Source organism: Nicotiana tomentosiformis, chromosome 6, assembly GCF_000390325.3.
Source record: "Nicotiana tomentosiformis chromosome 6, ASM39032v3, whole genome shotgun sequence".
NCBI classification, from domain to species: Eukaryota; Viridiplantae; Streptophyta; class Magnoliopsida; order Solanales; family Solanaceae; genus Nicotiana; species Nicotiana tomentosiformis.
Genome location: NC_090817.1, coordinates 145,936,701 through 146,008,789, shown reverse-complemented (window position 1 = coordinate 146,008,789; position 72,089 = coordinate 145,936,701). Strand labels below are relative to the sequence as shown.

At 38.2% G+C, this 72,089-nt stretch overlaps 3 protein-coding genes, 1 long non-coding RNA gene and 1 pseudogene across 5 annotated transcripts; 4 read left to right on the top strand and 1 right to left on the bottom strand.

The window, feature by feature from the left end:
* Positions 1 to 20,738: 20,738 nt before the first annotated feature.
* On the top strand, positions 20,739 to 28,172 carry LOC104107470 (pre-mRNA-splicing factor SLU7). The gene is made up of 10 exons (XM_009616291.4): positions 20,739 to 20,913; positions 21,951 to 22,114; positions 22,210 to 22,322; positions 22,716 to 23,129; positions 23,328 to 23,463; positions 23,552 to 23,851; positions 25,461 to 25,677; positions 27,089 to 27,192; positions 27,536 to 27,604; positions 27,687 to 28,172. Exons 1-10 carry the CDS (start codon positions 20,898 to 20,900, stop codon positions 27,762 to 27,764), a joined length of 1,611 nt encoding a protein of 536 aa, XP_009614586.1. The 5' UTR covers positions 20,739 to 20,897; the 3' UTR covers positions 27,765 to 28,172.
* A 1,513-nt stretch (positions 28,173 to 29,685) lies between these two features.
* Positions 29,686 to 35,316, top strand: LOC104107478 (uncharacterized). 2 transcript variants are annotated; one of them, XM_033659037.2, is made up of 3 exons: positions 29,686 to 29,820; positions 29,909 to 30,014; positions 34,866 to 35,316. In XM_033659037.2, coding segments are annotated over exons 1-3 (432 nt in total). In that variant the 5' UTR covers positions 29,686 to 29,819; the 3' UTR covers positions 35,191 to 35,316. The 2 variants fall into 2 exon arrangements, with proteins under 2 accessions (XP_033514928.1, XP_009614596.1); XM_009616301.4 differs by having other exon boundaries at positions 29,691 to 29,820; positions 29,889 to 30,014.
* Positions 31,399 to 32,738, bottom strand: LOC138893455 (uncharacterized; annotated as a pseudogene).
* A 4,380-nt stretch (positions 35,317 to 39,696) lies between the features above and the next one.
* Positions 39,697 to 41,953, top strand: LOC104108668 (uncharacterized). Its single transcript, XR_689077.4, has 2 exons — positions 39,697 to 40,500; positions 41,645 to 41,953. It is a non-coding gene; the product is annotated as an uncharacterized lncRNA (long non-coding RNA).
* Positions 41,954 to 65,954: 24,001 nt separating this feature from the next.
* LOC104093953 (protein LIGHT-DEPENDENT SHORT HYPOCOTYLS 4-like) lies at positions 65,955 to 67,436 on the top strand. The gene is made up of 2 exons (XM_009599793.4): positions 65,955 to 66,405; positions 66,764 to 67,436. The coding sequence occupies exons 1-2, from the start codon at positions 66,106 to 66,108 to the stop codon at positions 67,058 to 67,060; spliced, it is 597 nt and encodes a 198-aa protein (XP_009598088.1). The 5' UTR covers positions 65,955 to 66,105; the 3' UTR covers positions 67,061 to 67,436.
* Positions 67,437 to 72,089: the final 4,653 nt, after the last annotated feature.

Here is a 72,089-nt window from a genome sequence, read left to right as displayed (position 1 = left end):
TTGCTCCGAAATTTCATAACCGGCTCCAACGCCATTCTAACACTTCAAACCGATACCCAACGCTCCAAAACTAGCCAAACAAATGCGCAAACCAATGAAAATATGCTCTAATACTCATAACAATTCAATTAACTACAATTTCCAACTCCGCTCGAAAAATCGGTAAAATCACCCTCGGGCCCACTTGCCCGAATTTCGAAAATTTTTGAAGATAAATATTACCCATAGCATTACGAACTCAAATATAAAATTTGTTCTCAATTCCTTACCCAAATTCGTGGTCAAATTCCAAAAATACCAATTTCTAGACTTTTCTTCAAAATTCCAAATTTCTACAAATTTTCACGTCTAAATCCTTATATAAACCATGTATTTAACTTACAATAGGTGGGAATCACTTACCTTGACATAGATGATGAAGATGGAGATCCAAAATCTCTCCAGACCGGCTCCCATGGAGGAAATGAAGTGCAAATGAGCCAAAACCTCGATTTTAAAAGAACATTGCCTGGTCTTTCCCCTTCGTGATCGCGGAAATCCACTCACGATCACGAATGCCAATCAATAGCTGCCTAAAAGTTTCGCGAACGCGATGCTAGGAATGCGATGGCACTACTCAACCCCTTCCTCTTTCACGATCGCAAACCCCGCTATGCGATCGCATAGAACAACCTTTACCAAACGGGCCAGTCCCATTAACACAGCGCGTTCGCCATGGCCCCGATGCGAAGGCGAAGAACCTCCAGCTCGACCCTCCACGAATGCGAACTATTATACGTGATCGTGTTGAGTAAAAGTCCCACCAGTCTACTTAACCTTTAGCGATCGCGGCCCTTTCTTCGCGATCGCGGAAGAGGAAACCAGATGCCTAGAAACCAGCAATTCCTCAAAGTCCAATATCCGTCTGAACTCGATCCGAGACACACCCGAGGCCCTCGGGATGTCAACCAATTATACCAACACATCCCAAAACACATTACGAACTTAGTTGAGCCTTCAAATCACATCAAACAACATCAAAATCATGAATCGCACCCCAATTCAAACTTAATAAACTTTGAAACTTCAACTTCTACAATCGATGCCGAAACCTATCAAATCACGTCCGATTGTCCTCAAATTTTGCACACAAGTCATAATTGATATTATAGACCTACTCCAACTTCCGGAATCGGATTCCGACCCCGATATCAAAAAGTCCACTACCGGTCAAACTTCTCAAAAACCTTTAAATTTCTAGCTTTAGCCAAATGACTCCAAAATGACCTACGGACCTCAGAATCCACTTCCGGACGCGCTCCCAATACCAGAATTACCATACGGAGCTATTCCCAGACTCGGAATCCTAAACAGACATTGATAACATTGAAATGCACTTCAACCCAAATTTATGAAATTCTTCCAAAATGCCAACTTCCACAATAGGCGCCGAAATGCTCCCGGGTCATCCAAAACTCGATCCGGACATACGCCCAAGTCCGAATTCATCATACGAACCTGTTGAAATCTTTAAATCCCGATTCCGAGATCATTTACTCAAAATCCAACCTTAGTCAATTCTTCCAACTTAAAGCTTTCGAAATGAGGATTTTTCTTTTCAAATCAACTCTGAACTTCCGAAATTTCAATTCTGACCATGCGTACCAGTCATAATACCTTAAGTGAAGTTGCTTATGGCCTCAAACTGCTAAGGACGCATTAGAGCTCAAAACGACCGGTCGGGTCGTTACAGTTTTAGCTTCAATGTGAAAGTATGAAGTTTTAGCTTCAACGTGAAACAACTTCATGCTACATTAGCATGAAGTTTTAGCTTCAATGTAAAACAAATTCGTGCTACATTAGCATGAAGTTTTAGCTTTAATGTGAAACAACTTCATGCTACATTAGTATGAAGTTTTAGCTTGTATTTGATTAAAACTTCAGAATTCAACGTGAAACAACTTTATTCTATATCCTTCATGCATTAAATTTGAAGTTTTGAAAAGTTTTTGAAGATATATAAATGAAACCTTTATGCTATATCCGTCAAACAACTTCATGCAAGTGTGATTTGTAAATGAGCATAAGTGAAAATTGTCACGACCCAAACCGATGGGCCGCGACGGGCAGCCAGTACCTTACTCAACCGAGTACCAACATAACGTATCTTTCGTATCATTTTATCATAGGTAAATAAACCGGAGTAAAGCATGAGGGAATGCAAACTTATACATAAGATATACTGACCTATAAGGCCAAAATTACACTGAACACAGGCCGACAAGGCCGTACAATCTTTCACGTACACGATATATGTCTACAAGCCTCTAAGGATACATAAATGACATAGAGGTGGGACAGAGCCCCATCATACCAATCAACACATGTCCTAATCATACTGACCAATAGCAGCTCCGGAGCAAATGGAGCGCACCAACATCTTCCGCTGAGCTCATAGCCTACTTGGAGGGCTCTCGACATGTCTATCGGGATCTGCGGGCATGAAATGCAGCATCCCCAGGCAAAAGGGACGTCAGTACAAATAATGTACCGAGTATGTAAGGAATGAAAATCAGTAAATAATAGACATGAGAGAAACATGGAGTAAAAGACTCGACATGTAAGTCTAAATAGCTCTGTGAATCATTTAATAATATAATGTCATGCATATGCGTATAAATGTCATACCATGCATGGGTATATGCATTCATAACATCATCAAGCCTCTGAGGGCATCCCATCATATCATCTCGGTCACTGTGGGCAAATCATCAACGTATACCAGCTGATCATGTGGTGGTGCGTATATAACGCCGTAACCTTTTCCATATCCCATATACATATATATGTGCGTATATAACACCATCTGATCATGGGTCAATGTACATGTATAAATGAATGCAATGCGTGAGAAGTACGTTAATAAAATCTCTCGGAATGTCATAAGACCATTATGCCTTTGAATAATATCATGAAGTAAACTTTATCAACTTATGTATTTTCTGAGACCCATGAACATACGATAGAATAATAAGACATGGGAATTCAAGAACATAGGCATCTCTAATACTTCTATGAATAGAGTCATTTATGGAAGTTGTGCATTTGCTCGTTTCGTTCGTGTCGTATAGATCATGCCAAAAAGAAAGAATGGATAGCCTTAACATACCTGATTTGGTTCTCTTGATAATCCCTCTAAACCATGTCAATTGAGACAACATATAATCGGCAAGATCGGAGTAGGAAAAATCCGTGTGATATTTTTCAGAAAGATTGCACCATACTTCCCTTAAATTTGCAAAATCTCACGTTGTTGTTACGATCATTGCAAATCACACATGCAACCTCTCTACAACGTGATGCTTCATCTTCTAATCTTAAAGGAAGGTAAGAAAACATTATCTTGCATTGTTAAGGTGAATGTATTTTGGCAATTCACGTGTAGAAGGATAAAGAAAATGTTAATCCTTGTCATGCTCTAATAGTGTAACACCTTTCCACATCTTGTATGAGTCACTTAGTGGCTTTTCTTAACAAATTCATGGGCTGCCACGTTAAAGGTAAGATCCCTCAAACTTATCCAACTTTTGTCACATAATGTAATGATTTAAAGAGTCATTCATGGGATTGAAGGGGTGCTGCCACGTGAGTGCCCCCTCACTTATCCAATTATCCACCCCTTTTCTTAATCAATCCATTAATTCCCCCACCAATCCAATAATTAACCAATTATCCACATAATTAAGAATTATCTCAAATTACTTAAAATACTATTCACTTTTAACACACTTTGTTCACCTTTCTATTTTAGTCATGTGGTACCTTGTATGGCAATAGTCCATAAATACTGGGTATTATGACTCGGACCGTATTTTATCCCAAATCGACAACCTTCGACGAAACTCACTTTCTTTGATTCGTTTACCCTTTAACCTTCACGAATTTACTCATCGCTTGTTGAAATAGCATAGTGCTTATAATCTCAAAATAATCTCATTCCCGAGTTTACGTCGATTAACTTACGACGAAACTTTAATGTACGAAAATATGGGGTGTAACATCATTCCCCCCCTTTGGAACATTCGTCCTCGAATGTTGATAATGCACTTATCATTCTCATAACCCATAGCTCTTACGAATACTTTAATACTCTTCTTGCCATTTAGGCAACTGTTCTTTGAATAAATCCAAAGGTCAGGGCATTCCCCCCTTTAGGCCTCTTTCTCACACCACGGTCTATGGTCGGAATTCTTCCAATCTCGTAACTCTTGCTACCTTCTGCCCTACAGTCTGTATAACTCTGACCTTGTAAGTGCGCCTATGCGACTCTTCTCTCCTTTTTCCCTCCAGCTTTTAGCCAATATCTAGGCCTCAATTTGTTAACATATACAGAGCTTGACAAGATGTCCCTCTGGGCATCTATAGGTATACTTGAAGTTCTTTGCTCGGTACTTTGTTGAACTTACGAATATTGCTATATCTTATTTCATAGACCCGATTATCCATTCGTATGACTTTACTGCATCTAGGTGGGTCATACTATACCATGACTCTTACTTCGATTTATCGTTACTGAGGCCTGCTACCGAACTCCAGGTTACTTTTGTTACTCATCCCATATGTATAAATTTAAGTCCTTTAATGCTTCCTCATTACTTGTTCATCTTAATAATGACGGCCTATTCTCATCTCATACTTTGCGACTTTTGTCCATCCATTATTGATTCACCTTAATATTGATCTACAATATACCACTGATAACTTGAAACTTCTTACGTAATACCTTTCCACTAGGGATTACGTTGCATCGAGGAATATTTGAAGTGATTTTCCTGATCCACTTAGTGGCGATATTGTACTTCAATAATCGTATTTTATAGAATCTCAATGTGATTTACCCTACATTTTTAATTTCGCACAATCCATGAAATCCTCTTCAAATCATTACTCAGTCGAAGGCCCAAACGTCATCCTTTATCTATCACAATCACACTCTTATTCTATTATCAGGGTAGCATTTCATCTCTTTTAAATTCTACTAGTCTTAGACTCCTTTGAGTTTTGTTCAGGCTATGTCGAGCTTTCTATAACTTAGAGGGACCATCAGCTCTCTTGTTTTCATGGGCTTAATCCTGAGGACTTATCCATTCTTATCACTTTCTCACTCGCCCTTTCTTATCCTTACTCCTGTCAACCTAAAACCTTGTCGCTTTACCATACTTTAGCTTGCGACCTACACATATCTATTTATATTATTCACCACCTTCCTTCAACTTTCTTGTACCATAGATTTCCTTATGTCATTCTGGAACATCAAGCGAGACATCACATCGTCTCTAACTCTTCTTTACTCTCTTAACTAGACCTCTCGATACGTAGAAACCATAGGCTGGAAGATATGCCACTGACGATGCTGCTATCATTCCTGGATACTGAATCCCCGCGCTTTTAGCCTTCTATCCGAAGTATGAATTGTTCACAGCCTTCAGCATTTGAGTATCTCATACGTTGTTTACCTTTACCTTAAAATCTCACATCATATCTTTTATCTCTTTCATGACCTCCCTTCCACATATGAACAATTCACATCCACAACTTGAAGCTTTTATTATAACACTTGCACCTTTGGTGCATGCACAATCCGGTGGGAGCTTCATACTGGCTTCTTATAAGGCTGGTACTTTTCTAACTGGCTGTATGATTATCAACATATATGCTGCATGGATAATACTTCAAACTCTTAAGTGCGTTCATAACGTAATTAACTCTGGATCATTTATCGAATAATGTCTTTCGTTCCTTCTCAGCTCTCTTTAAACGTGAGCTATTACTTTTCCTGGTCTTTCTGCCCCTTGTTGCATGCATACTTAGCTTATCTTAGTTCCCATACCTGTCAGAATTTTGTGCAATTCATATGGTCTCGAATATTACTTTTGACTTTACTTCCTCTTCATTAGCCACGGTAGGTGCCACTTTCTTACGGAGTACATACAATGTTGTTATGAGATTGTTGTTACAAGACCATTTCTTCTTTTGGTCACTGTGCTTAGGTTCAAGCTTTCTTCCTTATTTCCTCAGCTAGTCTTTCGTTGTAGTACTTAGGGAAGACCTTCTGACTCTTGTAAAGTTGCGAGCTTATTCCATCGTATACTTGACGGAATTTTGATGTCCTTCCCCGCCTATAATTATCCCTAGTTACTTACCTTCGCGCCCTTGAGCTCGTAGGGTTGCTTCTGAACTGAAATTTTGATTGTCTTCCTAGTAGCACTCCCTTTTATTTCCGTAACACTCATACGGTACCTTTAACTACCCCAACTCATATCTGAATATTTCTCAAGGGGCACGATATCACATCTGCGACACTGAATTCCCCATGTTAGGGTTTACTATGTTTATCTTGCATAATCTACTGATCTGTCTGTAACCTCTCGTCTAGCCATAACTAGGCTATTACTGAATCAACTACTAACTACTCGTTGGCCAATTCTCATATCAATATTCCTCATAATTTATCTTAGGTTATTTCCTTTGTCTTAACTTACGTCTCGCACTGGCTCCTTATCTATCAATAACATCTCGGGCAGGGACCCTTACTTCCTTTCCTTGACGTCGTGTTTGCATAATGTTCTGGAATCATAGCATATCTTGTAGGATTTGAATGAGTGCAATCTCATCCCTTTCTCATTTTTATCGCATTCTTCCTTTACCATTCCATAGTTACTAGAACTACTTAATTCTGACTTAATGTCACATCACACCATATTCCCTCCTTTAAGGGAGCACTAAGATTTAGTGCTACAATGATCTACGTATAGATGTTTTACCCTCTCATCTTTGGCATCTTTTCACATCATCGATGATCCTTACTCGCCTCGCAGTAATCCTTCTGTACCAAGGATAACGAAATTCCTCACTCGCGAGAGTGACACTTAGTGTAACTGGCACATACAGTCCCTTAAGCTTAACTTTACTCACCTTGCTTGCTTTAGGGAAGCGTCTTCCTGAATGACCTTTAAAGGGTATTCTTCTGTTGTCCATTCTATTATCGCCGGAACGAAATCTGAAATTCTCATGATGTCGACCATTATCGAATCATTCAGTCCCTAATTCATGTTTAGTTTATCTTGTTCACCAGCCCATACTGATTTCCATTACTCTGGGGTCTAACTTTTCCTTCTGATGATCACGTTAGAGTCACGAACTTATTTCTCGAAATAAAGATATGATTTTATGGCCTATACTCTTTTGTTGTCTCAAGGCCTGTCACCTATCGTCTTTTCCTTCACTTGACTATAAATTCTGTAATGCTGTCATCTTTTTTTATCTACCATTGTCATACATGTATCACATCTTATTCATAATAATTCATTAACTTTCTTCTTATTTTTCGCTAACATCTATGTCTATTACTTTATTCTGAAAATTCGAACAAGATATTTTTTTTGCTTTTAGCTCTCCTTGCTCCATCCATTGGCTCTTCGAATTGCCTAACATTCTTTCTCTACTAGGGACGGGAGCCACACTAAGGTAATATTTATCCCTTCAAGGCTTCCAATGCCTATCTTTGTAGTATTCATATCTAGCTGTACTATTTTAAAGTACACCGTCTGGGTGTCTCACAAGGAGATCTATTACCACATTTACAATATCCTTCGAAAATGTCAACTAACGCAAACATTCCATCCACCCTTTTTGGGTCACTCTAACCCCAGTCGAACCTTGATATCTGTTCTTCTCTTATACTAATTCTGTTAGCTTCCATATGGCATAAATAAGATAGGTGTGGCCAATTGTACATACCTTTGCTACCGTTGAAGGTAACTCAAAATGCTTATATCTCCCGTCATGAATGGTAAATAATGATAGTCTTCATTAACTGGGCGCCCCGTAACCTTCTTCACCCTGCTTCATTTACTTGTTGAGACTTGTACTATCTTCTGAATCTCTCATTGCCTTTCACCATAGGGGTGGATAGATATTATTGCCTTAAGGCTCCTTATCAAGAGGCTTACACGTCTTAGTACACACATGATCTACTGAAGACCTTACATTTTCTTATCATAAGCATCATGAAAAATCGAGTTCCTCTGACTCAACTCTTCCATATCCGTATTCAATCTCTTACCAACTGGAGGTATCATCATATTACAGATAAAATAGAAGCTAGGAGTTTGAATTCTTATAAATGAGCTCTACCACACGATCTAGAGTAAGAAGAAAGAGTGATAGTCCTAAATACCCTGTAGCCTCCTGCTTATAAGTGTGGTGTACGACACACCCATAAACAAGACTCTACTAGACACGGCTTGTAGACTCCCTAGGACAGAACTGCTCTGATACCACTTTTATCACGGCCCATCGGTTTGGGTCGTGATAAAAATATCTGTAGGTGTTAATTGAATTCAGATGTTGTTTATTAAGTTCAAAACTTAAAAAGTATGACGAATTACGAAAATAATTGGAGAAACATATATCATGAAGCTCAATCAGTTTCACAAACTAATGCGAATTCTGAAGATGAATTGCAATACTTACAATGTATTTGTAATTTTGAATTCTGAAGATGAATCCGGTTCAAGTTTCTGATTTTTTGATAAAGCTGCTGAGATGATAGGAGATCTTAGACTAGGGTTGAAGGAGATCTTTTGAGGAGGGACGAAGTGATGGAGGAGATCTTTTTGCACGAATGAGATTGCAGATCACGCGATTAATGCGTGATGCAGGTTTTATATCTTTTGTCAGGGGTATAATTATCATATTATTACGGATTTTTTGTCAACTGGCTACCGAATCAATAATTTTTAAAAATAGGGCACATGTTAAAAGGTGACACAAATATAGGGTACGACTGCAAATCCCTCTAAAAACTTATGCACAAGGATCCACTTTGGGCTCTCATGTTTTTTTGGGCTGGACATCTATTTTCCTTTAGAGTAGGGGAAAAACGTAATTGGCAAGATTTAAAATCTTTTTACAAGATTCTAGTAGCATTAATCAATTGACAAACATAACATCAAATATTTTACATTCCATAATAGATTCCTAGCCGGGAGCAATCAAATCCCAACCGAGAGTCCCTCTTCCCATAAAAACTCTATTAAATATATCAATTCCAAAATTTTCTCCCATAAAACACTACTATTAAATATAGTATTCCCTATTTTTTGGTCTAATGTGATACGTTAGTTACGGATTTTCACCCCAAAATTATAGCCATTCCATTGTACAAGGTATTACACACAGTATGTAATTTTATATAAATATATATATACAAACAGTATAATAATTGTATCTATAATAGTGTATAAATAATAACCGATATTTAGTATATTAATATAATATTTTATTATACGTTCTTCCGTATAATAAAATATAATATTAATATACTGAATATCGGTTATTATTTATACACTATTACAGATACAATTATTATACTGTTTGTATATACATTTATATAAAATTACATATTGTCTGTAATAAATTTATACATGCAATATATATTATTTAATAGATTGTGTATTAATACTAATAATAGTGGATATAGTGGATATATATATTCCATGTATACTTCTATGTATATGTATATATACGAAGTATTGTAATAGTATATATTATGTATACAATTCATATATACATGGTATAAAGATGATATTTAATAATGTATAAATTAACAATGGTATTCTGATACAAAAAGCCCAACCTTTCTTCTGTTGTGTGTCATCTGTATTGAGTGTCTAAAGATGGCTCTTGTAACGACCCGACCGGTCGTTTTGAGTATTTACATTTTGTTTGGTTGTTTGAGGGCACGAGTAGCTCTGTATGATGTATTATGACTTATGAATCGTCGGTTTTGGTTTTCAGGTTATTCGAAATTGATTTGAAAGAATGATTCTCAGCAAGAAGCTTTAAATTTGAAAGGGTTGACCAAGTTTGACTTTTTAGCATTTGACTTCGGATTGGAATTTTAATGGTTCCATTAGCTTTGTTGGGTGATTTTGGACTTAGAAGCACGTCCGGATTGTGATTTGGAGGTCCGTGGTTAAATTTGGCTCGAAATGGCGAAAGTTAAAATTTTGGAAAGGTTGACCGGGAGTGGACTTTTTGATATCGGGGTCGGATTCTGATTTTGAAAGTTGGAATAGGTCCGTAATATCGAATGTGACTTATGTGCAAAATTTGAGGTCAATCGAACGTGATTTGATAGGCTTCGGCATCGGTTGTGGAAGTTTGAGGTTTCAAAGTTCATTGAATTCGAATTGAGGTGTGATTAATCGTTCTGATATTGTTATCTGTGTTTTGAGGCCTCGAGTAGGTCCGTGTTATGTTATGGGACTTGTTGCCATATTTGGACGGGGTCCTGAGGGGCTCGGGCGTGTTTCGGATTGATTTCAGATCCTTTTTCTTCATTTTGGTACTGCTGTGTTCTACTGTCTTTCTAGTGTCTCAGTTCTTCATCACGTTCGTGTGGCTAGTGTCGCGAACACGTAGTGTATTTTGATGGCAACAACAAATTGTTCTTCGCGATCGCGAAGTATGTCCCGTGTTCGTGTAGAGTAAGGGCAAGTCCTCTTCGCATTCGCGTATGGAGGATCACGTTCGCCAAGTGTTGAGGTTGGCAACTGGGAATTTGAGCGTTCTTCTATGCGATCGTGTAAGGTCAGTCGCGTTCGCGTAACTTTGGCAGCGGTGTTCATCGTGTTCGCGTGGGTTGTATCGTGAACGCGTAGAGTCTTTTGTGACAGTGTGAGTTTTATTCATCACGAACGCGATGGATTTCCCGCGTTCGTGAAAGATGAGGCCTAGGCAGATTATAAAGTACTCTATTTCGAGGGTTTTAGCCATTTTTACATTTTTGGAGCTATGGAGCTCGGATTGAGGTGATTCTTGAAGCAATTTTCACCATATGAATTGGGGTAAGTGTTCTCTACTCAGTTTTGGTTATATTCCATGAATCTATCTTCGATTTTAGCTTTTGGTTGATGCATTTTAAAGAGAAAATTAGGGGTTTGGGCCTAAAGTTTTATAATATGAATTTTGAGTTTTGAACATCGAATTCGGGTCGGATTTGAGTGAAACTAGTATAGTTGGATTCGTAATTGAATTGGTTGTTGGATTTTGTAAATTTTATTGGGTTCCGAGGTACGAGCCCGGGTTGGGCTTTTGGCTGGTTTTGGGCTTTTGATTCAAGATTTGATCTTTTCTATCGGGATTGGTTCCTTTAGCATTGTTTGATGTATTTGAGTTATTTTTGGTTAGTTTTGACCCGTTTGGAGGTCGGAACGCATGCGGGATGGCATTTTGGAGCATCGCTTGGCTTGCTCGGTGTTGGAATTTGGCTTGTTCGAGGTAAGTAACTCTTCTAATCTTGGAGCTGAGGGTATGAAACCCCAAAATATGTGTTATGTGATTTGTGTTGAGGTGATGCACATGCTAGGTGACGGGCGTGTGGGTGTGCAACATGTGAATTGGGACTCTGTTGATTCCATGGCATTGAATAGTGGCCCTATTTTGTTGATATCCGTGTTTTCACCATGTGATAAAGTAATTGAGTTGTCAATCATGCTAGATATCATGTTTAGGCTTTATGCCGATATTGTTTGGACCCATAGTGGTCGTTTCTTACTGTCATCTCACTGATTTCATCAATATTTCATACTTAGTCATATTCATGCATCCATACCATATCTTAGTCTCAGAAATTATTTATAGATACATCATATCATGTTGTCAGGCTAATTTCATGACATTGTGAGCCCGTGAGTGAGGATGGAGAGATTTATGACTGAGTGAGGCCGAGGGCCTGAATGAGAGTGACATTTTGGGATCGGGCTGTACGTCGCAGCATATGATATTGATTATATTTTTATGGGTCGAGATGCACGCCGCAACAAGCCTTCGGACTATATATATATATATATATATATATATATATATATATATATATATATATATATATATATATTATTGGATCGTGTTGTACGCCGCAACAATATTGGATCCGGCTGCACGCCGCAGCAATATAGCGCTTGGGCTGAAGGAGCCCCTCCGGAGTCTGTACACCCCAGTGAGCGCAGTCGACTATATATATGTGGATCGGGCTGCACACCGCAGCGAGTATTGTACAGCGCTGAGTGATTGAATGTGCTGAGTATTGAGCATAGTGAGAGAGGATGCGAGACAATGAGATTGAGTACTCTGAGAGTGTGAGTACATGAGTTCATCATTGAGATCCATTGCATTTGACATGCGTATTTGAGATTCATGTATAGAGATGCATTTCCTTCTGCTACCCGGTTTTGGGGACATTTATGATTTTACCTGTATCTTGACATGTAGGCATAGAGAAGTACTTTCCTCTTGCTATCTGAAAATAAAATATCTTACTATTTGTTGAAAGGAGTTTTGGGAAAAAAATCACAGTTTTTTTCAAACTTACTCGTATTTTGGCTTTTTCGGTAAAAGATTTGGATTTTCACTGAGATACTTGAAAAGAAATGCCTATTTTTCTGGAACTTTGAATGGACTGAGCCTTTTATTTCTGAGATACTCTTTTGTTACATGTTCTATGTTGTTATGAACTCTTGTGGAATATTAGTATTGGCCCCAACCTTCCTGTTAGCGCGTCACTACTTTCAACCTAAGGTTAGGTTTGTTACTTATTGAGTACATGAGGTCGGTTGTACTCATACTACACTTCTGCACCTTGCGTGCAGATATTGGTTGTTGATGTTGCTGTGTTCGATGGGAGCTGGTTTGAAGATGTACCTGCGTTCCAGTTGTAGCTGCCCCTTGTTTGTGGTAGCTTTAGGTCTATGAAACTCTGTTTATGTACTTTTCAAACAAGACTATGTATTTAATTCATTTCAGCTTTGTAAACTCTATTCTTAGAAGCTCATGATTTGTATTACCAGTTCTTGGGGAAATGTGTTAGATTCAGATATTTCTTTACTTAATTCCTTTATTAATTGTTATTGGAATTGGTTAGTGGTTAATTAGCTTACCTAACGGTTTGGGTTAGATGCCATCATGACTTGTCGGATTTTTGGTCGTGACAGGTGGTATCAGAGCTTTAGGTTCATAGGTTCTACAAGTCATGAGCAAGTGTCTAGCAGAGTCTTGCGGATCGCTATGATGACGTCCATACCTATCTTCGAGAGGCTACAGGACATTTAGGATATACTTCCCATCTTTATTTCCTTATCGTGCGACATTGATTCAGCTTGAAGCGTCACTCTTTGAATTCCTTCCACGCATTCGTATGCGCATGCGAGCACTCGGTATCAACTGTGCATTCACTGGCTTGTGATTCCATAGTTGAGGTGCACGATGTGATTTTGGCATGTTGATGATGGGCCAGTCTGGAGGACTTGAGGCCGGGTTTTGACGGTAGCTTGAGCACGGAGATTTCGATTTTGTGAGCACGTGCTTTTGGGGCTCATATGTCCGGTAATGATTTAATGTCCCTGTAAGTGGAATTTTTGGCTCGATGAGCGGTGAAATGGCTATGTGGTGAGTATGATGTGACTACGAGATGTGTTCGAATTGTTCGAATGTGACGAGAAGAGTTTACTTGAGAGGTAGCAAGGACTATTGGGTGTTTGATTTCTGTCTTAATATGGCATATGGACTCGAGTTATGGGTGTGTTGAGGGATATCTTATGTTGTTTAGTTATGGAGTGAAGTAGATTCTCATGTCTTGTTGATGAGTTCAGAATCAAGAAGATTAAGTGATTGCGTAGTAGTCGTGACTGTGGAAGGGTATGGGGAGATGTCAGTTTGAGGCAAAGCAGGTGGGTTGTCTCCTGTGAGGTGTCCTGAGGTAGTGTGATCCCTATGATGTTTTGTAGAGAGTTCTCTTTTACCAGTGAATGATATATGTTGCAATTTGAGTTTGGATCGCTTGTGGAAGTTGGCTTGGCTATTATAAGGGTGAATGCGAGATTTGCAGACGATTTGATGTATTATATGGTTTGTGTTACATGGGCTTGCGAAAGATTTAGTTGAATTTCAGTATGGGATTCTGGCAGTAATAGAGTATGGGTATCATGATGTTATTGAGTGTTTTGTTTTGTGGCTTTAAGCCAAGTGGGGAAGTCTGCTATCGACGAGTTGATTGTACGGTTATGTGTTGTATTAGATTCGGTTTGAGGTATACTGATGAATCAATTATGACTTGCAGAAGTTGATATTGAGGATGACTCGGGTAAGGGAATTTCTAGATACGGGTGGTATTACACTCTATGGGTATATGGGAATCATAAAATAATTAAGTGATTATTCTTGAAGAATGTAGTGTACATGGAATAAGGAATTGCTCGGTTGCTTAGGAGTGTGGGTTACTCCCTTGGATGTTGGTGTACTAATGGGGCACAGGTCGTTCGGCCCGTTTGGTCGGTTCAATTGAGATTTGGGTAGAGTGGATGACTCTTGAGAATGGTTCTAATGGATTCAAATATTATATATAGCAATTGAGAATTTCGGATTGGTATATGGCTAGGATCTGATATTTGCATTGGATCGTGTCGAGACTTGTGTCATTTTTATATCATTGTGGATTGTGCACTTCAGTATCAAGAAGGTGAAGAAAATAGTTTTAGATTCACATAAGGTCTTTTTAGAGTGGGTGTCTCGGTTGTGGTGCTTTGGGGTGCTTAAGAGGGAAGTCAACGGCTTATGGGCCTTAAGGCGTGGTGGTTTTATACTAGGGCCTCTTGTGTGGTGAATTTTGGTTAAGAATCGTGGTGCTCCAGCAAGGAGAAGTATCAACTTGAAGGCAATTTGGAAGGGACTTGGAGAAGTATGACAGTGTGGTAGTAGGTTGGGTTAGCACAGTAATGGGTATGACGGTTCTTTGGGTACTTATGACGTGGCAATGCTATTTGGTTTTGGCAACCTGCGTGGCTGGGTTGAGTTAAAGAGATTCGGTTCAGATAGCTTGGTTATGTGCAAATGGGTTTCGAAGAGTTCTCAATGGTCTTTACCAAGGTTCGAGGGGTATATTTCCTGCTGGCGTGAGGAGCATGTGGTGTATAGTGAATTTCTCCTGGATGAAATCAAATGGAAGATCCTTGGTTAATTGAGCATGTAGTTGCTTGTGACTCGGAGCGGACTATGAAGTCCTTGTATTTTCATATGATGGCATGGTATATGCGATATGTTGTGTGGGATTGAAATTTACATGAGCGGGATCACAGTTCTGTTTGGGAGCATGGACGGTTTCAGATGACTAGGTAAATGATATTACTAATCGGTATAGCCTGATGAGAGTATACATTTCAGAAGGGACAATGTGTTTTGATTTATGGATACTTCATTAGTATTGCAGCACTCTTCCGGTTGATCGACTGCTGATATTCAAGTTTTGCTATGTGGCACAGAAGAATTTTAGAAGTATTTCTCGTAGGATGATCGTGTAAGAGAGATGTGTTAGACATTCTGGCGGTGGAGATGGAATCAGATATGATGATTCATGTGTTTTATGGATTTGGAGGCTGGCAGTTCTCAGGAGCAGATTGTTTCATGGTTGTGGACTGTGAGGTTGTGGATGAAGCTAGCCAGATGATAGTATGTGTTATGATTCAGTCATTATGGATTTTTGGAGGGTTATTTATCTATTTGTGTGTAACTAGAGTCGATTTGGGGGTCCATTGGTAGGCCCAATTAGGATGTGTATTCTATACCGAGCTGGATTGATTGGCTCCGTACTGCTATTATGAGAGATGTGCCATTCGGTTGTTGTTGAGCTTATTCGTGTTCTAAGATGATATGTGAGTTACTCTTCTATGCTACAAGGAGTTGTGATTCGTTGGTTATATGCACATATGGTGCGGTTCTATTGGGGCCTTATAGCGGAATTTGAGCGAGAAGAGTATTGGGTATTGCTTGGTTGATGGGGTATTGGTTATATTCTTTCGGGTTTTGTGTGACATTGTGTCATTTGCTTCTCTGTGGTTATGGTAATACACTTTAAGTACTTGATGTCGAATTGCGCATGGTTATTGATTTTTATCAGGGTGGCTTGAGGTATTTCATATGGACCAGTATTTGGATAGGGTCGCGCATTGCATCGGAGTTATGTTAAGATATGATCCCTCGTGTTAGATTCGTGTGTTTTGATTATACAGTGTGTGATAGGTTCTTAGCATTGCGTTGTGGTACTTGTTGAGCTTGCGGGGCAGTTCTCCCATCTAAATCAATTTTTCATGATTTGAGTATATTTAGAAGATTGCTTATTGGTACACAGATTGCACGGGTTATGGCGTCAGATTGTATTGATGTGGCATGTCACTAGAGTGGTCGTGTTGGATGAGATGAGATCATTGGACCTAGGATAGATACTATCGGAATAGATTACAGCATAGTTGGAAGGATAATATCGGAAGTCGGCTTAGAAATTTGCTATAGTCTTGTCGAAGGAGATGGTGTATCATGACTTGTTGATCTGATGAATGGTTATGAGTTCTGCATGTTTCTTTTATCATTGGCAGTGTACGAAGGTTTTAGAATTGAGTCTTGTTTGATATAAGGTTATTATCAGCATTGGGTTATTTTGAGCAGCTACTGTGATTAGAAATCATTGCTTCGAGCATTTGAGCTATGTGGTATTTGAGTTTTGAGTATTTGAGTTATAGTTACGGCTTTTGGTACAGCTTGTCTAGACTTATATAGTGTGTAGATGCGAGATTCTGATCTTATAGAAATTTCGGGTGTTGGAAATTGGATTCTATGGTTTATGGGCTAGGTTGAATTAAGAAACTATAGTTATGCTGTGTTGTCGGGCCTATATGGGATAGGGTGACGTGATATCACCCCCGGGTATGTGCACGGGAAGGTTACACGGCGAGTTGATGGCTTTTGGAACAACTCTTGGCACGTTCGAGGACGAACATATGTTTAAGTGGGGGAGGATGTAACGACCCGACCTGTCATTTTGAGCATTTACACTTCGCTCGGTTGTTTTAGGGCACGAGTAGCTTCGTATGATGTATTATGACTTATGTGAATCGTCGGTTTTGGTTTTCAGGTTATTCGGAATTGATTTGAAAGAATGATTCTCAACTAGAAGCTTTAAATTTGAAAGGGTTGACCAAGTTTGACTTTTTAGCATTTGACCTTGGATTGGAATTTTGATGGTTCCATTAGCTCCGTTGGGTGATTTTGGACTTAGGAGCATGTCCGGATTGTGATTTGGAGGTCCGTGGTTGAATTTGGCTCGAAATGGCGAAAGTTGAAATTTTAGAAAGGTTGACTGGGAGTGGACTTTTTGATATAAGGGTCAGATTCCGATTCCGAAAGTTGGAGCAGGTCCGTAATGTCAAATGTGACTTGTGTGCAAAATTTGTGATCAATTGGACGTAATTTGATATGTTTCGGCATCGGTTGTGAAAGTTTGAAGTTTCAAAGTTCACTGAATTCGAATTGAGGTGTGATTCGTTGTTCTGATGTTGTTATGTGTGTTTTGAGGCCTCGAGTAGTCCGTGTTATGTTATGGGACTTGTTGGCATATTTGGACGGGGTCCCGAGGGGCTCGGGCATGTTTCAGATTGATTTCAGATCATTTTTCTTTATTTTGGTACTGCTGTGTTCTGCTGTCTTTCTGGTGTCTCGGTTCTTCATCGCGTTCGTGTGGCTAGTGTCGCGACCGCGTAGTGTATTTTGATGGCAACAACAAATTATTCTTCGCGATCGCGAAGTATGTCCCGCGTTCGCGTAGAGTAGGGGCCAGTCCTTTTCGCGTTCGCGTATGGAGGATCGCGTTCGCGAAGTGTTGAGGTTGGTAGCTGGGAATTTGAGTGTTCTTCTATGCGATCGTGTAAGGTCAGTTACGTTCGCGTAGCTTTGGTAGCAGTGTTCATTGTGTTCGCGTGGGTTGTATCACCAACGCGTAGAGTCTTTTGTGGCGGTGTGAGTTTTATTCATCACGAACGCGATGGTTTTCCCGCGTTCGCGAAATAGGAGGCCTGGGCAGATTATAAAGTACTATATTTCGAGGGTTTCAACCATTTTTACATTTTTGGAGCTATGAAGCTCGAATTGAGGCGATTCTTGAAGCAATTTTCACCATATGAATTGGGGTAAGTGTTCTTTACTCGGTTTTAATTATATTTCATGAATCTATCTTCGATTTTAGCTTTTGGTTGATGCATTTTAAAGAGGAAATTGGGGGCTTTGGCCTAAAGTTTCATAATATGAATTTTGAGTTTTGAACATCGAATTCGGGTCAGATTTGAGTGAAACTAGTATGGTTAGATTCGTAATTTTCGGGTTCTGAGGTGCGGGCCCGGGTTGGGCTTTTGGCCGGTTTTGGACTTTTGATTCAAGATTTGATCTTTTCGATCGGGATTGGTTCCTTTAGCATTGTTTGATGTATTTGAGTTGTTTTTGGTTAGTTTTGAGCCGTTCGGAGGTCGAAACGCGTGCGAGGTGGCATTTTAGAGCATCGCTTGACTTGCTCGGTGTTGAAATTTAGCTTGTTCGAGGTAAGTAACTCTTCTAATCTTGGAGCTGAGGGTATGAAACCCCGAAATACGTGTTATGTGATTTGTGTTGAGGTGAAGCATATGCTAGGTGACGGGCGTGTGGGCGTGCACCATGTGAATTGGGACTCTGTTGTTTCCATGGCACTGAATAGTGGCCCTATTTTGTTGATATCTGTGCTTTCACCATGTGATAAAGTAATTGAGTTGTCAATCATACTAGATATCATGTTTAGGCTTTATGCCGATATTGTTTGGACCCATAGTGGTCGTTTCTTACTGTCATCTCACTGATTTTATTGATATTTCGTACTCAGTCATATTCATGCATCCATACCATATCTCAGTCTCAGATATTATTTATTGATACATCATATCATTGTTGTCGGGCTAGTTTCATGACACTGTGAGCCCGTGAGTGAGACTGGAGAGATTGATGACTGAGTGAGGCCTAGGGTTTGAGTGAGAGTGATATTTTGGGATCGGGCTGCATGCCGCAGCATATGATATTGATTATATTTTTATGGATCGGGTTGCACGCCGCAACAAGCCTTCAGGCTATATATATATATATATATATATATATATATATATATATATATATATATATATATATATATATATATATATATATATATATATATATATATTATTGGATCGTGTTGCACGCCACATCAATATTGGATCGGGCTGCACGCCGCAACAATATAGCGCTTGGGCTAAAGGAGCCCCTCCGGAGTATGTACACCCACAGTGAGCGCAGTCGACTATATATATATGTGGATCGGGCTGCACAGCGCAGCGGGTATTGTACAGCGCTGAGCGATTGAGTGTGCTGAGCATTGAGCATAGTGAGAGAGGATGCGAGACAATGAGATTAAGTACTCTGAGAGTGTGAGTACATGAGTTCATCATTGAGATGCATTGCATTTGACATGCGTATTTGAGATTCATGTATAGAGATGCATTTCCTTCTGCTACCCGATTTTGTGGACATTTATGATTTTACCGGTATCTTGACATGTAGGCATAGAGAAGTACTTTCCTCATGCTATCTACAAATGAAATATCTTACTATTTGTTGAAAGGAGTTTTGGGAGAAAAATCATAATTTTTTTCAAACTTACTTGTATTTTGGCTTTTTCGGTAAAAGATTTGGATTTTTACCGAGATACTTGAAAAGAAATGCCTATTTTTCTGAAACTGTGAACGGACTGAGCCTTTTATTTCTGAGATACTCTTTTGTTACATGTTCTATGCTGTTATGAACTCTTGTGGAATACTGGTATTGGCCCCGACTTTTCTGTTAGCTCGTCACTACTTTCAACCTAAGGTTAGGTTTGTTACTTATTGAGTACATGAGGTCAGTTGTACTCATACTACACTTCTGCACCTTGCGTGCAGATGTTGGTTGTTGATGTTGTTGTGTTCGATGGGAGCTGGTTTGAAGATGTACCTGCGTTCCGGTTGTAGCTGCCCCTTGTTCGTGGTAGCTTTAGGTCTATGAAGCTCTGTTTATGTACTTTTCAAACAAGACTATGTATTTAATTCATTTCAGCTTTGTAAACTCTATTCTTAGAAGCTCATGATTTGTACTACCAGTTCTTGGGGAAATGTATTAGATTCAGATATTTCTTTACTTAATTGCTTTATTAATTATTATTGGAATTGGTTAGTGGTTAATTGGCTTACCTAGCGAGTTGTGTTAGGTGTCATCACGACTAGTCGGATTTTGGGTCTTGACTCCTCTCTTTCCTACCAAAATACTCGTTGAATAATGAAGCAGGAGTTGCTGAATAGATTTTGACATCATCAGTGTTGGCATAGATAAAAATTCTCTACTTTAGGAACAAATTTAAGACAAAGAAGGGGACCAACTTATTGGTTGATTGTACGCTACAGGCCGATGATTTTGCCGAGGTGAATGACTGGTGGCAGACATAGTGAGGGAGGAAGAGAAGAGAAGAAGCATGGCGGGAGGGAGGGGGCGCACTTTGGACGGTTGTTAGATTGAGGGGGAGAGAAAGGGGGATTTAATTCTATATTAATGGGATTTTAACTATTTGATTAATTGAAATCAAATATAGACATTTATTAGAATAGGCTATAAATGTAAAAAAAAACCTGCTAGTTTTAAAATAAATTGAAAATCGTGTTATTTATGCTAATAGTTACTTTAAAAAGACCTACAATGTAAAAAACCTCCCAAGCGGGGCTTGATAGTATCTTGATAGCCCAAACACAGGCCCAATAAAAGTTGTTGTGGTTTTCTCAATAATTTCTGGGTCCAATAAAACAAACCCGAGGCTTTCTACCCTTAAAGTGATAAAATCCGAAAACTGGAAAACTAATCAAACAATCAGGCATTGCTTGAATCTTTCTAGGGTTTGGTGTTCGATCCTCTCTGATTTCTCATAGGAATTTGCATCTACAGAACTAATCATGGCTACTGCTTCAGGTACGTCGTATTTTCTTTGTTGCGATGTGCTAATATTTGCTTGCAAGTACAAAATTTTAGGTCATAATTTCCTGAACTGTCTTAAAATTTAATTGTATTGGAATGATGCGGGTTCCAATAGAGCTGATGGATATAATGGATTTTTGAAGAAAGAACAAAACAAAGATATAGCGGACTTATATGTTTGGTATTTAGGGGTAGCTAACTTTTGCTGTTTTAAGTTTTTGTAGGTTTTAATTTCCTAATTTATCTTAAAATTTAATTAATATAGGAATAATGGGGGCCTAAAAAGAGTTGAATGGATATGGTGGATTTTTGGAGAAAGAAAAAAAAAGAATGAAGATATAGTGGATGTATATGTTTGGGATTGAGGCCAGAGGCATAGCCATGATTTGAAGCTTATAGGTTCGGGATTCAAGCCCTATTAAGTTATTGGGTCCGAAATTGATAATTTGTACTTATTAGATGGATTTCTTAAGACAAATACAAAGTTTGAATCATAGTTAGTGGTTCGGCCGAACGTGTATTTTCAAGGCTAGCTCCGCCCCTGTTTGAGGCATAGTTATTGTTGTAGTTGTTGCTGTATTTTGCTAACATCCGAATTAATTTGTATTTAGTTGGAATAATAGATTTATTAGGGCTTCAGTTGCAATTGATGTTAAGGAGCTGTTTTGAGAAGTTTTGGGAAAAGTTTTTGAAACGATATTTTGGAGAAAAAGTTTATTCAAACTTCAAATGAAAAATGTGTTCAATAGCTTTTTTTGAAGATTTGTGAGTGTTTGTTAGTGGAAGAAGAGTTTTTCAATGAGAAATAGAGTTTCTGAAAAAGATGTCCTACAAACAAATTAACACATATTTTTCAGAATGTTTTTCTAGAACTTCAAAAGAAACTTTTCAGAAACAAACCCCACTTAAAGTTTGATACTTTAATTGGATCAAGTTCATGCTGCCTAAAGTTGTTTTCATAAAAGGGTGGTTGCTTCCTTATCAAAATCTTACATTTATCTGATGCAATTATGATTTTGTAAAAAATGCAGTGGCTTTCAAGTCTAGAGAGGACCATAGGAAACAGTTGGAATTGGAAGAGGCGCGAAAGGCTGGTCTTGCACCGGCAGAAGTGGATGAGGATGGAAAAGAAATCAATCCTCACATTCCTCAGTATATGTCTTCAGCTCCTTGGTATCTCAATGCAGAGAGACCTGTATGTGTTTTCTCATTGTTTATAGCTTTAGTCAGTGTAGCATTTCTTGATTGTCTAGGCACGTTTTTGACATTCACTTGTTGTGCCACTTGAAGAGTTTGAAACATCAAAGGAAATGGAAATCCGACCCCAATTACACGAAATCATGGTATGACAGAGGTGCGAAAATATATCAGGCAGAAAAGTATAGAAAGGGTGCATGCGAAAAGTAAGTAAACCATTCCCTTTCTTCTTGGACGTTCCAGATGTACCAAATGGAATTGCATTCTTTCTGCTGTCCTTCATTGATGTAGAAATCATATCTCTTGCCGATAAATGGTCAAAAAGAACTTCAATCAAAAGGGATTCCTCTGATCTGGAAATTTGAATCTTATTGTTTGGCACTATATGGCTAGCTAAACTTACTTCAGTTCTTGGTCTGTTCTTTTTACTTGGGAAAGCTTCTGTTTCCAATTCTATAAATAGAAAAGACACAATTTTTTTGGATTCCGGAAATGACCAATCTTTAGTAATCTTTTGTGATTGTTCATCAACGTCGAAATAGTATTGCTCAATATGCTATGTTTTAACTGATTCCCTGAATATAATGTGCTTGGCACAGCTGTGGGGCAATGACCCACGATGCTAAGTCATGCATGGATAGGCCCCGCAAATTAGGAGCAAAATGGACTGGAAAGAATATTGCTCCTGATGAGAAGATAGAACAGTTTGAGCTGGATTATGATGGTAAAAGGGACCGTTGGAATGGTTATGATGCTGCTTCCTATGCCCATATCATTGAACGATATGAAGCAAGGGATGAAGCAAGAAAGAAATATCTGAAAGATCAACAACTAAAAAAGTTGGAGGAGAAAAATAACAAAGAGGATGAAGAAAGAGGCGATAGCGAAGATGAAGATTTTGAAGATGCTTTGAAGGTAGATGAAGCCAAGGTTGATGAAAGCAAGCAGATGGATTTTGCAAAAGTTGAGAAGCGTGTACGAACCACTGGTGGTGGAAGCACAGGGACTGTTAGGTCTGTCTTTCTTAATATCTTTTCATCTTTGATACCTTCCTGCCCATTTACTTTTGGGGTCCATGGGGTTTTATGGCTGGGCGGGGTAGCCATGTGGGGTTAACTGAATGGCTGACTTGTACTATGTAGAAAGCACATAGTACACATATAGGCCTGAGTGTTTCTTTATCAAGATACTGATGCATCTGCATTGTCCAGGAATCTACGTATCCGGGAAGATACAGCAAAATATCTTCTTAATCTTGATGTCAATTCTGCACATTATGATCCCAAGACCCGGTCCATGCGTGAAGACCCTCTTCCTGATATGGATCCAAATGAAAAATTTTATGCTGTAAGTGCACTTCTGGTCCTCCAAATAGTACTGATTTTCATGGTTATGTTTTTTTTACTCAGTCGTCCTTTTTTGTTTCCTCTTATAGGGAGATAACCAAAATAGAGTTAGTGGTCAAGCATTGGAGTTCAAACAGCTAAATATTCACGCTTGGGAAGCTTTTGATAAGGGTCATGATGTGCATATGCAAGCAGCTCCATCCCAAGCAGAACTGCTTTACAAAAATTACAAGGTTAACAAGGAGAAACTGAAGTCACAAACAAAGGAGGATATCATGGAAAAGTATGGTAATGCTGCTAGTGAAGAAATACTCCCAAGAGAACTACTGTTGGGTCAGAGTGAGAGAGAAGTTGAATATGATTGTGCTGGTAGGATTGTGAAGGGCCAGGTAATTCTTTCATCACAAGCTGCATATTAATGCATGAGTTACTTCGCAATTTTTGCCTCTCTACCTTCACTAGATAGGGGTAAGGTCTGCGTACACATTACCCACCCTAGACCCCACACGTGGAAATATACGGGGTATGTTGTTGTTGTTGTTGGGGATGAATTACATACCATAATGGTATATATTAAATAGTTATATTTATCTTAACCTTCTTCCATATGTAGACTAGCTAAGTAGAAGCTTGATGCACGAGTCATGCCCAATGCTTGAATGTGTACATTTATGTTTGCCATATGTGACAAGCCATGCACAATTATTTATACCATCTCGCCCCCTTAAAGATCAAGAATATAGTTACTTCAAGATATTGACATAGAATGATCAGATGCTTTTAGAGCCTTTCCAACTATGATGGGCTTTTATGGTATTTTCTGGTCATACCAGCTAAAGGTTAACATTTGAGCATGGCAAATCTTTTAATTTATGTTTTCCTATCTACTCGAAAAATTTGATTTCGACTCCAAAGTTACATGGATAACTGTCTTAGTTTATAGTTTACAATATTTAGTCAATACAGTTGAGCTGTATATTTTAATGCTCGTTATGGGCTCATGTATTGCAGCTAGAATAAGAGAGGAAGAGAGTCAAATAATTAAATAACGTTTCTCTTTGTCAGTCACCTGACAAAGATAGAAGCAGAATGTTCCGTGGTGTTTCTTTAAGCTGTACTTCACAGCTCATAACTGGCAAAGCTGTAATGAACAGCTTGTGTGCTGGTTGGATTGCATTCATTTGGGTTCATTCTCCTTCCTTCCATTGTTAATTTACTTCTGCAAGTGAAATAGGATTCAAGAAACTGTTTAATTTTCATTATCCTCTTGCTTTGGGGGTTTCTGGGAACCGCATCAGTATCCAATCTCTGCAGGGTTTAGGTTCCCTTCACCTTTAAGTTCCAGCAATATAATAACATTATCATTATTTCCTACTTCAAATATCGAGAACAGAATAATCGAAGTGATCATCCTCACCTTCCATCGTATCCAGCAATCCAGTCTTAATTGTACGGCCTTGTTTACCTCAATCAGAGGAATTTCTACATCTTTTTATGAAGAATGCAGCTATTTCCATTCTTATCCTACCCAAGTTCATCCAAACTGAAACAACTTGTTATATTAAGATCCTCCAGAAAACCAGAAATATTACTTATTGAACTCTTTTAAAAACTACTTATCTAAAACTGAACGTATACATATACCTCAAAGAACTATTATCTGCCTTTCTAATGTGGTATTCAAGACTATAGAGAGCTATCCTCTTTTAAATTAACATCATTAGGGCAGCGGCAACTGAGGCAATTCTCAGATACTGTCTCCAATTCCTACTCTCTTTTGAGGAATGTCCACACCACTGAAGTTTTCAGACTAGTCAGTGGGATGCGAAGAAACATTTACTTCATCTTCTGAGGAAATAGGGTGGAATTAGAAATATCATTTAAGAGTAGCCTGGCTGAATTAGAAATATCATTTAAGAGTGGATAATGTCTGTTTATTTGTTTGTTTTGGCATAGTTTTTGAGTAGCTTGGCTGAATTTGTGAGTTGCTTGTTGTAGGAGATGGCTCTCCCTAGGAGCAAATATGAAGAGGATGTTTACATCAATAACCACACCACGGTTTGGGGTTCATGGTGGAAGGATCACCAGTGGGGTTACAGGTGCTGCAAACAAACGATCAGAAACAGCTATTGCACAGGTGCTGCCGGAATTGAAGCAGCTGAAGCTTCTGCTGATCTTATGAAGGCCAATATTGCTCGCAAAGAGTCGGCTGAAGGTTAGTGTTGTCCATTGAAGGGTTTAAGTTGGAGTTAGAAATCCGACGTATTAGTGATATCTGCTTATTTTCTGATTGATACACTATTGATAAGTTCTGGGATTTCTTTTGGTCAAGATTCTGAGAATTTTATTGTTCACAACTGAAAATTAAGTACTAAATTGTTGAAGGAATTTGTCCTTTGATTAAATCAATTAGTTTAACTTTCTCTTCTAACAGTGCTATTATTATTTTTTGTTCTATCGTTGCTACTATAAATATAGTCACCAACTGTTTAATCTCCTCGATTTTCATGCTAAAAAAACTGAATGTATAATGGGATAGAGGAAGTAGTGGCTTTGTTTTTATACTGAAGGAAATAAAAAAGCTTTTTGATACTAATGTGAGTGAAATATATTCAAGATAAGGTCAGTGTATGTCTTAAGACTCTTTCTTTTTGCTCTTCCTTTTTGTATGTGTTTTAATCAATGGAAGAAAGTTGTCTCGAAAGACCTACAATTTCTTGGAATTAATGCAGACGAAAGGACACAATGGAAGAAAAAGATTTATATATGCTATACCCATTAGTTGGGAATATCTTTTGATCATGTTAATATGTTTTACTTTAGGTCCTATGCTTTCTTGGAGTCTTTTAGCACTATTAGAGATTCTTATGCCAGTAGGAAATATAGAGAACTTCTAGTACTTTTTATTTTTATGATTGCATTAGGGTAGGCTGTCTTAATCACCCCCTTGGGGTGCGGCCCTTCCCCGGACCTTGCGTGAACGTGTTATGCCTTGTGCGGGCTTCCCTTTTTTTATTTTTTATGATGTTGGGTTGAGATGAATTTAACTGGGAAACATTGTTAGTGAGATCCACATAGCCAACCCTCACTTGTTTGGGATTGAGACGTTGTATTATATGTGTTTGAAATATATGCTCAGGATTAGATGTTAAGACTATAATTACAGAGCAGTTGTATTTCGTACTTCCTCTAGATTGCTGACATTTCCTCTTTTTTATTTTCCTCTCCTTGAACTTTGGTCAAGAACTTGGTTATACCTGAATTAGCAACCTTGTACAGTTTTTCTTGGGTCAATGTAACAGTAGACCTTGACATAAGTCGAAGGAGTTATTTTTCTTCCCTTTGTTCAACCATCTTCTTTATTCGGTATGTGATATATTTACAAGCTACTGGGAGTGAATTGTGTGTATGACGACACAATTGTCTGTGAACTGTCTGATTTCCACGTCTTAGTTTTTCTAAGATTCAAATCTGTAAGCCAGTATATTTTCCCACTGGCATGAACCCCATGTTTGCAAATGGGATCTTTTTTAGCCTGTTACTTTGTATGGATACTTCTGCACAGTGTAGCTATCTGTCTTAATTTTAATATTTATCATCTTGTCATCAATATGTGATTAATCTAGATACACATGCGCCGGTTGAGGAGAGGAGGCTTGCTACTTGGGGTACTGAAGTACCTGACGATTTGGTTTTGGACGAGCAAAAGCTGGCTGAAGCACTTAAAAAGGTATCCCCTTTAGCCTGTTCTGTGTACCTTCGATGCCACTCTTGCACTGTCATTATGATGAATTCATTCATTTGGCTCTTTTATTTTTGGAAACAAAATGTAATTTGCTGTGTTTGGGGGCGGGTCAATAGTTCACGTGCGCAAAGAATGATATCAGGAGGGGGGGGGGGTCACCGGGAGACACAGAGAGAGGAGCTCTTTCTGAGTCAGACGGATAGGGGTTGGGCAGATACAATAGCCTGACTGGATCCATCTGCAGTAATACGGATTCTCAGTTGGCTCTAACTCACTAAATCTGGATGCTCTAATATGATCTAAAATTTTGGATTTCTTCTCTGAGCAGGAGGATGAAAAGAGAAGAGAAGAAAGAGATGAAAGGAAAAGGAAATATAATGTGAAGTACAATGATGAGGTACATCTAAATCTTCAATTTTTAGCTTTCGACTCTCTTCTGTATCTTTACTTTTTGGTTCTTACCACATTTGTCTTTGTAGGTTACACCGGAAGAAATGGAAGCCTATAGGATGAAAAAGGTCCTCCATGATGATCCAATGAAGGACTTCCTGCACTGAGTTATGAATGTGGCGGAACCTTTCCAAGTCGCAGAAGTGGAAAGTCCTTGTTGCTCTGGCTGCAGTGCGTCTGTTTAGGTAGCAGTTGCCATCACATGCATGTAGGTGAATTGTACCAGGGGAATGAGAGATTACTTTCGAGTCCTGTTCGTCGTCCTTTCTGTGATTTGGTATTTGTTGCAGTGTTTGTTTAAGGTGAAATACTCCTCCCAGGAACCACCCAATAAAAAGTTACAGAGAAGAAACTCTTTGGATCATCGACGCTCCGAATGCCTGTATATATATGTGCTACTTTAAACCCTCTTCTCCGTTATTGCAATTAAATTGGGGTCGAGAGTTGTGTACGTCCTGATCTCTTGTTTATACATACGCAGTAGGCTTTTAATGAATCGTGGTTTTCAGACTTTATATTTTAGTTGTCTTTATCTCCTTTTTATAGCACAAAAATTGTTGTGGAGCTTAGCGGTGGGCCTGGCTGATTTCTGGTCTTCATTGTGCTATTAATGTGCTTTCTCTTTATCCCTCTCCCTTCAAAAATTGCCTCCTTGCATCTAACGAGCTCATCTAAGATATAATTATTATTGTTGTTTTACTTTCCATTTCAATTTTATATAATATTCTTTCCTTTTTAGTTTGCACAAAAATGACTGGCACCTTTTTATACTCGGAATTTTTCTAAGATCATCTTTCTTATTTACTTTTAATGACACTCCAATAGAAATGATCAAAACATGTTTCAAACTAAAGAACTCCAAGGGTATATAGCCTATGAGTCACATGCCATCTTTTTTCTTCAAAAGCTTAATATTTAATCCTACACCGATATATATATTTAAAAAAACAGAGTATTTTCTAGGTAACTTCTATTGTGTAAATGTTCAGCAAATAAAATTCAAACTTAATAAGACTAATAGCCTGTTTAGGCTACAACCAATGCTAGAGTATAGACTATGATAAGATATTGAATTATCAAGATAGCATCAATGGCGATTAGGCGGTTAAGTGTGATTTGCTTGATAAGGGAAAGAAAAAACGTTCCTAGAAGTCCTATTAACGCAAAACAAGTAGATTTTTACGTTTTTAAATTACTAGAAGCTCTTAACTACTTAACTATGCTATAGCCTCTAAAGGCTTTACTTGAATAAAAGAGGCCACATATTCAAAAAAATAAAAAAATAAGAATAAAAGAGGCCAAGCTTCTAAAACAAATTGGGAAACAGAGCTGGAGCACTATGAGATTAATAGCATGTTTGGCCAAACTTCTAAAATCCGTTTAATTTGAGAAGCGTTTTTCAAAAAAGTACTTTTAGTGAGAAGTAGTTTGTGTTTGATTAATTAATTTGAAAAATACTTTTGAGTAACAATTAGTATTTAACCAAGTTTTAAAAAAAATAATTTTGGAGAGAAACTACTTTATTTTGTTTCTCTAAAATTACTTACGATTCTACTTAAAAATATTTTTTCCTTCAAAAAGTTTGGCCAAACACCTTAATATCGGCAAAAAAGTACTTTTGACTAAAAAAAATACCTTTGACCAAACATGCTATAAGATAGGGTAGGGAAAATGATATTGTATAGTAACTTTTAAAATAATAACCAAAAAAATATTTTTTGTATATATATATATATATATATATATATATATATAAATTATATAAATTTTATATACTTTTTCGAATATCGAATATAAATAGTTTCTTGCGCGAGGTAAAAATAGAAAAAAATTCCAAATTACACATAGGCACAACGGTCACCTGAAAAGAGAAGAGATTCGAAGTTGAAACAGGAAGATATAAAGCCACGTGGGACTGCCATTTGCTAGACAGTAGACACAAACACCTTGCATCACATGACCCATGATATAATATATGTCCCAAGTAGATAGTACAAATAAAGTAAAAAAGAAGAAGGGAGGGGGGGGGGGGGGGTTAGATTTGCAAACTGACAATAGTGAAAGCGATAGTTTCAATAAAGAAGATATAATTTCAAAATTTGCAGCAGTTTCGAGGATGACCAAGAAGGAAATGAGTTTTTCAGATCCAACCATTGTACACAAGTAGGTGCTTATAATTAGTTTCAGGTAAAATTTGCTGAAAAGAAAATGGCTAATTTTCTTATGTTCAGAAATCGGTTGGCTCTTTCAGTGCTATTAGTCACTTACTATTGCTACTTGGGAGATTTGACTGTATCTGCTCAACAGTTCAGACCTGGATTTGTATACACCAGAAACAGAGGGAGATGCACTCCTCAGTAAGACTCTTCTCTTCACTTTCTACTAATTTTCTCTCTTTTATTTTCCAAAAAAAAAAAAAAAAAAATCTCAGTTGGGATTTTGGAACAACAAGCCCATTATATTCCCACGAGTGTGGGGTCGGGGAGTATAGTGCGGACGTAGACCTTACGCTTACCTAGTGGTGTGGGTGAGTTAAATTTATCCTATCTAATTATTAGACTAAATGAGCTTAAAATGGAGTGACAAAATTCTTGGTCGACCTCAATTAGTAGAAAATTGAGGCGTGATTGTTGTTAGTTAGGCTGACAACAATTTTATCCTATTGTGTATATATATAAGCTCTTGGTAAAACTTACCTATATCCGGTGTTCAGTGGCGAAGCTAGAAAATATTTCAAGGGTGTTCAAACTTGAACAAGAAAAATAAAAATTGTGGAGAGTGAAGCTCGAACCCGCGACCATGAGGCCCTCTTGACCACCCTTTGCCACTGAGCTATGATTCTTTATTGTTTTAAGGGTGTTCAATATGTATTATATGCATGTAAATCCAAAATTTTACCTATATACACAGTGTTAATTTTCCGGCATTTTCCGACGAAGGGTGGTCAGTTGACCACCCTTGCTACACTGTGGCTTCGCCCCTGCCGGTGTTTATCCCGAATTATACAAATGTACCATGATAAGGCATAATTTAAAGTGAGAGTAGTGCAGTATTAGCTATTTATGGTTTACTAATAAGAGTCTAGGTGAGTAGATAAAAATAAAGGAAATATTCTATTGTTAGCGCCTTTTTTTTTTTAAGGCTAGCGGAAATTCTAAACACCGCAAATTGAATTTTAGTGCAAAGGTTAATAAGACCCCCTTAGTTAGATACAATTTGGGGAGGTTAATAATAACCCTGTAATAAAACCTCCGCAAATAGACTATTTTTTTGTAGTGAAAGGCAGAGCCAAAATTTTAACCTTACATGTGGGATTGTAATTCTTTTAAGTTAGTGCATTCTTTAGGCCATTTTCAACCATTGCTTCCATTTTCTCCACCAAAATGGAGTAAAGTTACTTCAACAATCACTCCATTTTTTACATCAAAAAAGAATATTTCATTTTATTTTCTTCTCTCTCTTCAATATTATATTATTATATTTTATTTAAATTTTATTTTCTTATTTCTATTAAATTTTTTTTTTCTTTTTTACATATAATTTATATTTCTTTTTTATATAACCATTTAATATAAAATTATTTTATACCATAAATTTTTAAATAATATAATTTGTAAAGAAATAGTATAGATTATATATATATTAACGGATAATTCAAATAAAAGTGAAATCATTAAGATACAAGATAATTAAATACATATTATATTATGGTAAAATTCAGATTAAATACTATATAAATATTCAACTTCCACCTCTAGTATGCTCCCATAAATGATCTATTAATGCATTACGAAGTGCAAAATGAGTATCTTTGTCCTTAATTCTTTTGTGTCGAGCTAAAAATTATTCAAATCAGTGATTTTCATCTACTACCATTTCTACTGTCGGAGGTGGACATTTCCAATCATCTTGAATTGGTGCATTAAGATTACGCTCATCCTCGATTATCATATTGTGCAGTATAATACATGTAGTTATTATATCATGTAGCACTTCTTTTCTCCAAAAACGTGATGGTTCCACAACAATTGCAAAACGAGCTTGCAAAACTCTGAATGCACGTTCAACATCTTTTCGACATGATTCATGTTTCATCGCGAAATATTCCTTTTGTGGTGAACGTGGGTCACGAATAGTTTGCACAAGGGTTGACCATTTTGGATATATATCGTCAGCTAAATAATAATCCATATCATATTCTTTTCTTTGAATAACATAATGGGCGGGAGGAGCAATACCTGCAGCAAGATCGAAAAACAAATGTGATGACTCTAAAAATTAATGTCATTATTGGTGTCGGGCATACCAGAATATGCATGCCATATCCAAAGGTTATAATCAGCTACAACTTCACAAATTATTGATGGGGATCCACTACGATCTGCATATTGTCCAGCCCATGCTGTTGGACAATTTTTCCATCTCCAATGCATGTAGTCTAGACTGCCTAACATTCCTGGAAAACCACGCTGTTCACCGATGTGCTTCTGCCTTGCAACATCGTTAGCTGTTGGTGATCTCAATTACTGCTCGCCAAAAACCTCTACGATAGCTCGGCAAAATCTCTTCATGCTTTCAAATGCAGTTGACTCTTCAATTTTCACATATTCGTCAGTGGCATCCTGTTGGCACACCGTATGCCAACATTCTAAACACGACTGTAATTTTTTGTAGAGTAGATAATCCAAATCTACCCACCTCATCAACGCGTTGTTCGAAGTACATATCATGACCTTTAATTGCATCAACAATTCGAAGGAACAAATTCCGGGACATCCGATATCTACGACGAAATTGTCCCTCATTAAAGCGGGGATTATCTGAAAAATAATCGAGAAATAAATTATTATCAACACTTTCACGATCTCGATTGATTACCAAATGACCTGGAACGAAGCCAACTCTGTAGGATCATTATTTTGATTTTCTTCCAAACACTGCAACACATAATTGTTCATCTAATTTACTTGCATGCACAATTGCATCTCAGCTTCATTATCAAAAATTAAAGGTGACGATGATGATGATGAGTAATTTGAATCATCATTATTATTAGATGAACCTCCCCTATAGAAATTCATTTTCAGAAGACGACAACAATAATATTTAATTTATTTAGAAATGAATTGGATGGAAGAATATGATTTTCCTAAATGGTGTTCATTTTTATCGAGTGAAATTTTTTTCTAAAGATAAAATAGGAATAAGGATGAAATCTACCGGACGGTTGAGACTAGGACGAAATTCACTCCACGGCTGAGATCAAGATAAAATCTATCCTATTCTCATTTACTAAATTATTGTGTCTGCTGAGTTGTCTACACATTGAATAGTGTGCAGAGATTTTTTTTCTAAAGATAAAATAAGAATAAGGATGAAATCCATCAGACGGTTGAGATTATGACGAAATCCACTTGATGGCTGGGATCAAAATAAAATCCCCATGCACAATTGCATCTCAGCTTCATTATCGGAAATTAAAGGTGATGATGATGATGGTGAGTAATTTGAATCATCATTATTATTAGATGAACCTCCCCTATAGAAATTAATTTTCAGAAGACGACAACAATAATATTTAATTTATTTAGAAATGAATTGGATGAAAGAGTATGATTTTCCTAAATGGTGTTCATTTTTATCGAGTGAAAATTTTTTCTAAAGATAAAATAGGAATAAGAATGAAATCTACCGGACGGTTGAGATTAAGACGAAATCCACTCGTCGGCTGAGATAAAGATAAAATCTATCATATTCTCATCTACTAAATTATTGTGTCTGCTGAGTGTCTACAGATTGAATAGTGTGTAGAGATTTTTTTTTCTAAAGATAAAATAAGAATAAGGATGAAATCCATCGGACGGTTGAGTGACGGCTGGGATCAAAATAAAATCCATCTTATTCTCATCTACTAAATTATTGTGTCTGCTGAGTTGTCTAATGTGTAGAGATATTTTTTCTAAAGATAAAATAGGAATAAAGATGAAATCATCGGACGATTGAGATTAGGACGAAATCCACTTGACGGCTGAGATCAAAATAAAATCTATCATTTTCTCATATACTAAATTATTGTGTCTGATGAGTTGTCCACACATTGAATAATGTGTAGAGATATTTTTTCTAAAGATAAAATAGGAATACAGATGAAATCCATTGGACAGTTGAGATTAGGACGAAATCCACTCGACGGTTGAGATCAAAATAAAATCTATCATATTCTCATCTACTAAATTATTGTGTCTGCTGAGTTGTCTACACATTGAATAATGTGTAGAGATAATTTTTTCTGAAGATAAAATAAGAATATGGATGAAATCCATCGGACAATTGAGATTAGGATGAAAGCCACTCGACGGTCGAGATCAAAATGCACGAAAATTAACTTACAATTTTACATAAAAATAATAAATGCACGAAAATCAATTTATCAAAATTATATGCCAAAGTTAAGATGTAAAATTAATATTATAAAGATATTACATAAACATATTTAGGTATATATAAAGAGATAAATTAAAAGAGTTAAATAATAAAAAAAATAAAGTAATAGAGAATAGTAATGGAGGAGATGAATATCGTCACTCCAAATTTGGAGTGACTGTATTCATCCCCATTTTGCAGCCAAAAATGCAGCAGCGTTGGAGACCAATTACTCCGAAAATCACCTGCATTATAGCAAATGCAGTTGGCGTTGGAGAAGCCCTTATTAATAGTTTATACATATTCATTCAATGGATTTCATAAGACAAATATATGATTTGAACAAAAGTACCAGATTCCGTCCGAACCCGCATCCCACACTCCGGCTCCGCCCCTGGGGTGTCATGTATCCGTTGGGCCTATGTAGACATTGGGTACAAGTAAGTTTAAACATTGGATACAAGTAAGTTTTCCTAAATTTGGCGTAACTGGTAAAGTTGCTGCCATGTGACCGAGAGGTCACGGGTTCGAGCCATGGAAACAGTCTCTTACAGAATTATTCAAGGTAAGGTCGCGTACAATAGACCCTTGTAGTCTTGCCCTTCCTCGGACTCCGCGCATAGTGGAAGCTTAGTGCATCGGGCTGCCCTTTGTTAAACCCCTGTTTCACTTGAGGTTGGAGGATTTTTTCATGGAGCCGTAGTAAAGGCTATGAAAAAGCTGCATCTTTTCCAAAATAATCCACCAACTAATAAAGCTGTTACTAATTTGCTGCTGTTGCGCAGGTATTGGAGCAGCAGGAGAGAGTCATGGCCGAAGATGGTGCCGCAAATGTCAACAGTATCAAAAGTATTCGGATCGAGGGCATACGAGCGATACAGGTACGATCTTACACTCCTAGAAGCTGCGGGAAGAAACGATGATAGAGACAATATATTTGCAAGATTAGTGAAGCAATCGACTGCAGCATTGTTGAATTCATATGCTAGAAAGAACTATCCATACAGCGCTTGGGAAGTAAAGACTATGCTCATTCAAGCTTTGGTTTCTGAAAAGTCTGCTACTGTTTTGGCTCAACGGTTATCTGAAGCTAATGAAGCCTGCAATTAATGGAGTAGCTTCTGTTTGATTGTTTTTAAGTGACTGTTAATGTGGTTAATCTTTTGTTAGCTTTTGTTTTTGGTGTGAGTTGTGTGGCTTTCACTGTTCATACTAAATGTTATTACTGCGTACCAATTATAGACCTAATTAAAGGAGATAGGAAACGCTATGTTGGGGGCACAGCAGTATACTTAATAACGTGTAAAAATGGTTCATCTTCATTATCTAAGTTAAATTATGCTGTCCCAACAAGAGGATGTGTATTGCTCTTTGTGAGAATTGCTTGTATATCGGGTCAATTTTTCCAGATATAAGATTGAAAGCTTTAAACAATTCATACCTGCAAACAGAAAATGCAGATTGCAGACTTCAAACTGTTATTCCCGCCAATATTGCTGTATTTGTAAATAATAATTCTGCAAAATATAAGTTAACGTTATGAACAATAATAAATTCGAGCTCACTGAATTCACAGTGTTTCCTTAAGGAATTTAATCCCCTCCTAGTACCCAAGGTAATGGATTATTTCCTCCCAGGATAAAACGAATAACACACTGGTGTAACGGTACTTCAAACCCCAGTGTTTCAGCGAACACAAAGTTCGGTAGCAAATCACACTTACAGTTGCTTTGTTTGAAGTTAAAAATAATGCAGAACGAAGGAGTATATACTCAGAAAATCGTATGAAAATGCTGAGAGGAAGGAGTGCAATGTATAGCCAATTTGTTGAGCGAATTGTATGTTGTGTGTTGAGTGTCTTTCTTCAACATCTGCTGCACATATATATAGCAGCAAGACCAAACGTCCACCCTCCATGGTGGAGCAAGCATTACATGTTTGTGGAGCAAGCACTTCATGGTGGGAAGAGCATTAGGCGGCTGCCAAATGGTCAATACACGAATTGGAAAATATCCGTTATAAATGCGGATAATCTTACGTTAATATTTACTATTAACAAATAAATTTGGTCCAAAAAATTAATCAATCAATCGATCATTTGACCGAAGCCGAAGCCGAAGCCGAAGCCGAAGCCGAAGCCGAAGCCGAAGCCGAGCCGAGCGACGACGACGACGGCGCGAGGCTTGCTTTCTTCTTAACTCTTTAAGAGCTACAAGAAGAGCAATTATATATATACCCACCAAAAATGTCTTCCTCTTCCAATATGGGACAATGTCTCATTGTCAAGAGGGAAACTTAAAATTTTACTCAAAATTTCATTTTCCCTCCATTTTCCATTCACCCTCATTTTAAGAATATTTCATCTTAAAAACAAAAACCTCAACAATCCTCCACATGAATGGGGAATGGCTATATCACGGAAGTATGCATGGAAAAACTGTGTGATTTACAAGTAAGGATTAATCGCATCTGGATAAGTAGGTTTCCCTTTGAACTTTCCGTAGTAAACTTATGTCGGATATACTCGGTCAATCGGTAGATTTGATATCTTTGAACCGTCGATCTTTGGTGTATACCTAGACAACCATAAGTCACACAATCAACCCTTAACCGTCTTTGGTTCTCATTGTTGTGTTCGTTTCAGCCATGAACACCGCCTGGTTTCATAAGTGCGTAGAGAACTGGCCTTACAAAGTTCTCCTTGAAGCGGCTAAAACTTCACACTTACATAGGTGATTCCTAAACGTATCATCCTGTAGATACACTATTTGATATACCCCGTATCAAATTTAGAAATCATTAAAAAGCCTTAATGCTTTATCCTTGGTACTGAACATTGTCTCATCATGAGAACGGACTAAAATTTTATTTGACAATGTTGAACCGTCATTAATGACTTTGTTTGATCTCCTTGAACCTAGATCTTGGGATCTCCAGTCTTCTAGGTAGAGTTACCACCACAATGACTTGTTCTCGGCCATAGCCCCATTCCCCTTGATGATTTCTCAACTACCTCTCTAGTTAGGCCTTTTGTAAGTGGATCCGACACATTATCACTTGACTTTACATAGTTAATCGTGATAATTCCTCTAGAGAGTAATTGCCTAACGGTTTTATGTCTTCGTCGTATATGACGAGATTTACCGTTATACATAACGCTCCCAGCCCTTCCAATTGCCGCTTGACTATCACAATGTATGCATATTGGTGCCAACGGTTTGGGCCAAAATGGAATGTCTTCCAAGAAATTCCGGAGCCATTCAGCTTCTTCACCGGCTTTATCTAAGGCTATGAATTCAGCCTCCATTGTAGAGCGGGCAATACATGTTTGTTTGGACGACTTCCAAGATACCGCTCCTCCACCAATAGTGAATACATATCCACTCGTGGACTTAGAATCAGTTGAACCGGTGATCCAATTTGCATCACAGTATCCCTCAATCACCGCAGGAAAATTACTGTAGTGCAATTCAAAGTTCTGGGTATGTTCTAAATATCCCAAAACTCGTTTCATTGCCATCCAATGAGATTGGCCTGGATTGCTCGTATATCGACTCAGTTTACTTATAGCACAAGCTATATCTGGTCGTGTACAATTCATGATATACATTAAGCATCCCAATACACGAGCATAATCCAATTGTGATATGCTTTGGCCTTTGTTCTTTGCTAATGCAAGATTCACGTCAATTGGAGTCTTTGCAACTTTAAAGCCCAAGTGCTTGAATTTTTCAAGTACTGTCTTAATATAATGAGATTGTGACAATGCCAGACCTTGAGGAGTCTTATGGATCTTAATTCCCAGAATTAAATCAGCAACTCCCAAGTCTTTCATATCAAACTTGCTATTGAGCATACGCTTAGTAGCATTTATGTTGGCAATGTTATTACTCATTATCAGCATATCATCCACATATAGGCAAACAATGACTATGTGATTTGGAACATTTTTAATGTACACACATTATCACATTCATTTATCTTAAAACCATTTGACAACATTGTTTGGTCAAATTTCGCATGCCATTGTTTGGGTGCTTGTTTTAGTCCGTAAAGAGACTTAACAAGTCTACATACCTTCTTTTCTTTACCTGGAACCACAAACCCTTCAGGTTGTTCCATGTAAATTTCTTCCTCCAACTCTCCATTCAAGAAGGCAGTCTTAACATCCATTTGATGAATTTCAAGACCATACACTGCAGCTAATGCTACCAACATTCGTATGGACGTAATTCTTGTAACTGGAGAGTATGTATCAAAGTAGTCTAGACCTTCTCGTTGTCTATACCCTTTGACTACGAGCCTTGCCTTGAATTTATCAATAGTGCCATCATCTTTGATTTTTCTCTTAAAAATCTATTTAGAACCCAAAGGTTTATTTCCAGGAGGAAGATCAACCAATTCCCATGTATGGTTGTTCAATATGGATTCTATTTCACTATTGACTGCCTCTTTCCAAAACAATGATTCCGAAGAAGTCATAGCTTCTTTAAATGTTTGAGACTCATTCTCCAATAAGAAAGTCACAAAATCTGGTCCAAATGAAGTAGACGTTCTTTGACGTTTACTACGTCTTGCATAAAAAATCAGAATGCTTCCACGCTTCAATCACGAGAAAGCGTTCATTATCTGGAGTTTTATCTGGCAGATCAGGAACATCTTCCTTGATGAACTTCTGTAGACATAACGTAGTTAAGTAGAAGAACATCTTCTGCTGCCAGCGCTTGAAATCAATCCCGGAAATTTTTTCGGATTTTTCTGCCGGTGCCAACGCCGGTGTTCGACTTGTCGATGCGTTGGCAGTTACCATCGGAACAACTTGGTTTTCGCTTTCAGTCATCATTTTTTCTGTAAAAGAATGACACAAACAAACGTTTAATACACGTTTTCAAACTGGAGTAAAAATCACGTAGATTTTAATATCCAACAAAACGCCACGAAGGCTTAACTCTCCAAAACGGGAGTACACAAACCACAAAGGTTTTAGTTTGCAGAATAATAAGAATAATACAAATACAGAAATTAATATTAAATTCCTTAAGATTGTTATTCCCGCCAATATTGCCGTAGCCGTAGCCGAAGCCGAGCCGAGCGAGCGACGACGACGACGACGGCGCGAGGCTTGCTTTCTTCTTAACTCTTTAAGAGCTACAAGAAGAGCAATTATATATATACCCACCAAAAATGTCTTCCTCTTCCAATATGGGACAATGTCTCATTGTCAAGAGGGAAACTTAAAATTTTACTCAAAATTTCATTTTCCCTCCATTTCCCATTCACCCTCATTTTAAGAATATTTCATCTTAAAAATAAAAACCTCAACATAAACACCGTAAAAAGAAGGATAAAGATATTGTGAGCATGATTTTTTCCTCACAAAAAATACTCCTACAAAATCCACAAAAATAGACTTTTTCTAATTTTTATAGAATTTTTAGGATATTTATTTGCATTTATTTGCATTTAGTTGCATTCATGCATATTTAGAAATATTTTTTAAAAAATCCTAAATATCATCAAAAAATATTTTTTTATCTTTTACTTGTGCATTTTAGATTTAATTGCATGTTTAGGATGTAATCACACATTAATTGCATTGTTAAAATATAAAAATCACAAATTACATTTAGCTATTCTTCTTTTCTTTTTACATTTGTAGTTAATTAGTCAATTAGTTAATTCAATATGTAATTAGCTTAATTTTGAATTAAAACAAATGAATAGGTTAATTTTGTAAATTAAGTTTGATATAGGATTTAATTAAGAGTGGCCATTTAAAAAACAAGGTGAAGGCAAAAATTGAAGGAAGCATTCTTGCTGGGCCAAATGGCCCAAACAATTGCTCAAATTCGCTCAGCCCAGACCCACATGGATCCGGTCCAGTCTCACCCAAGACCAAACGACGCCGTTTCGGCGTCAAGCTAATACCAGCCCTTCATCAAACTTAATCCAACGACCCCGAACTCCCCATCCCTTTCCCTTAAATATGTCCAAACAGACCCCTCCCCAAACCCTAGAGACGCCTTAGTTCCCCCATCTCCCTTATCTCTCTCATCTCTCTAACCAGCCACCTTCTGCCGCCGCCGGAAATCGCCTATGGTGGCGGCACCACCCCAAACCTCCCCAAATCTTCACTCCATAACCACCATCTTCCCCTCAACCCTAATCCATCACCAATTTCCCCAAAATCCCCACCAATCTTCTTCAATTTCAAATGTAAGAAGGCCGGAAAACCCTAATCCGCCTCCCTTTTGATTTTCTCGGATTTTTTGACTTGATTGACCAAAAATTTGTGCTAATCGATTGTTCTTCAACCCAAAACAATAGATTGACACTAATTTTGGGTCACTTCGAAGTCGCTGGAATCCGGTCGATTTACCCATAGCCGGTCAGAGCATTCACGTGCCCGTTTCAGTGCCGGTAGTTCTTCTCTTCTCTCCTCTTCTTCTTTCTTTTGCTCTAATGGTTTAATTTCAGATTAGTTATAGAATTTCAATTTTTTGATTGCATGATATTTAGATTAATTTATAAATCTGTTAGTTTAATTGGAAAACATGTTTAGTTAATTCCTTAATTAGGAATAGGATATGATTGTTGCACCTTTTTGATTTTTGTTTCCAGTGTGGTTTTCGTTGAAGTCAAGCCCGCTTTGTTTGGGCCAATCCGGGCAGGGTCGCTTAGCCTAGGTTCAATTGAGAGCTTTTGTTTCTAGAAGGTTAATTTCAGGAGTTAAATGGTTAAAAAAAATATGGGGAATATCTGGATAGACAGCTGTACAACAGCTGTCCATTTTCTGTTAGAAAAGATGTTTTTTCCTAAATTTTAGGGACTGACATTCCAGAATTATTCTCTGATTTTTCTGTGCACATAACCAAATTCTCACTCTCTATATAAAGACCTCATCTCCTCTCATTTTACGGTCTCTGAATTCTGAATAGACAGACACAAAAACACTCTCTGAAATTCACACTCTTTTCTTCATTTTTTAGACTGGTTTTACACACTAATTCTCGGCAGAAGCTTGACATTCCTTTCTTTCTTCATTTTACACTGATTTCTTTTCTTTGAGATTCAAAATTAGATACAGAAAACAAAAGAAAAAAAAAGGATTTCAAAGTTGCTTTTCCTTCCATTTTTTACTAGTTTGCTTCAATCTTGCTGGGATTTCGAGTGGTATGCAAATTGTGGAGCTGTTGGTTTAATTGCTGAACTTGTTACTGTTTCTACTGCTGTGTTCTGCTGCTTTTCCTTTTCCTGCTATTAGGTATGTTGAAACTCTCTTTGTAACTCTTTTAAATGAGTTAATGAAGAATTGAATGACTTGCTGTGTTCATATCTTATTCTCTGTGTTTGTATTCAACTATTTGGTTAGTCTATCTTTGATCGAGCTGTTCTAGCATGTTATTCGAATGACAAATCTAGTTTCATAATGAGTCTGATTTTTAGCTTGTCTTATGCAACTCTTGATGTTAAAAGTTGACTAAGTTTAAAGCATGACATTAAAATCAACTGAGCTCATATGATTCTGGAATTACTCAGAGGTTCTGTGGTTCAACATTAACAGGTTTATGCTTTGTGATTGTGAATTAAAAATCAGATTGAGAAGGAAAGGTATACTTGAACAAGTTATAGAACAAGTGTCTCATTGAGGGAATTTGAAGAAATGGAATAGAAATTTTGAGCTCTGCTTTGATTATTAGTGTAAAGCAATTGGCTATTAGTGTAGAATGGTCATGCTGTATCGAATAAGTCATAGTTTAGTTTGAATATGTAAATTGAATTCCAATGCAGTTTTGTATTATTTTCGGGTCAAGTTTCATGGCAATTGTATTGTAAATGTACTATATGGTATTTGATTTTGTGGGTTGTGTTATTAAGTGGCCAAAGTGAATTTGGGCCAGATTGATAAAGTGGCCCAGTTGAGGTTGTAAAAATTGCACGGGGCGCCCTATTTGGTCGCCCCCATTTAACCTATACCCACTTTTTAAAAAAGTTTTAACTTGTACCCACTTTTTAAACAACTTTAGGCCTCTTTCTCCTCCTTCGGGTGACATTATTCTTTCCTCTAGATGATATTATTATTCATATTATTATTCTTCACATAAAGCGAAGCTCTTGGATTCAGGAAACTTGGTTTAATTGATGAATGGTCAGGGAAGCCACTATGGCAAAGTTTTAATGAACCCACTGATACCTTCCTTCCTGGTATGAGGATGGACGACGGGAAGTTCAAGTTGACTGCTTGGAATATTACCCAAAAGGACCCAAGCACTGAAGTGCATCCTATAGGAGCTGAAGTTGAGCAAATACTAAACAAACTTCAGCTCCTAAAATGCTGAAGTTTAACAATTGCAAAACAAAAATTTCAGCCAAAATTGCTGAAGTTCAGCAATTATTGAACTGAAGTGCATCCTCTAGGAGCTGAAGTTCAGCAAATACTAAATAAACTTTAGCTCCTAAAATGCTGAAGTTCAGCCGATACTAAACAAACTTTAGTTCCTAGAATGCTGAAATTCAACAATTACAAAACAAAAATTTCAGCCAAAATTGTTGAAGTTTAGTAATTATTGAACTGAAGTGTATCCTCTAGGAGCTGAAGTTCAGCAAATACTAAACAAACTTCAGCTACTAAAATGCTGAAGTTCAGCAGATACTAAACAAACTTCAGCTCTTAGAATGCTGAAGTTCAGCAATTACAAAACAAAAACTTCAGCCAAAATTGCTGAAGTTCAGCAATTATTGAACTGAAATTTTTCATTGTACTATGAACTGAAGTTTGCGCGATTGCCTTTGCAAGTCAGGCCAAATTTCAGGCAAAAATATCTGAAATTTTACTTTGATAAGGCTACACTTCAGGCAAAACATTCTGAAGTTCAAACTTCAGACATAAATTTTTGCTACTTCAGGCTCATATGCCTGAAGTTACCCGATTTGTTTTTTTGCAAAGCGGGTATAGGTTAAAATGTGATCCAAAAACTGGGTATAGATGCAAATCCCCCTTTGAGATTGTTTAAACAAGCTTGGATACTCTAAGTCATTGGGCCTTAGAGTTAACCCATTGAAATTTGTTTGAATGAATTGATTGATAGTCCAACATTATATTCTGTTGCTTGTGTGAAAGTATGAACCATTCAGCCCCATCTAGACTTGTCGAAATTTTTGGGAATGGATATTTTATACCGTGCTGCTTCATCTCATTAGCCTAATTAAAACATTGCCCAAATATGTAGGCTCTAACGTGATAATGAACCAGTATATGGAACTAGTGCGAGCAATTGTTTGAATCAAATGTGCTAATTCTTTGACTATTCATAATGATCAGTTATTTATTTAACAAACTATTAATTTCCATAAACTCTTGGCCTTGCGTTAATCTCAAATTAGATTAGGAAATAAGTCACATACATCGTAGCTTGCTTTGGGCGCGATTAATAATAAATCATCGTGACTATGGGTATGGTTCCCATGGCATAGTCATGATACGTAAATCCCAACTCAAGTGCGCGTTTCACGCGACTTGACCATAACTTCAAATGATAATAATAATAAACATGTTGTAAATCGCGGGTGCGTTTCACGTGACGCGATTCGCAATGTGTACAAAAACAATAAGTGTGCGACATCGTGACTTATTTAAATAAATTCCATAAATCCTAAAAGCAATTAAAATTCTATTAAAAGCGGTTAGAAAGTTAAAATGCACAATAGGTTTAAAACGGGTAATAAATCAAATAATTAGGCCAATTATTAATAGTTGAGCGACCGTGCTAAAACCACGAAACTCGAGAGTGCCTCACACCTTCTCCCGGGTTAACAAAATTTCTTACCCGGTCTTCTGGTTTAACAGACTTTAAAATAGAGTCAAATTTTTTTGATTTGGGATTTAAAATAAACTTGTGACTTGGACACCATAAATTATTTCAAGTGGCGATTCTGATATGAATAAATAATTCCTTTTCGATTAATGTCACTTTAATTGAAAAAACTTCCGATCCCTTCGAAAAAAAGGTGTGGAAGATATGGTAGTCAACATTTGCTCCTTTCCTAAAAAAAGAAAGACAGCCTAGTGCACAAGGCATCTCGTGCTCATGCAGGGTTTAGGGAAAGGCCGCACTATAAAGGGTGTAACGTAGACAACATACCTTAATGCAAACATTAATGACTGCTTACATGGCTTGAACCCGTGATCTATACGTCATACGAAGACTACACCAACGAAGGGAAAGAGGGAAGGGACCGCACCATAGGCTAATACCCTCCCTTCTCATAGCATGCTACTGCGCCGCACCAAGTAGAGTGACAATTTCACTTGATTTATATTCTGACTTCCAGGATTATAAGGGTGAAATTATATTAACATAAGTGCAAATTGCAGCATTGAAATTAATAATACCTGACCCCTTTCATCTTTGGCCACTTCTAATTCCTTAGTAACATATTCATCCTTTTTCAGTAGATCCTTGTATTGATCTAGGGACTAAATATTTGGAGAAAAGGACATATTGGCTATTGAATAGTGGGCGTGGACAATAAATTGCGTCGAGAAAATAAAGTCAAGATCGAAAATATCGTAACAATCGTAGTATTTGATTTCAAATATTTGAGTGTCACAATTTCTATGATCTCTCTGATTCTTCTTTTCAATAGTAAATAAATTCAAGGGCCTTTGAGTTTGATCTTGAACCTATATCTGTTGTCACAAACGATAATCTTGAATTCAACTAGCACGAACTTTGATTTGAACTTGTACTCCTTGAACCTTGCAAGATGTAGCGCAATCCCCAATGCATGCCTTGGATGCACATCTCTATGCCAGAAGCTTCACTAAGCATGTCTTTACAGTTGAGGCTTGCATTCGTCCAACGATTGATAAAGTATATAACTGGTTCACCCTTCCGTTGACGAGTATTTGTGAGTTCCACCATGCTCACAGTGCGCCTTGTGCTATAAAAGCGATTGACGAACTCTTGCTCTAGTTGATCCCAACTATCAATAGATCCCGCCTCGAGGTCTGTATACTAATCAAAAGCATTTTCTTTTAGCGAGCGGACAAACTATTTGACGAGACAATCTTCATAAGTCCCAGTGTTGTTGCATATCTCAACAAAGTGCGCCACATGTTGCTTTGGATTGCCTTTACCATCAAACTGTTGAAACTTTGGAGGTTGATAGCCAATATGCATTTTCAACATATCGATCCTTGCAGTGTACGGCTTTGCGTATGTAAGGGAGGACTTAGCAACAACTTCATACTTGTTCTTAATGATTCCTTCAATGAACTCCTTCAGTTGATCGATTGGAATCATCCCGTCAGATGAGACAGGGATAGCCTTAGTGGATACTACTTGTCTTGGGGGAGAATCACTCTCTGAAACTTCTGGGAGCTTGCCAGGTGCGTGGGTGGATTCTTATTCCATCAAGATTCCCACCCTATCTGTTAGCTTGTCGATTCTAGCATCTTGATTTTGCATGCACTTGGTCAAGCCAGTGATTGCTTCCGTCAAGTTTGCCAACTGCTCCTCCACAGATGAAATGTTTGTCACCATGGCTTGCATGATTGTCGTGGACGATGGAGAGTAGCATGGATGGTCACACAGATTGATCCTCGATTGGCTCACGCTATGTGGTGTAAGTGGGGAGGATCCATCACTTGGAGCATCCTCACTTTCCTTCACATCAGAGTGCTTGGATCCGGAGAGGTCAAGCACAACAAGAGTTTTCTTGATCTTTTCAGCAACATCGCTTCCTTCTTCGGGTGCGTTTGTGGAAGATCTTTCTCCTTTTGAGGATGAAGATCCGAAAACAGGGATTGAGGCGGACAACACTTGGGGTACTTGTTGTCCTAACGAGCTTGCTTTACTCCTCGTAAATGGTCCAAAGCTTCCAAAAGTAACATCGAGGATGCTTTTCACATCAGCATAGAACCTGGAATTAGCATCTTTGATGGAAGTTGAAGTGAAATTGATTTTCTTTGAAGCCATTTCAATGTTCTTGAACTTTGGTGATTGAAAAGTTGAGATGAGAGGTAGAGATTGTCCCATTGGGCGTGCCAGAATTTGTGGACAATAAATTGCATCGAGAAAATAAAGTCAAGACCGAAAAATATCGCAACAATCGTAGTATTTGATTTCAAATATTTGAGTGTCACAATCTGTATGATCCCTCTGATTTTTCTTTTCAATAGTAAATAAATTCAAGCGCCTTTGAGCTTGATCTTGAACCTATATTTGTTGTCACGAACGATGATCTTGAATTCAACTAGCACGAACTTTGATTTGAACTCATACTCCTTGAATCTTGATTTGTTCTTCGTTCTTGAGCTTGAACTTGATTTTTTATTCGTTCTTGAGCTTGAACTCGATTTGTTGAACTTGAACTTGAATGATTGAAGCTTGAAACTTATGGAGGAATTTATAGCGTTTGATCCACGAGCTCTTTCTTGCTTCTTGTTATAACTTCTGGTGTCTTTTCTGAGTTATGAAGACCCCTATTTATAGTTGTGGAAGGGAAGAGTTATAATAAGAACAAACTTTTTTCGACCAATCAAATTGAAGTGTGATAAGGCCGCATTTGATTGGTCAGAACATGTCACTTGCACACGTGGCACAGTTTCATTGGTCTTTTAATTTGGCTTGGCATGCTTTGTCATTTTGACACGTGGCACGATCCTATTGGATCTTTCGTTTGACTTGGCGTGCCACATCATTTGATACGTGGTACCAAACTGGGCCTCTAGGAAGATGACATCTTGAGCTTAAGGAAGTGGGCTAATCACTTTAGCCCAATGAATTAAGACTTATTTATTTTATCCATATATATTGGACTTATATAATTAATCCAATTATATTATCCTATAATATTTATTTGGACAAATATATCTTGAATTTAAAATATAATCTAAATTATTTTATGGATTTAATTTTAATAAAATTTGTATGCCCTACGGTGGAAACACAGGAAACAGAACGACTAAGTTAGCAACAAATACTGGGCCTTCAGTTGCCTGACATGACTAGAAAATGTACATGCAAAGGAGGAAATGAAGTATAACTGAAATGGAGGTGTATGTATAGCTAGTTAACTACAATCATCAGGAAGTGATATTCCTTATTTACCAATTTATGGTACACATTTTGCATTTTGTGAAGTCCCAAAAGATGTTTTTTTTTAAAAAGTTAAAAAATATTGATGTAAAAAGAAAAGCACTAAGAAAGTGTTGTGATTACACCCAAAATTGCAAAACAGAAGTCTACCGTCCATCCAAAAAGATTTGGGAAAATGACACTGTATAGCCGCTCTCAAACAATAGTCAATTTTTTTTTTTTTTGTATATATATATATATATATTCTCTATGTTATATACAAAAATTATGCAAATTTTATACACTTTTTCGACTAACGAATGTAATTAGTTTCTGGACCGAGCTAAAAGTAAAAAGCCCAAAAGATTTGCTATGAACTGTAAAAGGGTTTCAGCATCTTCAACTAATTCCAATTCACCCGAAATGAAACACGACACCAAAACAATAGATTCAATACAACTTCTCATGTTTCAAAAATGTGATTAGGGAAAAAAGATCATTTGAAGCATGCTATGATATTTTCCCATGTTTCAGATTAGCAAGAAATTGGCAGTTGTTGCTGTAATATGATTTATCATAAAAGAAGCAGAACATGCATGGTAGAGTTTCACCCTATCAAAAAATGCATTTTATAATAAATTTGTTTGACCAAAAAGTATGACTTTCGGCTAAAAGAGTTAAGTTTGTATAATAATGGGTTAAACAAAATTGGTGAAATTGGCCGGGGTCGAGATCACCCTTCAGCATTTGATGCATCTCTTCGCCCCTAGTTTCTATAGGGGGACAATGTTAAACCTTCGTCATCGAGGGGGCAAGTTCCTGGTGATGAAGATGGATAATAAGGCGAGCCGACAATTCTGGCCCAATTTTTTCTCCGTTAGAACCGAGACGTGAAATCATACTCGTAAGCGTCTAACCCTTCTTCATTGAAAACATTTGATTTGCTCGTTCTAGTCGTGGGTTTTGAACTTTTGTTTCCTTCTTATGCAGCCAAGACTAAGCCCCCTCCTTTGGTCGAGGATATTTCTGATTGGGTTGGCTGGGTTCTCCCTTATATCGTAGGGATTCGCGAGTGGCCGACTTTTTTTTAAGAAGTTTGGGCCTATCCCTCCCTTGACCGGTGAGCTTGTCTATTTTTCTCTATTTTGTTTTGGTCTCTTAGTTGCCTATTTCTTATAGTTTGCTTTTGCTGATAGTGATAACCTTTTTGGATTCTTTCTTTTCGAGCCCGAGGATCTTCGAGGAGGTCGAAAACTTCCCCTCCCGCGTTCCGTAAGAGGAAAGTTGCCTCCTCTTCGGCGTCTATCCCCCCTACGGCCATGGCAAGGCCTACTCGCTCCCCCGTTTCTGTTCCCTCCTCGACCGCTGCTACGTCTTCTCGGTTTTTGGCCCCACATACCGCTGCCTCTGCATCGGTTTGTTCTCCGCCTGCAAATATTTTGGTAGCGGAGCTTCCGGCTTCACCTTTATTCCGTCTTGTGGATGAGGAAGAGGAATCGTCGCCGAGTGACGGGAATTTGGTACCCCGCAAGAGAAGGTCAGTGGATGTTGGTGATGGGGTTGCCTGGGCTGTAGACTCTGTGATGGATGATCTTATCATCCGCGATATGGCGACCACAATGACCGTAGTACTTGACGACGACGTTGGGCCGGCGTCTGAGGTCCCGATATTGGCTGAGGCCGTAGAGGGCGTATCCCTTCCTTCTACGATGACAGAAGCCAAAGGGCCGTCTGCAAGGGTCTTTCATACTTCGTGGCAAGATGGGCCATCGACTTCGCGACCAGCTGACGGTGCTTCTTCGCTGGCTAATAGGAAAGACAAAGTCGTGGCCGAGGATGGCTATGAGACGCGCTCAGACCTTGACGCTGCAGATCTGAGGATGGTGGAAGAGGGATTTACTTAGCTCAAAGTGATAATGGAGGGGTCTACGCAGACCATCGCGATTCCCATAGATCGTGTCCTGCTAAAAAACACGGAGAACGTGGTCCCTGCCCTCGATCCCCTTTGTTACGATGTAGAAGGTGAAACCCTGGCAGAGTTGGATGACGCTACCTTATCGAGAAGCATAGCCGGCCTCTCTCTCAGGGTAAACTTTTCAAGGCTTCTTTTCCTTGTCTGTTTTTTTCATATTTTTGGTCTTTGTTTTAGTGCTTTGTTCTCGTCAGCATAGGCGTTCTCGTGTTTGACTCTCTTTCTTTTTGTGATTGGAGATCGTAATCTTAGAAATCAAAAGCGCCCCAAGGGAGGAGAGGCGCAAAGCTATCTTAAAAAAACTTCAGCACAAATACTTTGAGTATCGGGAAATCCGCATGCATTTTGGCGAATGCGGCAATTTGCGGACCCTTCGGGACGAGCTGAAGCAAAAAGATGACGAGCTGGTAAAGGTCATCGAGAAGTGCATTTTCCTTGAGGAGACGTTGAGAAATAAAGAAGAAGAGCTCGAGGTCAGTAGGGCCTTGGAGGTTCAGTGCGACGACCTTCAGACGTAGGTGATCGAGTTACGCAGGCAATTGGATGAGTGTCGCCTGCAGATGGAGGTTCTTCATGGTGAGATAACCGAGAAGTAGAGCGAGATGGATATGGCGGAGTTAGCGCGGTCGGGGGAACGGAGGCCCTTGAGGTGGTGATTCAGACCCTCCGTTCTAAGCGGGAGAACGACTTGGAAACGACAAGGTTAAAAGAGGAACGATTTGATGAGATCAGAAAGTTGGAGAAAGAGAATTCTGACCTCAGCGACCGAGTTGCTGCCCTCGAGATCGAGAAGGCCTAATTACTGGCGCAATCGTCCTCTTCTCATACTTCGGACTTTCCTAATGTTTCTCGAGAATTATACGAGGAGTGGATTCATAAAGAGGCCCAGTTGGATGTGTTCCGAGATTTGCATGCGGCAGGATCTGTCTTTGAGGCCGCCCTTGAAGATTCTAATGTCAAGGCTTGTGAAGCTCGAGTCGCTTGCGGGTATGATCCCGCTACGCCAGAGGCCGGTGAGGGCGAGGGGAACGAAGATGTAGATTGCATATTCTGAGGGCGAAGACGGTGATGGCGAGGGTGTTGAAGGTTGAGAGGGTGACGTAGTTGAAGGACAGGTCGGCGAGGATGCTGCAGGTGATAAAGGCGGTGGCTAGTAGTTATTGTTTTTGTCTTTTCTATATATATTTGTGTGTAGTTGGTGGAGTCTTCATGAGCTTTTGTAAAGATGTTCTAAGTATCAAATTCTTCCTGTGGTTCGTACTTGTATTTTTTGGCTGTAATCACTTAGTTCGAATAAGGTCAAACATATCCTATGTTTATTCATCGCGGAGGATCGGCAGGCGTTAGTTCAAACAAGGTCGAACATAACGCATGTTTAATTATGGCTGAGGGCCAATAGCTGTTAGTTCGAACAAGGTCAAACATAACTTACATTTAATTATGGCCGAGGGCTGGTAGGTGGTAGTTCGAACAAGGTCAAACATCACCTATGTTCAATTATGGCCGAGGGCCAGTGGGTGTTAGTTCGAGCAAGGTCGAACATAACCTTCATTTAATTATGGCCGAGGGCTAGTAGGCGTTAGTTCGAGCAAGGTCAAACATAACTTACGTTTAATTATGGCCGATGGCCAGTAGGCGTTAGTTCTAGCAAGGTCGAACATATCTTACGTTTATTTATGGCTGAGGGCCAGTAAGTGTTAGTTCGATCAAGGTCGAGCCTAACCTACGTTTAATTATGAACTAGGTCCAGTAGGTGTTAGTTCGAGCAAGGTCGAACATAAGCTACGTTTAATTATGGCCGAGGGCTAATAGGTGCTAGTTCGAACAAGGTCGAACATAACCTACGTTTAATTGTGGCTGAGGGTCAGTAGGTGTTAGTTCGAGCAAGGTCGAACATAACCTACATTTAATTGTGGCCGAGGGCTAGTAGGTGCTAATTCGAACAAGGTCGAACGTAACCTACGTTTAGAAAGATATGCTTCTAGGTGCGGACTTTGTCGACGTCGTAAACTTTAAGATTGTTGCCTTGGTTGTGCCTTTGGAGAAATAGGAATAAATTTCATGCATTGTTGCTTTGTTCATACACTTGGAGAAATTTACAAATTTTCGGGCGTTTGCTGATGTTTCAGTCCTAGTCCCGACCTATTTAGTCCCTTCATTGGTCGACCTGGAGAAGGCTTGAGAGGCCGAGCAATGAACTGACCGTCCTATGCCTCCGTCTTTGCGTACTTTGACTTGAAGTGTCCCCTTCGTCGCCTCGTTAAAAACCTCCTTGAGAAAACCTAATTGGGACAAAAATCAAGTGAGGGGAAAAAGAATACGACTTGGGGGACACTTTATCTCTTAGAAGTTAAAGTACTTGAGGTGGGTAATATTCAGTTGTTTGGTAGTAGCTTTCCTTCCATTGTTTCCAGTTGGAATGACCCTTTGTTCGCTGTTGCTGTGATTTTGTACGGGGCGTCCCAATTTGTCCTTAGTTTGCATTCCCGTGGGTTTTTGCATGCTTGTGTTTTAGCTTTAATTATGTAGTCCCCGACTTTGAGCGGCCTGACCTTCGCCTTCTTGTTGTAGTAGCGTTCTGCTTGTTGTTTTTGGGCAATTATTCTTATGTAGGCCATGTCTCTTCGTTCTTCGACTTCGTCGAGTTCTTGACTTCTGCTTTCATCGTTCTTTGGTCTGCTCTCGTGGGAGTATCTCAGACTGGGCTCCCCGACCTCAACCGGTATTACTGCATCAGTCCCATCGACTAAAGAGTAGGGCGTCTATCTTGTGCTTATATTTGGCATTGTTCGGTAGGCCCACAATACCTCTGGTAATATTTACGGCCATAGTCCCTTGGCATCTTCGAGTTTATTCTTCATGATGTTCAGTATAGACTAATCTGGAGGACTCCGATTGCCAGTTGCCCGCGGGGTGGTATGGCGTCGAAAGTATTCTTTTGATATGCCACTTCTCAAAATATTCAACGACCTTCTTCCCCGTGAATTGGGATCCGTTATCGCAGCTGATCTCTTTGGAGAGGCCGAACCGGCATATGATGTTTGTCCATAGAAAGGTGATCACTTCCTGTTCACGTATTTGGACGAACACTCATGCTTCCACCCACTTAGAGAAATAGTCAGTTAAAACCAAAAGGAATCATACGTTACCTCACCTTGATGGGAGGGGGCCCACGATGTCCATCCCTTATTTGATAAAAGACCAAGGTGAGGTGACCGAGTGGAGGTGTTCGCCTGCTTGGTGAATCATTGGGGCATACTTTTGGCATTGCTCACATTTTCTCACGAAGTCCGCGGCCTCTATTTTCATGGTGTGCAGTAATACCTTGCTCATATGAGGCATCTGATCAAAGCATGATTGCCGGAATGGGCTCCACAATGGACTTCGTGGATGGCTTCGAGGACGTGTCGTGTCTGATTTGGGCCCAAGCATTTCGCCATAGGGCCGCCGTACGTTCTCTTATACATGTCATTGTGGATGATGTTGTACCTGGGTGCTTGCATTCTCAGTTTCTTGGCCTGTTTTTTTATCACCTGGGAGTACGCCGTCCTACAACTATGTAACAATACAGTTGCGCCAGTCCCAAGTCAGGTTTATGATTCTTACCTCGATTTGGTCTATCGACGAGTTGAGAAGGTAGACTACACTTTTGTCTCCGATTGCAATGTTTTTGGTGGCTGCGACTAGTTTGGCGAGACCTTCCGCCTCAGCGTTCTGTGCTCGTGGGATCTGGCCGGGTTGACATTCATCGAACTAGGGCAGCAACTTGCAGATTTCGATCTGATATTTCTGTTACACCCTATATTTTCGTACGTAAAAGTGCGTCGTGAGCAAACTAATGTAGGACCAAAAATGAGATCATCTTTGAAAATATATAAAGTAAGTTAGTCATGTCACCTCGGAGGTTACAAATATTGAAGATCATGAACAACAAGTACAAAGTGGGTTGGAAGGTTCAGAAGCTAAAGGAATTGAAGAAAATAATATTTCGTCGAAAGTCGACAAGTTGGGAATGTTATAACATATACTTTTGGGGTGAGACTAGGGTGTTTAACATGATAAGGAGGTTATGTTATGAGTTATGTTAGTCGTATGATAGTCGTGTGTTATGTTTTAAAGTCAAGCTAGTGGTGGAACAAAAGTCGATGAAAGTCATCACAAGTTACGTTAATAAGTTTTACTGAAACTTTGGATCAAATGTAACTGCGATTTTATTCCAATATACTTAGAGTTATGGGTGTTCCACCCATCAAATTTCATATGTATGAGTCTATTTTTGAACACATTAAACCGTTTGTCAATACGATATCAGAGAAGAGAGATATGGGCGTTTTTGCGAGATTACGCAGACTGTCACCTATTTGCTTAAATGAGACTCCAAAAATGGGCCAGTTCGGGTCGTCCACAAATAGGCCAGTTCGGGTCATCCAAAGAGGACTTTTTAAAGGCCTATCTCCTTCATATATTAGACTGATAATAAGTATAATAACCAGACATAAGCTCTGCAAAAATCCTCCCAAACATTGCCCACAAACCCTAATTGATTTTCTCTCCCTTTCAAGTTCTAATTGGAGGTAAAACCTAGAGTTTGAAGAATCGAGATAGGAGCTGAGTTATTCAACAAATAAGGTAAGTTTACTGCTCTCTTTCATCTTTTTTTTCCTGCTATAAATGCATATTAAGTCGTTCTATATTTATCATAACTCACGGGACGGTGATCGGAAGCCGTGAGTTCGAGTTATTCATTTCTAGCGGACTGTTTCGTGGATTATTTTGTGTTGCTGTTGGGTTGCATGTTTGACTACTGTTTTGTGGAGTTTTGGAGGAGGAAGGGTGTGTATAAACACCACATAAATGCAGGGTGGTGGGCTGGTCGTTCGTTGTAACATTTTCGGGCTGTTTGACACTAATACGATGGTCGTTTTGTATATGAAGAGATTGAGGTGTGTTGGGCTGTTTTATAGTATTTTGTGGTGTATATAAGGTTGGAAAATAATGTATATATGTTTTTATTGTTTCATTCTTGTGTTGTTGGTGTTATCTTGAATTTGGAGGAAGTAAGTATTATAGGGGAGATGTTGCCCATTTTAATACAAAATAAGCTTGTTGTTCGTTGTGCGATAGTTGTACCTTTCGTAACTTAATGATAGTATTATTATCGTTGTTGTAGATTAAGGAGCGAAGAGGCGAGTTCAACTTGGTGATTGGAAAGATTGTGATAAGGTATGTTAAGGCTAAGCCCTTCCTTCATTTTGGCATGATCTCGTAACTACATGTGTTTGATAACGAGGCATAAAGAGAAGTTCATACTCCCGAATTTATATACATTATCCTAGTTTCATAAGTTACAGTATTCTCCCTTATCGGGACTTTATTTTTAATTGAGTATTGTCTTCTTCCAGTCAAGAGAGCAAAGTGTGTGTGTGTGTGTGTCTATATATATATATATATATATATATATATATATATATATATATATATACACACAGAGAGAGAGAGTATTACAGTATTTTCACCACCATCGAGCTATAATCGGGGGGCAAGCCTCTATTGGGCAACCTCTGATCAGATGGTAAGTTATATACTGAGCCTACTGTGGCCGAGCGCCTATGAGCGAGCCCAGGATGGCCGAGATACAGGGCCTAGTATGGCCGAGCGCCTATGAGCGAGCCTACTACGGCTGAGAAGTTACATGTACTGAGCCTTATAGGGTCGGACATTTATTTTACTTACTATATTGAAGGAGTTGAGTCAGTATCAGCAGGTAAGTATATCTCCAGTTCAATTTTGACTCCCAGTTACTTTCAGTTATTATAATATCAGTTCAGTTTCAGCTTTCAGTTATGTTATTACCTTACATACTCGGTACATTATTTCGTACTGACGTCCTTTTTCTGGGGATGCTGCATTTCATGCGTGCAGGTTCAGATAGACAGACGGGTAGACCTCCTCAGTAGGTGTTTCCCGAGTTCAGCCTGGTCGGTAAGCTCCACGTCCTTCGCAGTTATCGGGTCTAGTGTTTCGTATACATCTTCTGTATGTATGTATATATGTTATGGGTAGATCGGAGCCCTGTTCCGATCACAATACATCCATCAGTAGAGGCATGTAGATATATCCTGTCAGCTAGTGCAGTATGTCGGGCTTGTAGTCCTGGTATATATATTTTGTTGGTTTGTGAGCTGTAGTAGTTATGACGGCCTTGTCGGCCTAGTTTTATATTGATGTCTAATCAGCGCTAGTTTCCGTTTAGTTTTATATTTTCCTTTGCAAAGTGTCTTTCAATGTGTCCCCATGGCCAAATTATGACATTATACGTTTAGAGTCCCTTAGTTGCAAGATGGTATGCTAGGTTAGGTGAGGCACCGGGTGCCCGTCTCGCCTCCCAGGTTCGGGGCGTTACCCACGGATGATGTATAGATTACAGAGGACTTGTCATACGAGGAAATTCCAGTTTCCATCCTAGACCGACAAATCCGCAAGCTACAAAATAAGGATCTAGCATCCGTGAAGGTTTTATGGAGAAGCAAGAATGTGGAATAGATGACGTAGGAAGCGGAGGAAGAAATGAAGTCAAAATACCCCTACCTATTTCAAACTGAAGATATGGCTCGAGATGGGATGCTACAACACAACTCTATTCAGGTGAGTAGGTCATCAGGTAAGCTCTTATTTCTTGACTTTCAGTATTTATGATTTACGGTTGTGTGAGGCAATGTGTTGCTATTTATAGACATTGGCCATGTGTGGCATGCATATTATATTTTCTAGCGGCATGCAGGTTGGTTTTAGTCTAGTATACGGAGGAGACTCTCACAAAAATTTTCCAAGGTCTCTAAGAATAAACATTCGAGGACGAAATTTCCTGGGGGGGGGGGGGGGAATTTCTGTTACACCCTATATTTTCGTACGTAAAAGTGCGTCGTGAGCAAACTAATGTAGGACCAAAAATACGATCATCTTTGAAAATATATAATGTAAGTTAATCATGTTACCTCGGAGGTTACAAATATTTAAGATCATGAACAACAAGTACAAAGAGGGTTGGAAGGTTCAGAAGCTAAAGGAATTGAAGAAAATAATGTTTCGTCGAAAGTCGACAAGTTGAGAATGTTATAACATGTACCTTTGGGGTGAGACCAGGGTATTTAACATGATAAGTAGGTTATGTTATGGGTTATGTTAGTCGTATGATAGTCGTGTATTATGTTTTAAAGTCAAGCGAGTGGTGGAACAAAAGTCGATAAAAATCATCACAAGTTACATTCATAAGTTTTACTGAAACTTTGGGTCAAATGTAACTGCGATTTTCTCCTAATATACTTAGAGTTATAGGGTCTTCCACCCATCAAATTGAATATATATGAGTCTATTTACTAACTCATTAAACCGTTTGTCAATACGATATCGCAGTAGAGCGATAAGGGCGTTTTTGTGAGACTGCACAGACTGTCAACTACTTGCTTAAATGAAAATCCAAAATGGGCCAGTTCAAGTCGTCCAAATATGGGCCAGTTTGGTTCATCCAAAGAGGCCTTTTTAAAGCCCTGTCTCCTTCATATATTAGACTGATAATAATACATAATAACCAGACATAAGATCTGCAAAAATCCTCCTAAAAATTACCCACAAACCCTAATTGATTTTTTCTCCCTTTCAAGTTCTAATTGGAGGCAAAACCTAGAGTTTGAAGAACCAAGATAGGAGCTGAGTTATCCAACAAATAAGGTAAGTTTACTGCTCTCTTTCATCCATTTTATTCTGCTGTAAATGCATATTACATCGTTATATATTTGTAATAACTCACGGGACGGTGATCGGAAGCCGTGAGTTCGAGTTATTCACTTTTCGGACTATTTTGTGCACTGTTTTGTGTTGCTGTTGGGCTGCGTGTTTTACTACTGTTTTGTGAAGTTTTGGAGGAGGAAGGGTGTGTATAAATACCACATAAATGCAGGGTGGTGGGCTAGTCGTTTATTGTAATATTTTCGTTCTGTTTGATACTACTACGATGGTCGTTTTGTGTATGAAGAGATTGAGGTGTGTTGGGCTGTTTTGTAGTATTTTGTGGTGTATACAAGGTTGGAAAATAATGTATATATATTTTTATTGTTTCATTCTTGTATTGTTGGTGTTATCTTGAATTTGGAGGAAGTAAGTATTATAGGGGAGATGCTGCCCGTTTTAATACAAAATAAGCTTGTTGTTCGTTGTGCGATAGTTGTACCTTTTGTAACTTAATGATAGTATTATTATCGTTGTTATATATTAAGGAGCGAAGAGGCGAGTTCAACTTGGTGATTGAAAAGATTGTGATAAGGTATGTTAAGGCTAAGCCCTTCCTTCATTTTGGCATGATCTCGTAACTACATGTGTTTGATAACGAGGCATAAAGAGAAGTTCATACTCCCGAATTTATATACATTATCCCAGTCTCATAAGTTACAGTATTCTCCCTTATCGGGACTTTATTTTTAATTGAGTATTGTCTTCTTCCAGTCAAGAGAGCAAAGTGTGTGTGTGTGTGTATATATATATATATATATATATATATATATATATATATATATATATATATATATATATATATAGTATTACAGTATTTTTACCACCATCGAGCTATAATCAGGGGGCAGGCCCCTATTGGGCAACCTCTGATCAGATGGTAAGTTATATACCGAGCCTACTGTGGCCGAGCACCTATGAGCGAGCCCAGGATGGCCGAGATACAGAGCCTAGTATGGCCGAGCGCCTATGAGCGAGCCTACTACGACCGAGAAGATACATGTACTGAGCCTTATAGGGCCGGACATTTATTTTACTTACTATATTGAAGGAGTTGAGTCAGTATCAGCATGTAAGTATATCTCCAGATCAACTTTGACTCCTAGTTACTTTCAGTTATTATAATATCAGTTCAGTTTGAGCTTTCAGTTATGTTATTACCTTACATACTCGGTACATTATTCCGTACTGACGTCCTTTTTCTGGGGATGCTGCATTTTATGCGTGCAGGTTCAGATAGACAGACGGGTAAACCTCCTCAGTAGGTGTTTCCCGAGTTCAGTCTGGTCCGTAAGCTCCACGTCCTTCGGAGTTATCGGGTCTAGTGTTTCATATACATCTTCTGTATGTATGTATATATGTTATGGGTAGGTCGGGGCCCTGTTCTGATCACAATACATCCATCAGTAGAGGCTTGTAGACATATCCTGTCAGCTAGTGCAGTATGTCGGGCTTGTATGCCTGATATGTATATTTTATTGATATGTCAGCTGTAGTAGTTATGACAGACTTGTCAGCCCATCTTTATATAGATGTCTAGTCAGCGCTAGTTTCTGTTTAGTTTTATATTTTTCTTTGCAAAGTGTCTTGCAATGTGGTCCCATGGCCAAAATATGACATTATATGTTCAGAGTCCCTTAGTCGCAAGTTGGTACATTAGATTAGGTGAGGCATCGGGTGCCGGTCTCGCCCCCCAGGTTCGTGGCATGACAATTTCTGTAACCTTTGTTCCTTGATTTGGAAAGTCCATGTGACTTGGTTGACTACAAGTTGGGAATCACAATGTAGTATTAACCGTTTTGCTCCTTACTTGAGTGCCAGCCTTAACCGTGTAATTTTGGCCTCATACTCGGCCTCATTGTTAGTCATATATTTGGGCACCTTATGGACTGGCAAATCACTTCGCCGATTGGGACTTCGAGTATGAGTCCCAGTTCGGACCCTGGCACGTTAGACGCATCGTCGGTGTACAGGACCCAGAGGTATTGTGTTTGAGGAGAAACGTGGGCGGCTTCTCTTTTAACTACGGGCATTACTTTTGCACTGAAGTTGACGACAAAGTCAGCAAAAAATTGTGACTTTATTGCCGTTCGCGGTTGATATGTAATATTGTTCTCGCTCAATTCGATGGACCATTTGGCCAACCTTCCCAACAACTCAGGTTTATGCAAAATGCTCATTAGGTTAAAAATCGTGACGACCGAGATGGGGTGGCACTGGAATATGGTATAAGATTTCGTGTAACTACAACTAAGGCCAGGGCCTATTTTTCGAGATAAGGGTACCTCGTCTCGGCATCGACTAATATTTTGCTAACGTAATAGATGGGAGACTACGTACCTTTATTTTCTCAAACCAAGACTGCGCTTACAACTACTTCGGATATAGCAAGGAAAACGAGGAGACGTTCCCCTGGCTCCGGTTTTGAAAGTAATGGTGATGATGAAGGTACACTTTCAACTCCTTCAGGGCCTGGACACACTCAGAAGTCCATTGGAAGTCGTTATCCTTTTTGAGTACGCTGAAAAATCTGTGACACCTGTCTGATGATCGTGAGATGAATCACGAAAGGGCGGCGATATGGCCTGTCAACCTCTGAACCTATGTTTTGGTGGTCAAGTGTTCTGGTATCCCCTCGATGGCTTTGATTTATCAGGATTGACCTCGATTCCTCATTGTGATACCAGGAAACCCAGAAATGTTCCTGATGCCATACCGAACACGCATTTTTTGGGGTTTAGTTTCATTCCGTATCATCTGAGTATGTCGAAGGTTTCTCTCAGATGGTCGATGTGATTTTCTTTCTTTTTGGACTTGACTAGCATGTCGTCTATGTAGACTTTCATTGTTTTGCCGAAGGGCATGACCTTGTAGCAGTACGTCCCCTGTTGAGTGACGAATGTGGTTATCTCCTGATCTTCTTCTTCTATGAGGATTTGACTGTAGCTTGAATAGGCGTCCAAGAAGCTCAATAGTTCATGCCCGGTCGTTGAGTCGATGAGTTGGTCGATGTGGGTTAATGGGAACGAATCCTTGGGGCATGCTTTGTTCAAATATGTGAAATCCACGCATATCCGCCATTTCCCATTCTTCTTTTTCACCATCACCACGTTGGCGACCCATTGGGGATACTTCGACTCCCCGATGGAGATACTTTCCAATAGTTTCTCCACCTCTTCTCGTACTGCATCATTAATCGCGGAGTTGAACTTATGCCTAACCTACCTCACCGGGGGGTATAATGTGTCGACGTTCAATTTATGCGTGGCGATTTCCTTCGGGATACCCGACATATTTGCATGGCTGAAAGAAAACAAATCTGCGTTAGTAGTTAAGAATTGACAGAATTTACCTGGTTGCTGAAGTATACAATCGATGTAAGCTTTCTTGATGTGATCGTTGTTGTCCAATTGAACGGGGTCGAGGTCTTCTATGGACGATTCCGTAGCTTCGACCATGTCAGGGTCTATGATCTTGTCTTCGCTATCATCACATATCAACCTCGACCCTACTGATTGCTATGCCTCTTCTCCTTGGTCCTTCGCTTGTTGAGTGGTTGTACAGTCTAGAGCGATGTGGTAGCATTCTTGGGATGTGCGTTGTTCCCATCTTATGCTGAATATCCCTTAGGGAGTCGGGAATTTGATGACCTGGTATAAGCTAGAGGGGATGTCCCTCATGGTGTATATCCATGGTCACCCTATTATGGCGTTGTACGTTGTGTCTTGGTCCATGATGTGGAATGTGGTTTCTAAAGTGACGCCACTAAGCGTGATTTCGCCTGAAGTTCGCTCAACTGCATTGTCAAAACCAGATAGCATGATATAACACGATATTATCTTATTTTCGAGTTTCATTTGTGCAAGTACTCGAGGATGGATAATGCACGCGCCACTCTCATCGTCTACTATAATGTGTCTCACATAAGTATCTAAAATTTGTAAAGTAATAACAAGGGCATGATAGTGAGGGAAAACCAAGCTATTGGTGTCTGACTTATCAAAGATGATACTTTCTTCGAGTTCGTCGTACCATTCGTAGGTGATCGACTATTTAAGCTTGTGGGTAGTGGTTAAATTTACGTTGTTGATAGAAGCATCTTCGTCGCCGCCGATGATCATGTGGACGGTGCGGGTTGGTGAGGGCAGGTTCGGCGGCCCTTGATGTTGTTCGCTCCCTCTGCCAAAGTTGGTCCTTCCTCGGTCGCTCAGCAACTCTTTGAGGTGTCCCTGTCGAAACATGTTTACGACCTCCTGCCTTAGGGTGATGCAATCTTCGGTTTTGTGCCCTGGTTCTTGATGGAACTCGCAAAGGGTATCCGATTTTCTGGTATTCAGATCTGACCTCAACTTTTGTGGCCACTTTACCTTTGTTCCGAGCTTCTCCAAGGCGTAGACTATTTCTCTAGGTGACACGCAAAAGTTGTGAGCAGATAGCAAAGACGGCATACCTCTTTCGTTCCGGTGAGTCCCTGTCCTTGATCTGGGTGGGCCTTCTTCGTGGCGGGAGGGGGGACAATGGCCGCTCTAACATATGGTTGATGTCGTTCCTTGTTGGGTCGTGAAGCAGCGAGGTCCCTTCTGGTATCATTTCTTCGATCTTTTCTGGATTCGGCATGTACAGAGATTAGTCGATGAGTTGGTCCATTGAGGTCGTCCTCGTCTGCTCCGACCTCGGCACAATATGCGTTGTGTATTTCATCCCAAGTGGTTGGGGTATACTTCATCAGTCGACTCAATAGCTTTCTAGTTGCCCTCGAACCGTCCCTGCTCAGCCCGTTATGGAAGGCTGTGACTGCCATCCCCTTTGACACATTCGGTAGGGTCATCCTTACTCGATTGAAACGGGAGAGGAAGTCCCTCAGCCCCTCTCCTGGAAATTGCTTAATAGAAAATATGTCGTTTACTCTTACCTAGGCTTTCTTGGCCCAAGCATGGGCCGTTACGAACTTGCCAACCATCTCTTCGAAAGTTTCAATGGAGCACGCAGGTAGTTTGCAATACCAGGTCAACGCTCCTCCCGTGAGGGTTTCACCGAATTTCTTCAACAAAATGGAGGATATTTATTCTTTGGCGAGATCGTTGCCTTTCACGGCGGTGACATAGTGAGTCACATGATCTTCAGGGTCGGTCGTGCCATCATATATTTTTAGGTAGGGCGGTATTTTGAAGGACATCGGTATGACATGCAGGGTTGCATCGTCATTGTATGACTGCTCGACAAATCGGCCGTCGTCTCTTTTCGGCAACAGTTTGGGGGCGCCCGGTATTTTATCGACCCTTTCCTGGTGTTTTTTCATTTGATCTCGGAGTTTCTTATTCTCGTTGTCCATTTGCTCCATCATTTTCAAAATGCTTGCAAGAGCATTATCACCTGCATTATCAATGGTGTTATGAGTAATACCTGCTGTTGGAGGTGGATGGAGTTGGTCACATTGTTCATTCGCCCGTTGCACAGTGCAAATCCTTGCATTTTTCACAGCCGTATCTCGGGCAGACTTGTTGAGGATGCCAACTAGCGTGTCGATGAGCCATGTTTCGAGGAGCTTTTTTACATCTGGGGGCGTCTTTCCCCCACACATGTGGAGGCTCCCTTACCAAGAGATTTTGTGATGCTGTAGTGAGGAAGGGGTGACCCATCTCGCCTAGGGGAGGCGTTGGGGATTGCGTCTTCGTACGTTGTTTCACATCTCTCATTGATGACGTTCATGGGGTTGGTTGGGAGGTTACTTATTATTCTCGCCCTTTCTTCTCTGTTACCTGCCATATTGGATTTGTGCATACAAAGAAAGAAGATCTTATTCTTGCTCTTTTTTTTACGTCACCGATCCATGTTAGTTATAGATCTAGAAGAAACTATAAATTTAACTAGAAAATTTCCACATACGACGCTAAATTGTTTGACCAAAAAGTATGACTTTCGGCTAAAAGAGTTAAGTTTGTATAATAATGGGTTAAACCTATTTAAAGTAGTATCTCTAGATGTGAGTTTAGAAAACGTGAGTAACATTAGACATATCTAGAAATGTGTTGACTATAACATACATTGACTGTTCTGAAAAGTGTGAGCAATAATGGGAGGAGAACTAATAATAAAGAACATTAAATGACATTTAAGTAAATAGGATAAGTGGTTCACCCAATAAAGGATGAACTAGATGATTGTCCCTCCTGACAATGATGAATGACAGATAAATCCTCGAATGTTCAAATTATTCTCGGATCTAATGGAAAAGTATGGAATAATATGAACAAGAATCTTGACAAAAAGGTAGTGTTTGTATTTTTATAAGAGAGAGAGAGAATCTTTTATCAAAAGTCCGTTCTTATCAAATGAATGTTCCATGCCCTACATTATTGTCTCTTTTTCTATATATATATATATATATATATATATATATATATATATATATATATATGAGACATACCCCTAACACACCCTATTAGTACAAGTACAGAGAATATCCTCTAAAATATTCTCTTTAATATCCCATTTTAAAAACTAGCAGTTACAACTCTGCTAATGGCATTTGATCTCGCCCGTTGTTGACATCTCGACCACAAACCTCGCTGCTTCCTGATCGACCTCGACTGACCCATTCCTTTGTGCTTTATTGCACTAAATATTTAAGGGCAGATTTCGACCTATACAGAATTGAATTCATAATTTTAAAAATGCGCCAAGTTTAATCCTACGCAAAAGAATTTAAACATCATAATCATGAAACTTAGATTTTAAATTTGTTGTGAATACACACCGGAGGTGGGTGTTAGGGCATCTCCAACCCTCCCCCATTTCTCCATAATGCAACTCCTTTTTGCCAAAATATGGCTCCAATGCTCTCCCATTTTTGCCCCCAAAATGGGGGATAAATAGTGTTACTTCAAAATGTGGCTCTAATGCTCCCCCATTACTATTCACCCATACTTTATTACTCCCTCCGTTTCAATTTATGTAAACCCATTTGACTAGGTACGGAGTTTAAGAAAAGAGAGAAGACTTTTAAACTTGTGGTGTAAAATGAAGCATATATTTTTGGTGTGGCTATAAATCATTGTATAAAGGTAAATTGTTTCTAAATAAGAAAATGGGTCATTCTTTTTGGCACGGACTAAAAAGAAAATAGGTTCACATAAATTGAAACGGAGGGAGTATTATTTTTGGCAAAATACATAAGTTACCCCTGAACTATGGACCAAATATCTGTTACACACTTTCTGATCACGAAAATCATATTACACACTCAACCTTTCGAAAGTATATCAAAGACACCCCACTTTTTTCTTGACCATTTGTCAAAATATTTGTGAAGTCACGCACCAATAAAATCGTGACACGTGTTATTATTTTTATTAAAAAATAAAATACTTAAAATTACCCCGAACCCTTCTCTTTTCCATCTCTTTTTGTCCCCCCTCGCATCTCCATTGCCGCCGACTGTACTAGAACCACCACCTTCAAACCAAAAATTAGGAGCCTAACTAGATTTAGTCCCAAGTTTTAGATTTTAAATTCAGATCTAACACACACAAAAATATAAAAAAACAAGACCCAAAACTCAAAACTCAAAACCAGAAAAGATGTTATGGTTGCCCGATTCGCCGGCATCCTCTCTGACCAGAAAACCACCCAATTAATAATTTTCTTGACAATAGTGACTGATGTTGACCATTTTTTGTGATAGAGGGTGGATTTAGGTGTAAATATTGGCTGCAAAATGAAAAACCCATAACTAAGAACATCAAAATTATCCTCTACAAACTAACACTTTAAATGGTGGTTCTGCCATGGATGAAGCTAAAAGCTAAAACAATTATACGGATGTAGCTGAGAATTAGGAAGAAACAACTGATTAAATATTATGTGTAGAAGAAGATGAAGAATCCTAAGTTGGAAACTATTTGATAAAGCAAGAAAGCCATGGAAACCGGGGGATCCACCGATCAGTGGACTTAGTAGGATACTATGTCCCTTCGTCGGCAACAAGGTACAGAAGATGATTAAAAAAATAAAAAGGCTTTAGAAACAAAAAAATTACTATTCACTCGCCTCCTCTGAGTGTAAAACACTCGCATGCCACGCTAAACAGGTGTGTACTAGACACACTTTGAAAAGATTGAGTGTGTAAAATAATTTTCGTGGTCAGAAAGTGTATAAAAGAAATTTGGTCTATAGTTTGGGGGGTAACTTATGTATTTTGCCTATTATTTTTATTATTTAACTCTTTTAATATATCTTTTTATATATACCTAATTATGTTTATGTAATATATTTATAATATTAATTTTACATTTTAACTTTGGCGTATAATTTTGATAATTTTACATAAGTCATAACAGTGCATGGCTCTTTGTTGAGATATGGAAAGCCAGGGAATTTATTAAACTATAAGTCGCATAAAAAATGTGGGGCGACCTGTTAATTTTTTTTTTTTTTTTTTTTGGCTTTTTTGAAACAAAATAAAAACACCATACAAAGGGACACGCCCCACGTATCATATTTTCAACCAAAAATATGAGGAGAATAAAACTTAGTCAAGAGAGTAATTATTTCTCACGTATATAGCAAAGGGCGTTTTGGTCACTAAGCAAACTGGCCATCGAACTGTCATCAATCAGCTGAGTCAGTCATGGAAATTAAAGAAAACAACCTTATGTCTAGCTACTTCCTTTTTATTTATATATCAACCAACAAACATATTTTTCTCTTTATTTACCTGCCTTTCATTTCATTTCCATAAAAAGCTCAAAACAGTATTTCCTCCTCTGCTCTCCTTCTTTCTCCCTCTCTGGCCAATAAGAATTTAAGATATAGAGAAGTGGTTAGTCGTTGCTTCCCCTTTTAGAGCAAAAAAAAGTACCATTTGTTGATCATTTTCAGAAAAACAAAGCTTACTAGTATTCCAAGATTTTCTAGTATTGTTCTAACAAAGAAAAGTTTCCACTCCATGTGAACACTAGCTAGTCTTCTCACTCTCACATCAATCTCTTCATCATCATCAAACTATATATCTTCAATTCTTTTTCTCTTTTTCTACTTCTAGTAGGGTACTTCTCTCTTTTTTTCGGTGTATTACAATTTTAGAATTTGTGACAGTAGTAATTCGTCACAAGTCTTGACTTTTAATTTCTTACTCAGTGAGAAAATTAGGCATAGAAAAACTTTCACAAGAAAAATACCTAATCCATGGCTTCTTTCACGGAAGTAGAGAGTTCCAACTTCCACATCAGCATCCCCCAGAACAATAACGACGACGACGACAACAACAACAACGATGTTAATGTTGGAAGTACTACTGCTTCTTCTTCTTCAACGGCGTCTACCTCAAGTAGATACGAGAATCAGAAGCGAAGAGATTGGAACACTTTCGGACAATACCTAAAAAACCATAGGCCTCCACTCACGCTCTCCCGCTGCAGTGGTGCTCACGTCCTAGAATTCCTTCGTTACCTTGATCAATTCGGCAAGACTAAGGTTCATATTCCGGTAGGAATATATTCTCTTATTATACTTTTTTTAATCAATTGAAAAATAAGTGGGCGTTTAGACATCAGAATTGTGAAATTCCTACTAGTGCGGTTTACCTTCTATGTGTGTTTTGTAGGCTATTACACAGAGGGTTTACCTTCGGGCAAAGTCTGTAGCGATTGTGAGTTTTACTCGGATTCCAAAATAAAAATTAGAGTCTGTGTTTGGACATGAATACAATTTTGAAAAATAATTTTTTAGAATTTTTCATATTTCCTATAAATAAATTAACTTCAAGAGAAATTTCAAATTAAAAAAAAAAAAGTGAAATTTTTTATGGCAAAACGAGCCCTAAGGTTGATTGTTGTTTTGACAGATGTGTCCTTTTTATGGTCACCCAAATCCTCCAGCACCATGTCCGTGCCCGGTTAAGCAAGCTTGGGGGAGCCTTGACGCACTCGTTGGTCGTCTTAGAGCTGCTTTTGAAGAAAATGGAGGAAAACCTGAGACGAATCCGTTTGGTGCTCGAGCTGTTAGGCTTTACCTACGTGAGGTTCGTGATTTGCAATCCAAAGCAAGGGGAGTTAGTTATGATAAGAAGAAGAAGAAGAAAAAGCAGAAACTCTCTCCGCCACCGCAACAGTTGCCGGATACACACTCAGGTGACGGTTAACGTAATGCTTTTACCAGCATTTAAATGGTGTTTCTCTTCTTTTACTTCTGCTAGCCACATCCTATATCGATCCAAAGCATAGATTTTGGGTTGTACGGTTTCCATCTTTTCTTGTAGATGCAAAAGAGTTAATTACTCTAGTGGACCTTTTCATCAACGGTAAAGTTACAAGCTGTGAAAATCATTTAGGATATCATTTAGGATAGATTGGTTACAACATGCTTCCCCGCAACAGTACTGGTGCTCACATATTAGAATTCCTTCGTACCTTGATCAATTCATTAGCTTGAAAGTTCAGTTTAATTGTTTTTTGAAAATTGATGAAATTGTGTTTGGATATATATTTAACTTAGAGAAAAATTAAAGTTTGAATTGATTTTCTCCTTTACCTGGCTAACATATAGTATTATGCTTTAGAAGCACTTTGATATTTTTCTAATTACTTGGTTTAAAGGGAGAAGCATAGGCTTTCTCTCTTTAGCCTATGCTTTGACACTTTTTTACAACAACAAAGTATAATCCCATAAGTAGGATCTAAGGAGGGTAGAATGTGCGCAGCTTTATCCCTACCCTGGAAGGGTAGAGAGACTATTTTCGATAGACTCTCGGCTAAATAAAAGACGTAAGAAGCACTAATAACAAGTAATAATTAATAACGAGACAATATATTTAAAAAATTAAAGCCAAGATAACAATAAAGACTATGAAAGAAGTACTGATAGCAAGTAACAACAATACAAGGTTATGTAGTGAGAGCAAACTAAGGGAGTATACGGGTGGTAAGTAACGACAATACAAGATATGCGATAATAGCAAGTCAAGGATAAAGGACTAGCATTAATAGTATTGAACTAGTGAAGTCAAGCTAAGGTATGCTTAACACTTTTTTACTCTTTTAAAATTATTTAGTGGGGAATATATGAAGCAAAATTTTGACAGATAAAGATATATTCCTATAATCACACTACTAATCGTCTCAGATTATCATAGGATGATTTAATAAAATGGTTGACTTGGGTATGACTTTCTTGACCTAATTACCTAGTCTTAATGTGTATGCCATCTATTCAGCTCACTATCTTTTGGTTCTGTTTTTTTCTGCATCTTCTAAAAGATAAAAGGTACGCTACCATTTGAGTTATATGACTATCTGCTACGGTGCTACCTTGAGGTCGCGCAAAACCATCGGACAAACTTGAGCTTCCATAGTGGCGAAACCAAAAATTCTAAAAAGAATTAATCACCATATATGCTTTAGTTCCAATTTAGCAGGACTGCACGCAACTACTCACTCGTGAGCTTTATGAATGATGCTTATGCATGTCAAGACCAATAAAAATAGATCAACTTCCCAGGTTTAATGTTATTTGAAATCAAATGTCAGGAGCGAAATAACCTAGCTCCAAGATGCATGCAGCAGTCACTATCAGGAACAAAATCCTGTCTCCTATAAAACGTTGAAAGCATACGAATATAATACAGTGGTTAAAATAAGAAAGATTAACGTTGTAAAGTTGTTGGAATCTTGTGAGAATCATCTTTTTTTTTTTTCAACACTTGATCTTATTCTTACACACATGAAATTTGTACACTGCAGTGAACGATAACTTGCTATAATTTTTTTTTAATCATCTGGTATTCGAAATCAATTACGGTTAAAAAGCCTCTCTACCAAGAAAATTTTCAATCCGAATTTTTTTGATTAAGGACGGGGAGATTTTAATCATCCCATGACACTCCTTGATGGTAGTAGACTAATGTTCTTTTTATGCTATATTCGTCACCATTAGGGGTGTACATAAGTCGGGTTGGTTCGAATTTTTCAATTATCAAACCAAACCAATAGTGTCGGATTTTTAAATTTATAAACCAAACCAAACCAACAAAGTTAGATTTTTCAATCTCGATTTTTCGGGTTTTCAGGTTTTTTTCCGGTAAAATCTTCATAGCATAAAATATGTAACTTGTGCTCCAAATATTTCTTAAGTCCTAATAAAATACAACTATATAATGTATTTTCCAAGAAACTAACACAATAATATGAGATAAGTCATAGAATTATACTAAAAGATTCAATAATAAAATTACATAAAATAAATATTGCTAATTAATAAGCCATAATAAAAATTAACACAATCTAAAAATGCTATATAAGTCATGCTAAAATAAGTATAGCTAATAAGTACTAATATTAATTACATAACTAAGCACTAAAGAAAAAGATAAACTAAATTATGCATTTTCATTATAAACCAATGTAAAACTAAAATAATTATCCAACACTATCGTCGTTCCAAGTATTGAATTGAATTTATTTTGTTAGCATTAGTATTGATCGATTTGAACTTTGTTTGAGTTACTACATTAATGAGCTATAAAATTTATGTACCATTCAAAAATATTAAGTCTAAACTTGAAATAATACGTTAAAAGATAAAACTGTAAATACGTTTAAGAAATATTTATAAATTACATTACAATAAATATTTATATGTATAAAATATTTTTAAAAATTATATAAATATACTATCGGGTTGGTTTGTTTTCGGTTTGACTTTTTTAGTTAAAACCAAACCAAACCAAACTAATTATGGTCGGGTTTTATTTTCCAATGCAAACCAAATCAAACCAAACCACATTATTTTTTTTTTCGGTTTGATTCGGATTATCGATTTGGTGTGATTTATCGATTTTCTTTGTACACCCCTAGTCACCGTTATCGACGTGAAAGAGTTTTTTCGGAAAATATGTCTGGACAAATTTGGTAACATATTAATCTAGAATAGGTTGGTGCTTACACAAATTTGTCACTTTCCCTGACGACTTTATGAAATTTTATCATGGTACGACTTCCTATCTAACAAAATAATGTTACTCCGCATCAAGTTTTAAGAATAGATGGACGAACCTGAATGCTATAAAAAAATTGGTGATCCTGAAACGTGGAAAGAGAGAATACACATAAAACCCAAATCTTGCAACAATATTACCATTATGTACTGTTCTGCAGTAAGGGACAGAACGTCGAAGCTCGTCTTTACAGTAAATTTTTTCAACTGTTTCTACATAAAGGAAAGAGGCCTCTTTTACGTAGAAATTTATTAGGACATACATATATATATATTCATTTCTGCTACAGTCCTTAAGCCACAAGGACTGACACCGCGCATGGGCAAGATCAATGGTTAGAGGGTTTCTTTTACATGCATTATTTTTCATTTGGTATTTAGTACTACCAGCTTTGACACCCAACTAACTCGAATTCAGGCCGAGAAACACTTTTTACTAAAGGCAATTCAGGACTCAAACTAAAAACTTATTAGACAAATAGTTATCACTTCATCATAATCTTGATAATATATGCATCGCACTGGATAAAGGTTTAGCTGTTAAGGTGTCAATAATGTAGGGGTTCTGCCAGAAAAGGATTTAGGAAAAATTATGTGACATAACAAATATATACATTGTATGTATTATTCATATTTATACATTTAGAAAATTATTATTAATAGCTATATTTGAATTGTATAGCAAATTCACCTATAGTTCTAAAATAATAGATAAGTTGTTATTATCCAAAACAAAAGAGCAATAAACTTTTATAGCTTAGTTGCTCAGAGCAAGTACTTAGTAGGCCAAGGTTTTAGTGAGCGTTTGGACATAAAATAGTAAACTTTCTTAAAAAAGTGACAAACTTTTCATGTGAAAAATAATATTTGAAAAATAGAATTGTGTTTGTACATAAATATAATTTTGGGTTATTTTAAAATTTTGTAAGCGTGAGTGAAAATTTTGAAAAATAATTTTTTTGGAGTTTTTCAAAATTTCAAAATTTTTTATTTTCAAATAAAAATTAAAAATTTTATGGCTAAACACTGATTTTGAAAAAAAATAAAAAAAATTCTTATGTCTAAGCATGCTCTTAAATTCGACTGGCAACGAGAGTATTCTATTTTTATGTATTTTACGTGTCGATTACAAATGATATTGTAGTGCTTTATTCCTCAAGAATTTACTACGAGTTGGAGTAGTGGGCTTGGTACGACAATCCTGCAATGTGCGGTCAACTTGATGGGACGTTCCATTTGACAATAGAGTAGGGACACTGTACATAATTCCACGTGCAAATCTGTCATTCATGTCGGGTACAGTAAATCCGTACCCGATTCCTGCTGAGTGGGCCGGACGTTTTTCCCGATCCAATCCAATCATGGACTTTAGGTCTACAGTCCAAAATGAAAGACCCTCGTGGCTAGCTATTACCTCCTCATTTCTCTTTTGAGTCTGGACCGTACAAATTACAATGTACAAGAAGTCTCCATAGTATGGTCCACATCAAAAGCAAGCAAAGCCACTGTTCGTTGCCAACCCAAAAGTGGATCTTAACATAAAACACTGAGATTCGTGGGCCCCTTCTTCACCTTCGACTTTGATCGGTAATATGTGAAATAATTTGACAAATAATCATTTTTCTGACCTGAATTTGTAATTAAGCATTAGGCCTCATTTGTTTTTTAAGATTAAGAAATTTGAATACACATCTTAATGTATTTCAGATTAAGATATCTAAATCTGAATATACATCTGGATATCAAGATGTGTATTAAGATTAAGGCATATGAATCTGAATACACATTTGTGTATGTGTCGAAATCTACTTCAGTACTTGGGATTAAGCAGTATCGAGAAAGGAGTCGGCCGAGGTCGACTAGGAGATGACAAAGACCCTGGTCGAGATGCGGAAGATAGTCGATGTCAAACACCGTAAAAAGAGCTGTAACGGTTTGTTTATTAGGGCAGGATTTTAAAGAGAATATTCTTTGTAATTATACTATTAGGGTTTATCGGGGGTATGTCCCATATAAATAGGAAAAAAGATAATGAATTGAGGCATGTGATATTCATTGTGATAAGAGCACACTTTATAAAATATTCCCTCCCTCTTGAAAAGATACAAAGAACACCTTTTTACCAAGATTCTTATTTACATTATCCTGCACTTTTCCATCAGATTCGAGAAGATTTCGAA

What these genes read in the sequence shown, in the direction of transcription:
- LOC104107470 (XM_009616291.4), top strand. An exon ending in AGAAAGGGTGCATGCGAAAA is followed by an intron (nt 22,323 to 22,715) that starts GTAAGTAAACCA and finishes TGCTTGGCACAG; the next exon opens with CTGTGGGGCAATGACCCACG. An exon ending in GTAGGATTGTGAAGGGCCAG is followed by an intron (nt 23,852 to 25,460) that starts GTAATTCTTTCA and finishes TGCTTGTTGTAG; the next exon opens with GAGATGGCTCTCCCTAGGAG.
- LOC104107478 (XM_009616301.4), top strand. Translation starts at nt 29,774, where the DNA reads ATGACCAAGAAGGAAATGAGTTTTTCAGATCCAACCATTGTACACAA. An exon ending in GATCCAACCATTGTACACAA is followed by an intron (nt 29,821 to 29,888) that starts GTAGGTGCTTAT and finishes TCTTATGTTCAG; the next exon opens with AAATCGGTTGGCTCTTTCAG. An exon ending in AGAGGGAGATGCACTCCTCA is followed by an intron (nt 30,015 to 34,865) that starts GTAAGACTCTTC and finishes GCTGTTGCGCAG; the next exon opens with GTATTGGAGCAGCAGGAGAG.
- LOC104093953 (XM_009599793.4), top strand. Translation starts at nt 66,106, where the DNA reads ATGGCTTCTTTCACGGAAGTAGAGAGTTCCAACTTCCACATCAGCATC. An exon ending in AGACTAAGGTTCATATTCCG is followed by an intron (nt 66,406 to 66,763) that starts GTAGGAATATAT and finishes TTGTTTTGACAG; the next exon opens with ATGTGTCCTTTTTATGGTCA.